Source organism: Camellia sinensis, chromosome 12, assembly GCF_055761805.1.
Source record: "Camellia sinensis isolate YWXY chromosome 12, ASM5576180v1, whole genome shotgun sequence".
In the NCBI taxonomy this organism is placed as follows: Eukaryota; Viridiplantae; Streptophyta; class Magnoliopsida; order Ericales; family Theaceae; genus Camellia; species Camellia sinensis.
Window position 1 is genome coordinate 142,892,753 of NC_138972.1, and position 60,948 is coordinate 142,953,700.

General features: G+C 36.4%; 3 protein-coding genes and 1 long non-coding RNA gene across 8 annotated transcripts; 2 read left to right on the forward strand and 2 right to left on the reverse strand.

Annotated features, from left to right (window-relative positions):
- The first annotated feature begins 16,763 nt into the window (after positions 1-16,763).
- On the forward strand, positions 16,764-27,982 carry DRP3A (dynamin-related protein 3A). 4 transcript variants are annotated; one of them, XR_014347389.1, is made up of 21 exons: positions 16,789-17,481; positions 18,356-18,638; positions 18,765-18,793; positions 18,900-19,001; positions 19,299-19,367; positions 19,460-19,519; positions 19,840-19,953; positions 21,055-21,103; positions 21,235-21,344; positions 22,046-22,138; positions 22,223-22,333; positions 22,418-22,555; positions 23,568-23,681; positions 23,801-23,893; positions 24,078-24,120; positions 24,371-24,522; positions 24,630-24,776; positions 24,901-24,972; positions 26,018-26,070; positions 26,335-26,434; positions 27,196-27,982. XR_014347389.1 is itself a non-coding variant. In XM_028237258.2 (20 exons), the coding sequence occupies exons 1-20, from the start codon at positions 17,128-17,130 to the stop codon at positions 27,469-27,471; spliced, it is 2,472 nt and encodes an 823-aa protein (XP_028093059.2). In that variant the 5' UTR covers positions 16,764-17,127; the 3' UTR covers positions 27,472-27,982. The 4 variants fall into 4 exon arrangements, 2 of the variants coding, with proteins under 2 accessions (XP_028093059.2, XP_028093058.2); XR_014347390.1 differs by having other exon boundaries at positions 22,241-22,333; XM_028237258.2 differs by lacking the exon at positions 24,901-24,972 and having other exon boundaries at positions 16,764-17,481; positions 22,241-22,333.
- Positions 27,983-28,536: 554 nt separating this feature from the next.
- LOC114293223 (GATA transcription factor 28) lies at positions 28,537-44,514 on the reverse strand. Of its 2 annotated transcripts, none has more exons than XM_028237260.2 (8): positions 43,827-44,514; positions 33,626-33,709; positions 33,414-33,547; positions 31,729-31,842; positions 30,584-30,689; positions 29,467-29,538; positions 29,272-29,366; positions 28,537-29,094 (listed from the first exon to the last, which is right to left on the reverse strand). In XM_028237260.2, the coding sequence occupies exons 1-8, from the start codon at positions 44,157-44,159 to the stop codon at positions 29,082-29,084; spliced, it is 951 nt and encodes a 316-aa protein (XP_028093061.2). In that variant the 5' UTR covers positions 44,160-44,514; the 3' UTR covers positions 28,537-29,081. The 2 variants fall into 2 exon arrangements, with proteins under 2 accessions (XP_028093061.2, XP_028093060.2); XM_028237259.2 differs by having other exon boundaries at positions 28,537-29,057; positions 43,827-44,504.
- Positions 44,515-45,726: 1,212 nt separating this feature from the next.
- On the forward strand, positions 45,727-51,374 carry LOC114293234 (uncharacterized). The gene is made up of 7 exons (XM_082897335.1): positions 45,727-45,771; positions 46,078-46,155; positions 46,237-46,339; positions 46,547-47,268; positions 47,675-48,223; positions 48,388-48,465; positions 51,201-51,374. The coding sequence occupies exons 1-7, from the start codon at positions 45,727-45,729 to the stop codon at positions 51,372-51,374; spliced, it is 1,749 nt and encodes a 582-aa protein (XP_082753461.1).
- A 6,060-nt stretch (positions 51,375-57,434) lies between these two features.
- LOC145804840 (uncharacterized) lies at positions 57,435-58,342 on the reverse strand. Its single transcript, XR_014347391.1, has 2 exons — positions 57,917-58,342; positions 57,435-57,831 (listed from the first exon to the last, which is right to left on the reverse strand). It is a non-coding gene; the product is annotated as an uncharacterized LOC145804840 (long non-coding RNA).
- Positions 58,343-60,948: the final 2,606 nt, after the last annotated feature.

Genomic DNA, 60,948 nt, shown 5'->3' on the forward strand with positions numbered 1-60,948 from the left:
CTTGGTTTTTGTTTGTATGGCTTGAAGTTAGGCTTCATAGGATGCCTATGTTCCACTAGTAATCTATCCAAACCTGGTAGTTCATTATAAAACCATGCGAAACAATCTTTATATCTCCTCAGAATAACCAACAACTGGTTCCTGTCAAGAGTATTCAACCAAGCACTTATATAAATGGGTTGTTCTACAGAACCTTCCCCTAAATTTATTTCTTCTAAGGGGTCTTGTATTTGAGTACTTACTGGAACTCCTTCTTTGATTACCTCTGGCTTCGAAGCAATCTCCTTACTGCGTTCTATTCCCAGGTTCTTTGATTTAACCTCTTTACCCTCCTCCTCATAAACAAAGTCTGTCCACAAGGCTTCTTCTTCCTGTATTTCTTGGACTTTTGTTTCTATGTCCAATGCACAGTATTTATCAAGGGTCAAAACTCTGGCTTGTTGCTACTCCTGCTTGTAGCCAATTATCATGACTTCTTTCTCTTGCTCCTGCACTTTTTGGACTATTGACTTTACATCCAATATTGAAAACTTAATTAAAGCCAAAGACCTGGCTTCTGGTGCTTCATCTTGCTGCCTATAACCAGGCATCATTGTCATCTTTAACGACCACCTCTTCATCAGCACTCTCCTGGACTAAGTGCTTTAAGTGTGTCACTTCCTCATCAGCCGTTACTTCGGCTGAGCCATCAGATTTCATCAGTATACTGAGCGGTGTCACTCCCTCAATATACAGTTTGGCTTCTGCGAAGTCTGTGCAGGCTATGAAAGGTTGAGGATCTGCATCAATTTCCTCCGTCTCCCCATTGCCTAGAGCCATTATCATTTTCTAATGTAAAGAGGAAGGCACACATTTGTTAGTGTGGATCCAATCTCTACCAAGTAAAGCATTGTACTTCGCATTGCTGTCGATGACGAAAAACGCCGTCATGCAATCCCTGGTTCCCACACTTAGGTTGATGGGTAGAATTCCCTGGGCCATCTGTTTGTCCCCAGCAAAATCAGCAATGGTTGTACTGGTTGGGATTAACCTGGGATTCTTTTTCCCTAATTTCTTCAAGGAAGATTTCGGTAGTAAGTTCACCGCTGCTCCATTATCCACTAAGACTCGGTTTAACTGTATCCCATCGAAGAAGGCCTTAATATACAAAGGCTTAACATGCTGCGTCATAGAATTCGAGGGATATTCAAAAGGATACGAGAGGTTAATACTTACCACTTCTTCACTCTCATACTCAGTTTCCATTGGGGTAACCATTCCGGAATTATCTTGTACCATACTCGCTTGTGAGTCTTCGCTAGAGATTGGAATTGGGTTAATTTCTTGCCCCTCTTGATTCTCATCTCCAGCTTGGAATTCATGCAGTAGTATGTGTACCATGTTTACTGATACTGGAGGAAACGAGCCAAATTTGATGGCTGGTTGTACTTGTTTCCCCTCTTGGCTACCTTGGTCAATCACCTCAGAAGCATCTTGCATGCTACATTCTGGCACTTCATTGCTAACAGGTTCCTTCAAATGGTTTTCCTCGACTGGTTTTTCAACCAAGAATGTTTGCTCGGCCGTGAAGGCTTCGAACATTTCTTCTTCCACCATTTCTTTCTTTTGGCTCATGCCAATTTCTTCTTCTGTCTCGCTACCACTCTCCATCAGAGCTTTCTCCAATCCTGCTAAGCTAGCCTTCTCTCTGACTCTTAGTTCAGAATGAACCTTAGCCAACTGTTCTCTGCTGCAACCCACCTTGCTTTGTAGAGTTGGCTTTGGAGTATGGTCTGACTTTGGATTCTTCTCTCCTTCGGTCTGGATCAATGAAGAACTCTCTCCATTTTCTTTCAGGTCTTGCTGGTACTAGGTGTACGTACGCTGAATTTTCCTCCTTTGTGATCTGGAAATTACGGGGACCATATCTGGTTCCTTCGTTCTTGGGTGTTTCAGCAATACCCAATTGTTGGGGGCCACCAAATGAGGCTTAACCATCCTACCTTGGTTTCCAACATTCTTTTGGGTAGGCACTTCCCTAGGTTTGTTCTGCATTACAAACCAATCTAGAACTCCAGGTACCCACGAACTTACTAACCCAGATGTTGCACTGCCCTTTTCTTCCTTCGAGGCCACCTTCGAAGCTGGCTGTGAAGGCAATTGCTTGGCCCTGACCCCAAGCTTTGAGCCTGATTCAAGCCTTCGATGAAGGTGATCATTTTCTATCCTCCGTGAGGCTGGTCTAGGGGGCTAATCTCTGGCTTTGATCCTAAAACCTGAACTCTATATAAGGGCCTCTTGCCTTTAGCATGCATTCTATCAACTGCAGGCTCAACCACTAATGGCTGCTGCCTAACCTTAGCCGGATACGACTTTTTATTATAAGCATTGGTTGGTTTGGGACGCCTCTACACATCCCTGTAATATTGCTTCCCATCGACTGGAAGGCCTTTCAACCACTTATAACTCAGTCTGCACCTGGGACACATCCTCTGCATTACGGCTGCCTCTAGGGAGTCATCATCCAGTGCTTCTTCATCAGAGTCTTCCCTCTGGTGTGAGAAATCTTGTCCAATAGCTGGTAGATTTCTAGTGTCTTTTGCTGTCTGGTTGGCCACATGCATCTGTACATTGACTTCTTCCAATTCTTTCAAAGACAGGTTTTGAAAATCTGGCATAATGACATTGGCTGCCACCTCTCCAATTTCTGGAAATAGATTACTGTCGATCCCTATGGCCTTTTCAGCTTTGGCTGGGAATTTCAAACTCCCTTTTCGAATTTGTTCTTAGATCCTGTCTCAAAAAACAACACAATTTTTAGTCGAGTGAGACCAAGAATTATGCCATTTACAATATACTTTTCCTTTAAGTTCATCAAGAAATGGAATTTTAACCCCTTTTGGTAACTTAAGGAAGTTGGCTGCAAGCAAATGATCAAAAATGTCATCTGCCTTAGTTAAATCGAAAGAATACTTTCTGTGGAGATCTTTCTTTTTAAACTGCTGGTCAATTGTCGTATCCTTATGAATTAATGCTTCACAGATCATAGGCTCTTTCCCTACAATCTCTGCTGCATCAATCTCATAGTTAGGATATTTGTAGTATGTGTTATATGATGCATTATTTCGATCTTGCTCCTCTTCTAGTAATGCTTCATATCTGGATACTTTGTAAGTCAGTTCCACTAAGTCCCTGAACTCTGTTGAGTCAAACTTCTTTCGAAGCCTGAACTCTAAGCCATTTTGGGCCAATCTTACGAATTCTGGCTCTGGCAAGATTATTCTTCATTTATTTCGAGCCCTTTTAAATCTGGCAATAAACTGAGTAACCTTCTCTTCAGGCCTTTGACTCAATCTTGCCAAGTTTGCCATGGAAACTTCTGGCTTTGATTGGAAGAATTGGATATGAAATGCCTCTTCCATTTGTTGCCAAGTCTAGATAGAGCCAGGTGGAAGGTTAATGTACCATACAAATGCTCCCCCAGTTAGAGAGTTTGGGAATAGTCTCAACTTCATATAGTCATGATTGGCAAATTCACCACATTGAGCAGCAAACCTAGCATATTAGCAAACCTAGCAATATGCTTTACTATTGATTGGTTTCCGTTCCCATAAAAAAGGACAGAATCTGGTATCCTGAAACCTCTTGGGTACTCATGTACCCTGTCGACCCATTCTGGGTATGGTTTTCTGTACACAGGAGTTTGGACCCCCCGAGCCATTGGTCCACACATCTCCCTAACTATATCCGCAATTTGGTCCCTAGGGACCATATTTTGTGCCTGCTGAACCACTACTGAGGGAACAAACATAGGATTTGGTGGACAAACTTGTGCTTGTGGTCCTTTTGGTCCATAGGGTGGTACATTTGGGACTGGTTGTCCCTGTGGTACAGGTTGCTGTTGGGGGTGTGGGTAACCTCTTTGAGCCTGCCCTACGAAGGGACCTACGAAAGGTGCTGGAACAGGTGTTGTATCCCTTCCATTTGTGGGAAAACTTTCCAACCCCCCGGGTGTAAATTCGAATAAGGGATTATTGTACCCCCTAGTGCCAGGTATGGCTTCGAACGTGGGATTTGGAACCATTCTTATGCCATTTTCTTGTACTGGGCCAGATCCACCAACTTGCATGGCTTCACTGTTGAACATTGAGGCATTTTGGCCTGCTATAGGCCTCGAAATAGGTTCGTACCAAGACTGAGGTGGTGGTCTTTCATGACTCTGATTACTAGTTTGACCATTAGAATGTTCATTAACTTGCATAGGCTGTTTATCTCTAGCCAATCTTTGCTGAGGGACATTTACTTCCTCCATGTGTCTTGCATTTGTTGGTTGGTGGTTATTCATTCGATTCAAAAAGGATGTTGCCCACCTTTCCATTGTGTTTATTAATTGCTGTCCCATGGCATCTACTAGGCCATCCCATGGATTCACTGGCTGAGTAAATGGGACAGTGGATGGTCCAATTCCTTGGTCTCGTCCAAGATTACGAACAAATGGTATTTGCTCTGAAGTACTGGTCTGTTCAACCATAGGTTCTGATAAAATAGGAGTTTCCACAGGATGTGTTATCACATTATCCTCTGGATTAGGTATCTCTACCTCTCCTTTCATGCCTTCTTCCAAACGTTCATTTTCTCCTTGTCTCCTACGTCTAGCCATTTTAAATGTGTCCCACCGGGCGTGCCAAAAATATATGTTCGCTTTTTGGCTTTCGAAGGTTATTTTTGTAATTATGAGCGTGTCAGCAAGGATCAATCAGTACTTACAGAATTTTGATTGCCAACTAATTATCAGACGATTGTGTTGTAGTTCTTTCAACCTCAATGAAGAGGACTTTTACTGGTAACTTGATTTAGGAGAATTTAAGCACAAGAACAGTTAAATAAAGAGCAATTGAAGCATTTCATTAGTATGAAAAACTTACAATGATCCAAACTCTGCCTCGTAGAGGTTTACAGCGACAATCTACTTGAAACTACTCTTATGAATGAAGTGCAGTGCAGGAATTTAAAGTACAGGAATGTAAAGAACAAGAAATATAAAAACTGGAACGAAATATGTAAAGTAAGACTGGTTTCTTGGATCTGAGTCTGGGGCTTTTTCTGAGGTCTTCCCTACTATTTATACTCCTCAAAGATGACCATCAAATTGCACTTCAAACCGTTGAACTACTCCTCCGTGGTCGTTGATCATGCTGCCTTATAAGTAGTTCCACTACGCCATCACTTGCAGTTAGGGTTCCCTCCTATATTTGAATTTGAATGTGAGTAACCGTTGAAGCCACGTCACCTTGCATCTCTTTGTTGATCCACTGCTACTCAGATCTCATAACAACCAATATTAACTGCCACGTGTACGATCAGGATCAAAGACTTGAATGGTCTCTCCATATTACCCTTACTTTGCCATGCGTTGAATTGTAACTGGCTTGCACAAAATATGTAGCTAACAACCATTAAAACACCATTGCTAAAATAAAGTATTTTAACACTATTCATTACTAATATAGCAATAAATAGATTTTTACCTCTTTAAAATGGTAAAAAATTTGTCTTTAAATATTAAAAAACCTTAGAACACATCACTAATTTTGGTAAGAAAATTTTCATTAACATTAACAAAACGAGGCACGAATACCGAACGTTTAATAATGCTAGAGATTTAGATCAATGAGGCATAATTGATACAGGCACAAAAGTAGTTTAGAATGGTGAATGATAAATGGTGGCCTAAATCTAGACTCATGAGGTGCAGACGATTGTAGATGTCGTTAAGACAATGCCGGTTAATGATCACTTGGTAGAGAAAGAAGAGAGTAAAAGTCTCTACAAGAAAAAAAGTTGTGGGGAAAATATGTTTTCACAACACTTAAATTAAACTAACTTAGCACACAATGAAATTTAACTTTGTAGAAGAGTTGTTGAAAAATTTCACTATGTTAAATCAATTAAATTTCATTATGTCAAAGAGTTATAGGAAATGTTCATCGGAATATTGTCATCGATAAACCATTATCGACAAATTATAATCAATAGTTAAAGATTGTAGATGGTGGTTGGAGGTGATGGGAAAATAGAACTAAACTAAAACTAATTTTGACTATAAAGCTGGAAAAGGAAAATAAATCTTACAAATTTCAATTACATAATAAAAATTGTTAGGGGTTTTTTTTTTTAAGGTCCCTGGTATTATGATTTTATAGCATAAAGGACACCAAATATTTTCATAATGTTTAAGGTCCCTCAACAATATTTTCATAATGTCTAAGGTGCCTCAACCTTGATCCAAAGAAATTTCAGTCCAGAGAAATTTCAGTCTAGAGAAAATTGGTCCAGAGAAATTTGGCCCAGAGAAATTTCAATCCAGAGAAATTTCAGTGCAGAGAAAATTGGTAAGAGAAATTCTGGCCTAGAGAAATTTCTCTGGACCAAATTTCTCTGGATGAGTTTCTCTACTTTTCTTCTCATTCACATCCAAATCATTATGATTCATTAGGTAAGCAACATTGTTCAACTAAATTCAACTGGAAAAATTCCACATTGTAATATGTAAGCAACATTAGAATGGGATAATAATGACAACTTACCAGCACCAGAGAAATTCTGGAAAAATCTGAGTATTTCTCTGGCTTGTCAGAGACTGGAAAATACCTCTGGTTAATGGCAATCAAATGATTCCAATTTCTTGTAATGTTAACGATAAAAAACTTAGATGTTTGTACACAAATGTAGTTACAGCTACAGTTCCAATAGATCTTTTAGTTTTGTATTTCAACTGACACAATCTCAATGTCTTTCTTCTAGATTATTGTTCAGATGATTCATACTTGCATTTCGGTCTTTTATGACTCTTTACTCTGTTTTTTGCATCTTCTACAACTTTGGATTACAAATATCTGAATTTTTTTAATTAAAAAGAAATTTTTTTGAAGAGTAACATTTTTCAAGCAATGCCAGACCAACATAGAATAAATGCTCTGACATTACATAATTCAACACATGCTAGTGTTGGAGTTTAGTAGGTGGATTCCATGATACAGAATTATTGATAATAGATTTCTAAAAAATGTAATGATCTTCTGGATTACACTCTTATTCTCAACATAATTAAGGATAATCTCTCAACAATTTTTGCTACGGATACAGTAAAAATTCACAGAACAAAGTGGTGTAGAACCCACACCCACCCTTGTATCTATGCTGCAATTTTGTTGGTGTCCCGTTTGCATACTTTCTCATTCATATATGTCTATGCCCCAGGTTTTGGCAGGTCGATTGGTCCAGTGCTTAACACATGCACAAGTGAAGGAGGTTGTAGAGAAATTTTCAAATTTCTCTGGAGTGATAATTTTGTGAGAAGGCCTATGAAGTCAGAGAAATTTTCAAATTTCTCTGGAGTGGTAATTTTGTGAGAAGGCCTGCGAAGTCAGAGAAATTTTCAAAATTTCTCTGGAGTGAACCTCCTACCAGTCAACCTCTTTGCATCAGCACAAAACTTATTACATTATTAAGGCTAGTACAAAACAGATGCAAAACAATTTCATGTTGCATTTTCACTACAATGATGCATCACACAAGTACAGTAGAGTTCAAAATCCAGAAAGAAAATCAAAATAATTTAAAACAAATGCAATTACATACAGAGCTAAAAATTGGACCTTTCACGATTACATATTATCAAGTACTCCTGGACAACATATATATTTAGTTCAATCCAGAGAAATTTTAGTTCAAACCCAGAGAATTTCTCTGGGGATATATCGAGAGTGCCGGAATAATTTTACAAACCGAACTTACAGCCAAAGAACCAATTTTCCCAAAACACAGAGAGAAAATAAACATAGATAGATAAACTTGTGGTTTGGAGATATATTTATATATATATATATATATATATATTTTCATCTCTCTTGTTTTCATCATTTTTTTCTACCTTTGCACAGTGAAGCTTCTTACCTCTTGTCCTCCAAGAACACTCCATCACTGAAGCTTTGCGCCTCTGCTAAGATCTAGATCCATAACTTCGTTGAAGGATCTAAGTTAACTTCGTTAAAGGATCTAGATCCATAGCTTTGCGCCTTTGCACAGGATCTAAGCTTTGCGCCTCTGCCACATACATATATATATATATATATAGCTCCGCCTCCTCTTGTGTTCCTTTTCATAATCAACCACAAAAACTGCTACAAAACCCCTCTCTCTCTCTCTCTGTGTGTGTGTATATTTTGATTTTGTTTTGTAATGGCAACGATTAATCTTTCCACGAGAATGTCTGACGCCATTTTTGGGTGAGAATGACAGAGGGGTTTTTGGTATGCGAGGAAGAGAGACAAATTTATCTGATATATGTTTAGGGACCTTAAACATCAAAAAATAATTTTGTGGATCTTTTCCATTACGAAAAGTGGAGGAAGGACCCTAGACCAATTTTCTCAAATTGTTAATTAATTGTTAAATAAAAAAATTATATTACAAATATTACTTTATTTCAAACAAATATTATTTGATTCTTTCAAAATTTATAATATACTTATCGTCCCCTAATGTTTAATTTATTTTATACAAAATAAAGAAATGAAAAAAAAAAAAGAACAAACAATAAAGACTAAAGTCATTTCACACCCCACTCCAACCATTAAAAGTGCTCTAGGCTCTCGAAGGATTCTCCATTACAATTATAAACGGTCTTGTTGCCCCAGTCCCAATTAGCATGGGCATCAGTATATTATTTGCCTTTTTGACAACATATTTTAAGGCGCCGTTTGTTTTGGGTATGGGAGATGGATTGAGATTAGGATAATTGTGGATCTCATTTAATGTGTTATTTATTTACAAAGTTGAGAAAGGGATTGCTAAGTCGAAGGGCTTAGGATAGGCCTTGCAAATGGAATTCAGATGGGCCTTCAGGACCTGGTATTAGAAAAATAGTCCGGCAGACTAGAAATTTTGTTTTTATTTATTATTTATTTTATTTTTTACATGTCGGGCATTTTTTTTAACATTAATATTTAATTTTTTGTATTTTTTGTTAAGTAAAAATCATTATTTTATTTATTTTATTTTTCTCTGAAAATTTTTTATTTTATTTTTATTTTTTTAAAATTTTTTACATGATGGGCATTTTTTTTAAAACATTAATGCTTAATGTTTTTGTATTTTTTTATTTGTTTTATTATTTTATATTTATTTTATGTAAAAATAATTTAACAATCCCTACACTAACAATTATCATCAAACAAACACAATTTTACTTAATCCCCTCACTATCAATCCCCTCACTGTTAATCCCCTCCACTCTACCTCTGAAAACAAACAAGGCCTAAGGTACACAGTTGCATGTTTGCACGACTATAATGGTGCGTAGCAGTCACTGTCACGTAATAAATGAGACTTTTTAAGGATCTCATTTTGACGATTTAAATCGTTTAATTTTTAAAAGATATTGAGTAAAATATGTATGTAAAAATTTAAGTTAATCGGATTTTGGTATCCCTTTCATCAAGACATGTTTGTATTCATATTTATACTTAAAATTAAATTTACCATTCAATTTTTTAAACACAAATATGTCTAGGTGAAAAGGATACCGATATCTAAAAAGTGAACTGTTCGAATCGTCAGAATGAAGGCTAAAAAAGACTCCATTAACCACGTAACAGTGGTTGTTACACATGGTACTCAGCAGTCTCTCCAATCCCACTACAGTATCATTTTAAGCCGCATAGTTAACTTGTTTTTTGGGAATTTTATATTGATTATTAGCTTAATAAATATATTATTTAAAAAAATAAAATGTTAACAAGTGTCCATTAAATATTATTTAATATTAAAAAGTGTGTAAAAAATATCTTAAAATATGTAAAAATGTAGGAATACTTATAAGCAAGACGATTTATGTTTTGGGGGTGCCATTTGGTGCTCTTTCTTTCACCATCAATTTAAACGTCCCCTCAGAATAAGTTGGAAAAAATAAAAAATAATTTTTAATTTTTACATAAACATCACATAAATATTTTGATGAAATTACATTTGATAACATAAAATGGAAAAAATAAAAAACTTAAAAACCTTTAGTTAGTTCTTATTTTATCTCTTCTACATTTTGACTAATTGTAACCATTAACAATTTTTTTTTTTAAATAAAAAATAAAAAACTCATAATCTGGCTTTAAGAATTTACACCATTCACTGGTGGTGTTTGGTCTGGCTTAATTTGAGCAGATTATAGCTTTTGACTTCTAAAATGCTATTACAAAGTGTTTGGTTAAGCTTCAGGCCAACAACTTAAGCTTCTATAGATATTTTTCTTACATAAAAAAGTCGAAAATCAAAAGCGGCTTGGAGCAGCTTCCGCAACTAAATTATGCGGAGCGGTGTCGAAATTACTTAAATGCCCATCACTAATTTGAAGTATTACCAAATTGCCATTATATAAACCACAAAATCACTGTTCATTTCTAAGAGAGAAAGAGAGTGGCGATTTCTAGCGAGGCAGGCAATTTCGGACGTGTGAGAGAGAGGAGATTTCTGGTGTTATGAACCAGATCTCTCTCTCTCTCTCTCTCCGACGTTGTTCTCTGGCTGTGCTATGAAACCCACCGCAATCTAAAACCATCGCTAGCAACGATCGACGGCGTGATGATGAAACCCTTATTCTCCTCCTCTCCAGCGTTGCGATCGCCATCAACCGTAGTTGTCTCTTTGTCTCTCTCTTCGCGATCAACCCTAACTCTCTCAGTGTTCACTCCGGTTTTGCAGAAGGCTACTGGAGTATGGGATGAGGAGGAGGAGAAGAAGGGCGCAGCTGGCGGTGGCTAGGGCTGCTGGCGGTAGGGTTTGGTATTTGTGTTGAATTATTAAATTAAAAAAAGTTAACAATTTTTATATTATTAATTAATATTAATTGTAATGAATTAATAATAAATTAAAAAATTAACAATTTTTATATTATTAATTAATATTAATTGTAAAGGATTAATAATAAATTTAAAAAATTAACATTTTTTATATTATAATGAAAAATAATAATCACTGTGCTTAATTAATTGATATTGTGCATAATGAAAAAATAAATCACAATTTTTATATTAATTGGCATGTAATAAAAAAAATGAAGAAAATGAAATAGGTTAACAATTTTTATATCTAATAAGGATAAAAAGGACATTACATAACAAAAAGCTATTTTACAGTTTATTAAACAAACACTACTTAACAACTTAAATTTATAATCTAACAGTTATACCAAACAGGTTAACAACTTCTAATTAAATCTATAAGCTATAATCTATTAAGTTATAAGTTATAATCTGTTTTAACAACTGAACCAAACGCCTCCACTGCTATCAGCTAGTAGCTTCTACCAATTATATATATGCAAATTACTATTTTAATATTTTTTGTTTGTAGCATGTAAATTTTCGTACAAGCCTTAAATTTAAATATATGAATTTAGAGAGAAAAAAAAGTGGTAGGTATAATATTTTAATTTTCTAAGACCAATATACTTAAAATCAGATTAAATAACATATATATATATATATATAATATGATAAGCATAATTGAAATGGTCAAAAAACAATGAAAATCCTCCCCCGCTCCGCCTTTTAGGGTTGGTTTGGAATGTTCTAAAAACGTATATTTTTTGATTTATTAGTTTATATGGGTTGAGTTTGATGTGATGTGTTAGAGAGGTATTGTGATTTAAATAAGATAATGTGACTTAAATAGGATAGTGACTTTTTGACTTTTTGTATTATTTAAGAGTTGTTTGGGGTGTTCTAAATAAGCGCACTTTTGTCTTTTTAGACTAAAAAATTGAGGAAAAAAATATGGATGTTTGGGTTAACTTTTGACTTTTTATGGAAAAATATGTAATAAAAAATTGTAAAAATTGATTTGTAGGGAAAAATTAAGATTGGGAGTTGTGCAGCCGTAATTGTTAACTTTTGGTGAATAGTGTTAACTTTTTAACTTTTTGAATAACTTTTTGACTTTTTAGCTTTTTTGCAATATGCCAAACTTGACCTTAATATACCCCAAACCAAATTGGAGGGAGGGGATGCAGGGTCGGGATAGATTGGAAACATTTTATCCTTACTTATCACATTATTAAATGTTTGGAATGTTCTAAATAATTGTAATTTTTAATTATTTATAAAAAATATATAGAAAAAAAAAAGAAAATGGGTAAAAAAATAGAAAAGTATGTTAATAAATGTTGATAAAGTTAATTAATGTAACCTAAATAAATATATATATATATATATGTATATATATAAGTATATTTTTTTAGGGTTTTTTTTTTAAGCTCCCTAATAATAACAATTTTCTACATAAAGGACATTAAAAAATGTAATACTGCCTCAGGTCCCTAACTAAAACACCCGCGCATTTTATCAATTTCTTGGACCAAAATACCCTACGTCTGTTCATCTTCAGATGAGTTAATTTTTTTGACCTGAATGGTGCAATTTCAATGCGTGTTTAAACCTTTTCAATCTCAATTTTTATCATTTCTGGTTGTAGGAATGAGAGATGATTCAAAAGAATTTGCGTTGGAATTGTTTGATGCTCTGAGCAGATGACGAAGGTTGAATGTTGACAAGATCGGCAGAGATAAGCTTTACGAGTATTGGTCTCAAATCACTGATCAGAGTTTCGATTCTCGACTCCAGATCTTCTTCGACATGTATGCATTATTATTTTTTCTTTTCAAAAAAATTTAATAGATGTATATATATATATGATACATATATATATATATATATATATATATACAATCTGTTGCTTACTGTCTTGACTAGTATATATATGATAATTAATCAATTAAGACCATTTGCGACCATAATCAAACAGTCACTCTTTGTTATCTTATCTATGGTTGCAAACATATATATATATATGATATATACATATATATATACAATGTCAGCACATATATATATATATATATATATATCCAGTGTTGAATATAACATCTTCAGGTTCAAAATTTCTCTGAGTATTGAATATAACGTCTTTTGATTTTTTGGGTTTAGTAGAATTGGAGTTGTTTCTGGAAAAGCAATATTTGGACCCCTACTTGAAGAATATTGGAAAAAGAAGCTTGAGGAAGAGGCAGCAGTAGAGGAAGGCTTAAAGTGATCTAGAGAAATTTGAATTTTCTCTGGATTCAACCCAGAGAAATTCATACCATTAAGTTTAAAGAAAATCTATCACAAACTCATAGAAGAACTATTAATTTGTTTGTGCAGAAAATTGTGATTGAATCAGCAGCAGCAAAACCAATGACAAATTGATCAAATCAGAGTTTTATCGTTCCAGAGAAATTCTGGACCAGAGAAATTTGAATTTTCTCTGGGTTGAATCTAGAGAAATTCCTTGGAAGTCCAGAATTTCTTTGCTTCCAACTGATGATGGGTTGCTTTCCTTCCAACTGTCAAAATTGAACTGCTTTTTGTGCATTTCGGGCTTCTTATTGAAGCTTCTTGTGTTCTTGTTTTTGTAAATTTCTCTGGCTTGCTACATTTGTGTTTCTCTATTGTGTAATTTTATCTAGCATGTTTATGTTTCTTCATTATTTTCTCAAGCAAATTATCTGTGGCTTACTACTCTATTGGTGTGGCTAATTTTCTCTGGCATTTATAATTTTCTCTGGCCAAATTACTTTTCTTACTTGTGTGTCTAATTTTCTCTGGCAGCATTTATAATTTTCTCTAGCCACATTATGTTTATGTCTTGTGTCTAATTTTCTCTGGCATATTTATTTTGTTCAATGCTCCATTACCTCAAAATTTCTCTGTTGTGTAATTTTCTCTGTCATGTTTATGTTGCTACCTTGTAATTTTCTCTGTTGTGTAATCATTGCTACCTTGTAATTTTCTCTGGGATTTAATGTTTATGTTTTCATTCTATAGAAATGGCAAAGCGCAGAAATAGCACAACCCCAGAAACCCCGAAAAAGAAACCAAAAGTCTCTGTGTCTGTGTTTTATGATCTCAGATCAAAACGCAGTATCAGCACCAGAACACCACAAAAAAAAACAAGTCCAAGTTGAAGAAGCAATAAGCATCAAGATCAAGACACCAACTTCAAGGGTGATTTTCACTCAACTACAAGCTTAACATTTTCTCTGTCATTTTCATTGGATTATAATAACAAACCTATGATTTTCTCTATACTACAAAGAAAAGTCCAGAAACATGAATAGTGCAAAAAAAATGAAAAGTGCAAAGAAAACATATCAGAAAACTTTGAAAAGTGCAAACATATAAAAACACATAAAAACACAACATATGAGTCCAGAGAAATTTGTAATACTTATCATTTGTGATACAATCATATGATTTTCTCTGGACTACAAAGAAAAGTCCAGAGAAATTTGTGAACTTATATTCACTTTCAATATAACAAAAACAAAAACACATTAACATCAAGAGACAAAAATATGTTAAACACAAGCACATAAAAAAATCACAGAGAAGATCTGTTATGTTCATAAAACATTCAATTCAAAAAATTTAAAAAAAAAAAACAAAACACTTACTACTCTATTGCTACGTCTGTAAATTTCTCTACCTACTTACAATTTTCTCTGTGATTTTCACTACACTACAAGCTTACAATTTTCTCTGTGATTTGAGTTCAATTATAGTAACAAACTTGCAATTTTCTCTGCACTACATAAAAAATGCAAAGTGAACAAAAAACAGAGCACAAAAACGCAGAAAAACAGAGCACCAAAAAGCAACTCATAACCATGTTGACAGAGAATGAAAAAGCAACTCCAAAAATCAAAATCAACTCCATCGAAAATTCATCAATAACTGATAATGAAAAATTAACTTCAAAAATCAAAAACAACAACACTGAGTTCGTCTCTCTCACATTGATCAAAACTAAAAACAAAAACCTAATTCAACACCTACACGATCAAATCAAATCAAAAATTGAAAACTTATCTAATTCAACTCTACATGAAATCAAATCAAGCACAATGAACCAGATTTCAACTCCTACACGATCGATCAACACCTACAAACAACGAATATGATTTCAACTCGTACAGGATTTCAACACCTACAAACAATGAACAGGATTTCAACACCTACAAAAACCCTAGAAAATCTCCACAAAAATCTGAATCGTCAAGTTCATCCTCACGTAATCTCCCACAAAATATCAATATGATCTTTAGCTGCCAAATTGAAAGCAACGTATATTATAAACAATGGTAAGACAGGTATTTTACACTCTAAAATAACATTGAGGGACCTTAGGCTACAAAAGAACACATTGTGGACCTAATCCATTACTAAAAGTTGGATAGAGACCTTAAACTAATTTCCCCATTTTTTTAGTACATATCAAACACATATGTAACATTATTGATTATCTCGTAATATTAGTAACTTTCCCTAATTATGCTCACAATCCAAGGAGCACCTAATTTCCACTTCCTAAATTAATTTGGGTCTCATTTAGAACTTGATTTAGGCCCTGTTTGGTAGAGCTTATTTTCAGCTTATTTCAGCTTTTAACTTAATTTAAGTTATTTTGATGTGTTTGGTTCAACTTTACAATACAGCTTATAACTTTTTGTAAGTTAAAAATTAACTTATTCTTTGAGTGGGGGAGGAGAAACTTAATTTATAAGTCAAAAATCAGCTTATGTTCACAGTTATAAGCTATAAGCTGTTAAGGTATAAGCTATAGGCCCCGTTTGGTAGAGCTGTGGGAAAGTGATTATGACCCTGTGTGATAGGGCTTATTTCCAGCTTATTTCAGATTTTAACTTAATTTAAGCTATTTTGATGTGTTTGGTTCAACTTAACAATACAGCTTATAGTTTTTTGTAAGTCAAAAATCAACTTATTCTTTGAGTAGGGGAGGAGAAGCTTAATTTATAAGTATAAAATCAGCTTATGTTCACAGTTATAAGCCATAAGCTATTAAGTTATAAGTTATAATCACTTTCCTACAACTCTACCAAACGGGGCCTATAACTTATAGCCTAACAGCTTACAACTGTGAACATAAACTGATTTTTGACTTATAAATTAAGCTTCTCCTCCCCCACTCAAAGAATAAGTTGATTTTTGACTTACAAAAAGTTATAAGCTGTATTGTTAAGCTGAACCAAACACATCAAAATAGCTTAAATTAAGCTAAAAGTTGAAAATAAGCCCTACCAAACAGGGATATAATCACTTTTCCACAGCTCTACCAAACGGGACCTTGGACTACAACAAGATTCAAAAAAATAAAAAAGCTAATAACAAAACAAGTCAAACACATTGGTGCTTTTAATTTATTTTTTTAATAATTTGTGTGATTTTTTACCCAAAAAAAAAAAAAAAAGATGCATGAAAAATTAATTAATTTGATAATTTGTAATCTTGCTGGCTATTTTGGACCCTCCCAAATGGGTTATTCAATTTCTCTTGTATAATTTTAAAAAATAATTTTCAAACACATAATTTTGTTCAACTCATAAAATATTATAAAAAAAATAAAATAAAATTATTGAAAGAGCCAACTCCTCTAATCAGTTCTCTTCTATAACTCTACCATAAATGTAATGAATCATATAATTTAAACTAATAATAAGGTTTCATTTGGAAATAGATTATTTTAATAATTTTTTAATTTTTTAACTAAAATATGAAATAGTATGTTTGAAATGATTTTTTAATTTTTTACGAAAAATATATAAAAAATAGAGAAAAAATAATTTTTTTAACCTTTTAATATAAATTATAATTTTTAAATTTTTTTAAACTAGATTGAATACTTTCTAAAGCCTTTATTGATGGCGATTGCCGTTTGGAAAGGGTGCGTAGGTTAATTCGCTCCACACCCCAAGCTCAATTCAGCATAAACCCCCTTACAAAAATTAAAATTGAAAATTGAAAATTGAATGTTGAACCACACCACTCCGATCGAAAAATCTCCCGTGTCTCCTGCTTGGGCGGTCGAGAAGCGCCACCCCACACCCCAGGACTCTGTCTCTCTCACTCTAAAAATTTAAACCTCTCTTTCTCTCTCATCCACAGTTGCACAACTCCGGTCTCTAGGGTTTGTTCGCCCATCTCAGCAACAGCAACTCCAATTCCAACTACACATCGATCTTGATTTCATTCATCCATGGCCGACGAACCTCTATCTTCTTCAAATGCTGCTCCTCTGGGCCACTCTGTGATCCCAATCGTCAACAAGCTTCAAGACATCTTTGCTCAGCTCGGTAGCCAATCCACGATCGAGCTCCCTCAGGTCGCCGTCGTCGGCAGCCAAAGCAGCGGCAAATCCAGCGTCCTCGAAGCTCTTGTCGGCCGCGATTTCCTCCCCAGGGGTTCCGATATCTGTACTCGCCGCCCGCTTGTGCTTCAGTTGTTGCAGACCAAGCGGAAGCCCGATGGCTCTGAGGAGGAGTACGGGGAGTTCTTGCACTTGCCTTCCAAGAGGTTCTACGATTTCAATGAAATTCGGAGGGAAATCCAGGTATTCTTTGATTTCATTTACTACTGTGCTTGCTTTGTGTTTGGTTACTGAGAAAGTAGTGATGATTATTACATGACTGATATGGATTGTAAGTTTCAAGATTGGCTTACAAATTGTGGTTTCTTGTAGAGGTAAAGATTGGGCAATTGACAGCAAAGGAAACTTGGGAAAAGAACTATGTTGTTTTACATTTTATTACTGTGATTGATTGCAATGTCTAGATGAAGAGTTTATGCATCAATCCATGAATGAGGCTGCTAAGTCTAGTGTATTTAGCTACCTGTGGTCTCAGTTTTGATATATCTATATATATATATATATATCTATATATATATCTATATATATATCTATATATATTGTTTAGAATGTTTATATTCAATGTACAAGAATTTAATTCAAATTACATTTTTTGAATTAAAGTTGGTCTAATAATGTGTTATCAGGAATTTAATGTAAGGTGGGGGTGAGGCTGGGTTTGTTTTTCAAAAAAGTTCAATTAGAAAATATGCAAAAGGTCATTTGTTGTGAGTTTTGCAAATGCTGAATCGTAAAGTTAGAGTAAGGGGCAAAAGAATACAATAAGAATGGCGTGCATATAATCTCTGATATTCTGTGCACACACATATTTTGATGTAGCACGTATTTGTTCAAACTTTTAATGTCATGGAAGTAAACCTACTTTTCTGGCAATAGTAATCCAACATTGTTTCTTAATTCAATTACTGTGATTTACGATTATTTTGAAGCTTTCTGTTGGTTTATCCGAGCTCAAGTGACAAAAAACTTGTTATTAGAAAAAAAAATTATTATTCGGTGCGCAACACACACACACACACACAGACATACCTCATAATTATTTTCGTGTTGACTTTAGGCTGAGACTGATAGGGAAGCAGGAGGAAACAAAGGTGTTTCTGACAAGCAGATTCGTTTGAAGATTTTTTCACCAAATGTTCTCGATATCACACTGGTGGATTTGCCTGGTATTACAAAGGTTCCTGTTGGTGACCAGCCTTCTGATATTGAAGCAAGGATTAGAACAATGATAATGTCATATATTAAACTCCCAAGCTGTTTGATATTAGCTGTTACACCAGCAAATTCTGACTTAGCAAATTCAGATGCTCTCCAGATAGCTGGAAATGCCGACCCTGATGGTGAGTCTTCTACCTATATCTCTGCTTTTCTAGATCAATTACGCTGAATAAACTGAATACTTATTATAGCAGGATTTGGTTCACTATATAACTCTATTACTTATGCATGATAATTTCTGTTGGCAGGTTATCGAACCATTGGTATAATCACAAAGGTGCAAACAAATGAACATGAACTTTTCATCCACATAAATAGTCTTTGTAATTTACGATAGATGTTTTTAATTCTGATGTGAGTTATCAACTTTTTGGTTGCTTTAGTTGGATATTATGGACAGAGGTACAGATGCTCGCAATTTTTTGCTTGGAAAAGTAATTCCTCTTCGGCTTGGTTATGTAGGCGTTGTAAATCGTAGTCAGGAGGTAATCCTTTAACTTAAAAGCAATAGAAAAATTTGCAAATTTTATTATGAGCTTCTGCTTTGTAATTATAGATGAGGAAAGGCTAAGTTAATTTAATTTTGATATATATATATATATATAAGGGTATTAGTTTTTGGTTTTTTCATGCATCCTTACTTTAATTGACCTTGCCAATACTCATGTGGTTTAGTAGCATCTGGTTGGCAGTATTACCACATCGGTTGTAGATGTCTTGAGTTTGACTCCGTAGGGATAAGTTTGTTTCTGATCTGTTTTATTGTTATCATCATTAAACAGGATATTATGCTCAACCGGAGTATTAAGGATGCACTTGTGGCTGAGGAGAAGTTCTTTCGCAGTCGTCCAGTATGCCCATACTATTATTCAACTATTGTTTGCAGGTTGACCTAGTATTTATTATTAAACTGCATTTATCTGTATCTTTTTCTGTTACTTAGGTGTATAGTGATCTTGTGGATCGCTGTGGCGTCCCCCAGTTGGCAAAGAAGTTGAACCAGGTACTTCAGTTGACAGAGTCGAACATATGCGCGCGCGCGCACACACACATTGATTTCTAATAATGCATTTTTCTTGCTGTCTTTTCGAACATAGGCGCATACACACACACATTGGTCTTCTGTTTGCTCTCTCTCTCTCTCTCTCTCATTATGCAAACACAATCAATCTCAGACAGTGCATACATGTTTTTTTTTTAATTTATTTTTTTATGCCTCTTATAACGATCTGTGACTGTTATTAAAGATAATTTAACTCTTTAACTGTTAAGTAAATTGAGAAGGCCATTGGTTTCATATAAGCGTGTGCATGTCTTATGCAGATTCTGGTACAACACATCAAGACAATACTTCCAGGGTTGAAGTCTCGCATCAGTGCTGCACTGGTTTCTGTTGCGAAGGAGCATGCTAGCTATGGAGAAATCACTGAATCAAAGGCATCATCTACTTCTTTATTCTTTGACACCATTGCTAAATTGGTTTTAGCATGACCATTGGTTTTGTTCTATGTACCAAGGCATATCCTACGTTGATAAAATTTGCTAGAATATAGTTGAGGTCATATAGAGTGTAAGCAAGGTATGGGAGAGAGGTACTTGGTAGGATGCCTTTCCACCACTTTTTTGTGGAGAGGGTAATTTCTGTAACTTGAACCCTTTCTCTATCCTTGGGAGTGGTTAGCACTTGCCATTGCTCCAGTTCACAAACTCTTCTAGATTATGATTGAGATAATTGATTCATATAATTTTCTTTGTTCCTGATAAAAAAATAAATTGATTAATTCATTGGTAAATTAATCCTAGTCATGGCTGTGCATTTTTCTATAAACATCTAATTCTAGTGCAATGAAGTAGGTCCTGGGTAGACTTTTCCATGTGCGCAGGCAAAACAGTGGACTAATAGATGTTTGCGATTTTTACTTCTGTGGTCATTCAGTGCCCAATACTCTCTCTCTCTCTCTCTCTCTCTCTCTCTCTCATAATTACATTCAAAACTGCCTCCTAGCCAATTTAGTGGGAGTTTGGGAAGTGGGTTTTTATGTAGGTTTTTTTAGTTGTAATATATTATTAGATAAAAAAATTTTGGTGTTTGGGAAGATAGTTGTGTTTCTTTGTGGTTGGATGTCATGTTTGTGAGAGAAAAAGTAAAATGATTATGGGGTTGGATTTGATATTTTGTTTGGATTTGTTTTTTTTGGTTTTGCAAAAAGTTTGTCTTTTAGTGTAAAAAAAAAAAAAAAAAAACCCAACACACAAACTTCCCAAACACCACCTTAGTATATACTAGTAACTGGATAGGAGTCAGTTTTTTTGAATGTAAATATGTGAAACAGTCCATTATGAGGTAGAACTCTTTTTTTTTTGGTTCAGGTTATTAACATATCTCACAGTGTTGATAACTTCTGTCCAATTACACTTCAATGTATTTGCAAAATAACCATACTTTATGTAAAGTTGGCCATTCAGAATGAAACTTTTTATACTATTTTTGTGCTTACTACTATTTTTCTTTTTTCATGTTTTTTAAAAAATAAATAGGCTGGTCAGGGAGCTCTTCTTCTAAACATTCTATCGAAGTACTCTGAAGGTAAAGTAAATGTGGCTCCACCTACTTAGCTGTCTTTTGGGGCCACAAATGTCTATGTTCTTCATATAATCCTTATGCATTGTCAGTGCTGGAGCCTTATTGATGCATCATCAATTCGTTGTTGGAAACAGCATTCTCTTCAATGATAGAAGGGAAAAATGAAGAAATGTCAACATCTGAGCTGTCTGGTGGTGCGCGGATCCATTATATCTTCCAGTCAATATTTGTGAAGAGTTTGGAGGTGTGTGTTCTTGACATTAATTGTGATTTGGCATGTCTTTTGACATTCTAGATTGCAGGTTCTTTATTCTTATCAAGTATTTTCATATTGTGCCACCTTTTCTTAATCAAATAAAATTGCAAAAAGTTTCATCCCCAGGCTTTCTACTTTGTTCGTTGTTTTTTTTTCTGGTGCTGCGGTCCGTAGAGACCTGACTTTGTGTCTTATATCATGCTTAATTTAGTAACTTGTTGAAGGGGGAACTGTGAGGAAATATTTCTCAACCATTCTTTCTACTTCGTGCATTGTTTTTCCGGTGCTGTCCCTAGAGACCTGACTTTGTATCTTATATGGGAATGTTTAATTTAGTAACTGGTTGAAGGGGAATTGTGAGGAAATATTTCACTACCATTCTAAAGTTGCATGGTTATGAGATTTACTCTGCCTTGTCTCTTTTTTTCTCTCCGTCTTTGTAGCTATTGAATGGAACATAGTTTAAAGGTCGGTTCGTCCATCCATCGTAAAACTTATCTTTTGCAATAGCAAGTCGGAGTGTGCTTTTAGAAGTCCTTTGCCACTTTGATCCAAAAAAAATTGTGGATCAGCCAGTTGGCTTCTTATGTGTGATTGTGATCAGTGTTGTATTGATAACTGAGGCGCAAAGCTGAGCTTTAAGCTGCTATTAGTCCATCAAATTTGAGAAGATTTTATCTGTGTTGCAGGAGGTGGATCCATGTGAGGACTTGACTGATGATGACATCCGAACTGCCATTCAGAATGCAACTGGTCCTAAATCTGCATTATTTGTACCAGAGGTGGGTCTTATTTTTATGTTTTTCATTCAGGAAGTTGTTTGATTTTTATTTTTCTTCTTGTGACTATAACTTTCATTATCTTAGTTTAATCCTAATTTGCAGGTTCCATTTGAAGTTCTTGTTCGAAGACAAATAGTTCGTTTGTTAGACCCGAGCCTTCAATGTGCTAGGTTTATCTATGATGAGTTAATTAAGGCAAGGAAATTCTCAATGTCTATTTTTGTGGTTTATGGAGTGTGTTACCTGCACAAAGGCACTGATTTATTGATTCTATTTTAGATGAGCCATCGCTGTATGGTTAATGAACTACAGCGGTTTCCTGTTCTGAGAAAGCGCATGGATGAGGTTATAGGGAACTTTTTGCGAGAAGGCCTTGAACCCTCAGAGACAATGATTGGCCACATTATTGAAATGGAGGTATGCTGAATTTGGGGTTTAAAAAAAAAAAATTTGTGGTTTTCAAATCTATTCCAGCTGGCTCCTGATGCATATTGCTTGAGCAAGATTAAGATACAAGGTCTTGACAAAACAAATTTTGGGATCTACTCTTTGGATCCTTGTTAGAATAGTAACAGATCTGAAAAATAATTTCTTAGAAGTTTGATATGCATTCTGATGAGTCAATTTACAATTCCTTATTCTAACAAATTATGGTCAATTGCAGGAGTTCTGCATGACCATTATAGCATTTCCAATGCCTTAATTTTATTGCTAGTACCTAATACTGATCTTTCCAGGCTTCCAATTTTGTTCTTGAAAGATTGACTTTCTTGAATCTTCTCATAGTAAGATTCACTGAAGTTTTATAGATGTCAACAGGATGCTCCTAGATTTCTTAATTGTGACATCTTTCATATTATTTCTTCTGTTTTTATTCTCATCTTAGTTGCTGACTGCCTGCTAGTTATTGCCTTTTTAAGTGTAGTTCAAATGCATGTCCAGCAGACATTTCAAAATTTTAATGATTGCACCTGCAACAAATGAGATGTGTCTTAGAACCTATCACACATGGATTGGCATTAGAACCTAAATATTATTGTCTTGTCTGTTAAGATCACTAAAAATATCTTATATGCAGTGATTGGCCTTTCCTGACAATTGTTAGGGTTGTTGTCTCTTCCTACATGTGTAAACTTGGGGCTGATTGATGGTGTTTATCCTTTTGATGCTTGTTTCCTCATGTGTTTGGAATTCGAATGTGCATGGTCATTTGCATGCCAGAGTTGTTGGCTTAATAGCCTAGTTTTAACTGTGTTTGCTGTGTCAGGGTTGTGACCATGCATCTAAATATTTAAACTCATCCTCTGTACATGTGTTTCTAAATCTTAAAATTCTCAATGTTAATGAATTTGTAAATGCACATTTCCATATTTTTCTAGAATGATCACAATCTGTATACCACTGCAATTTATCTAATTCTGCATTCTAGATGGACTATATAAACACTTCACATCCAAAATTTATTGGTGGAAGTAAAGCTGTCGAAGAAGCATTGCATCAGATCAAGTCCAGTAGGGTAGCTGCACCCATTCCTAGGCCAAAGGTATGTGTATAAGGTGCTGTTGATAACTGTAAGTTTTGTAAATGCTGCAGCCGCACCTGCTGTTTGAATTGCTTCATCTTCTTCCTACTAATCTAAATTGGGTGCATTTTGTCTGTTAGGATGTGGATCTGGAAAAGGCACCAACATCTGAAAGAAGTCTTAAATCTCGTGCTATTCTTGGTAGATCAGTAAATGGAATTGTCCCTGAGCAGGTAGTGAAGTTGTTTATTGCTTGCGTCCATTGGCACTACATTTTGTCAAACAACTTGCTGCATATTACATCTCTTGTTTGGTTTCAATCACTGCTAGTCTAAGAGAATTTCAAGCTTTTGTGTGATTGAATTTATTCAGATTATCTGATTATTCTTATTATGATGATTCTGTTGTGTGTGGCAGGGAGCTCGGCCTGTTGCAGATGTTGAGAAAACCACATCATCCGGTAAAATGTTACTTAGAAAAGAAATTTAGATATTATCTAATTCTGTATGGATTACTGATATGAGCTGGGATTTAAGTTCTGCTTATAATTTATTCCTCAGTGATTGTTTGCAAGAAGGCTGTATTCTTTTTTTATTATCTCTTTTTCTTCTATGTTTAATATCTATTCGTAACCAGTAATTTGTTAGAAGTGACTAGCAGCATTATTGCTATGAAAATAGCCTTATTCGGTATGCTTTGTGATTAATAAGCTAATGCAACTGGTTCGAGTTGGGGGATTTCATCTATTTTTGGTGGTTCTGATAGACGCATGTCTATCAAAGAGAACTCAACACACAAGTCATTTATTAGTGAACCTGTTCAGAGCATGGAGCATGCCTTCTCCATGATCCATTTGAGAGAGGTATGAGCAAAAGGTCTTATCTTTAGACTCCTCAGTTGGTTTGATTATTGAGCCATGATCTTTTATGTCTATATGATTGTAACAAATTTCTCTTTGTATTCTTAAAGCCTCCAACTGTCTTGAGACCATCAGAAACCCATTCAGATCAGGAGGCTATTGAAATAACAGTTACAAAACTGTTGTTGGGATCATATTATGACATTGTTAGAAAGAATGTTGAGGATGCTATTCCAAAAGCAATTATGCACTTCCTGGTAATTGTTATCTATTGATGGTCTTGCCACTTGCGTACTTTTTACCATTTTTTCCATCTCTTTTTTTTTTTTTTGAATATTTTCCCCATTTGGTTTTAACATTTAATATGTGTGCTAATTTCAGGGGAGTATGCATAATGGGTAAATAGGATTTCTGACTGCCCTTGACTGACAGACTATGATGTATGGTATTGCGGTGGGTCAGCAGTTGTAATTGACCTTGTAATAGGATTGGCTGAGAGTTTAGAATCACAAACTTCACTAAAACTTAGCAATTCACATTTTATTTTAGAATCACATTTATTGGGGGTTTAGGATTTTTAACTTATTTTTTAAACATGATCCATAATATTACTAAACTTGTACTATTTTTAAGTCTCTATAAAGAATGATTTACATATTTTCTTTCAACAGTTAATGATTTCATGTGTTCATAATAACACTTTACTATTATCTATATTGTTACTTATATGGTGTTGTGTTGTGTTTCAAACTTGCAAGTTGCATATGTTAAATAAATAAAAACATAAATGTTAAAAATGAAAATGTCATTTATTTTATTAAAATCATATCATTCATATATTCAGTTACACAAGTTACATGATGTGAAACAATTGAACAGCTGGATTGATCAAATTGTGAACAATTTGAATTTATCAGGAAAAAAAAAAAAATTGTGAACAATTAGAAAATTGCAAACGTAGTCAGTTTGATAGGGAAACTGTCAACCCTGAACCTGTGATAATTGTTTATGTCCCTCCCCATTCTTTGTCAACTTGTAACTTGCCTTATCTTATGCTTTTGGTGCCTTCAAGTTATCATTTTTTGCTTGAATGGTTTTCAACTGCTTCATCTGAGTGGACTTCTACGTAGATTTTATTTTATCTAGCATACAACTCTGGTGCTGGTTGGGATGGTTCAATGGCTTTGTATGAATCTGCAGTTTTTGATCCCCCTGACACTGTTAGATTCAATGTGGATTCACACATTGTTGATGGGATGCAGCTATGTATTGCATGTAACATTCTTTTGTTTATTAAAACATTTAGAATTTATAGCTGCCCTGTGCTATTCTTCCATTCTTTAACGTATGAAGATTTTCTCTGCTCGAGTTACAGTTGTATAATAACAATAACATTCTTGCCATGCTTTTTGTCTTTTCAGTATGAGGAACGTCTGAACATCATATTTTAAGCATTCCATGAATTCTGATAACTCTCAACCTTTTTATTCATTGCCAGGTAAACCACACCAAAAGAGAGTTGCACAATGTCTTCATTAAAAAGCTTTACAGGTAATACAGCATGAAGGCAGCAAGTGCTTGGAGATAATTATTTGCTCTTGACTTTGACCTTAAAATACTTTTCCTCATAATGATTTGACTTACTCAGCTCAACTATAGTGCTTTTGCTAGATTCTGCACCTATCATACCACATTTTACAGAATGTGGTGTACCACGTTCCCCTTTCCTTTATTTGTACCGAAATGATTCGTCTTTTGGGTAACATTCCACTAGATATTGTTTTGCTTATGTGTTTATCTTATGGTCTGGAACAGAGACAACCTGTTTGAGGAGATGTTGCAGGAACCTGATGAGGTGGCAATGAAGAGAAAGCGCACCCGAGAGACACTACGTGTTCTTCAACAAGCTTTTCGGGTGGGTTCCCTTTTATTCCTTGCATTTTTAGAAGACTCTTAAGCATAGTTGTCAAATTGGGATACAATTCATTTATCATTTATTCTATTTTTCTTAATTGTTTAGCATATTGTAATATGTAAGGTAATTCTAATTTTGTTTTACATCTTTAAAAATAGGTAGAAAAATAAATTTATTTATAAAAAAATACAAATATCTTGCGAGAACAAATATTAAACAATGTATTATTAACATTACAAAAGTAAGGTCCCTAGAATTGAAGATATGCATCAATACCTAATACATGTAAAATGCAAAGTAGATCAAAATAACACAAAAGATATAGCACTTCAATTCGTTAGTATATCTTCAAATTAAATTTACTCAAAAAAAATTTCATTCTTAAAACTTATATTTTGTTTTCTGAATCATCCAAAATGACCATTTACGTGTAAATTTTTAACTTACAACATTTATGTTGTCAAATAGTTTAGCCATAATAGAAAACTTTAAGCTTTATTCCATATAACTTGGGATAAATCAATATCGTAAGAAACTTAATGCCATTTGAATTTAGATGGATTTCATATTTTTTATTGGTCCATCTACTCAACTCAAGAACATTCACTCTTATTAAATGTGTATATATATATATGAAATCTCAGTCGTATATACTTGTCAAATTTTATAAACGGCTACCCATTACCAAGTTTACAGCACCAATCCCGGGATGTAACTGATCCGAGAATCATGTTGTTTTGGTCCTCGTGTCTTCTTTGTAGACATTGGATGAACTGCCACTAGAAGCTGAGACAGTTGAGAGGGGTTACAGCCTGAGTAATGATCCAACAGGCTTGCCAAAGATCCACGGTCTACCAACAGCGTCAATGTATTCAACAAGCAGTGGTTCAACCGACTCCTACACAGCTTCTCCAAAAAACCCAAAGTCTCGTAAATCATCTCACTCTGGGGAGCTACAATCACCTTTTTCTGGTAATGCAGATTCCAATGGAAGTGGACGCAATTCCTTTCTAGGATACCCCGTAGTTGATCCATAAACCATTTGGAAAAATGCGTGGGGACCAAGTTTACCAAGGCAATATGTTTACTTTGTTATTCGTGTTCCTACATTCTTGCAAGATATCTTGAGACCCACATTCCGGGTCAGAATCGGTGTCTTTTTTGTTCCTAAGAGAGGTAGATGTTAACTGTTGCCCTGACTGGCATATACAACGCCTACTATTATTATTATTTTAAAATATAGTTAGTTATGCATTATTTTGTTTTATAAAGCTCCAAAAAGGTAAAACAGGAGCAGTTGATTTCGTTCTATATGGAAACACAAATTTTTATAACTCTTGAGATTCATCAACTTGTTGGTAGTGTTTGGTTTTTGTTTTCCAACTATTAAGCGCTTGGTTACTGGATTGTAAAGTAATAAGATGAGCTGGTCTGTATAGAGTGTGATTTGTTTTGGGAAGCTCTGTAATTGTGTAGTGTGTACTGAATGATAAAATTGTGTTTCATGATTCTTTCTGCCATTGTTATGTAAAAGCAGATTCTGAAGCAGCCATATATTCTTTTTTTTTTCCTTCTGTCTCGTCTTTCATCTGGGTGAAATGAATGCTCCATAGTGTGCCACACAATACAAATACCAACTAGAAAAACTGGAATGTTGTTCTGATCAATCATGGGCACTACACCCCACCCCATCCACGATTGCCTTGACTCTCTTCCATCCTCCTTAGCACGCCCAGCAGTGCCACTTCCAACTGTCACTCCTTCGCTCACCATTGCCGCACCCTTTTCCTCACTAACCACCACCAACTGCTCCCATCCTCACCCTCCAGTCACCTCAAGCCTGCATCCCCCTACCTCTCTCTAACCCCCTTCCACTCTCTGGTAGTGGATGTAATGAAAAAGCGGGGTGGATGTAGAAAGGTGGTAAGGCTAGAGATGAGAACAGTTTTGAAATTATTAAGGGTATAGAGAACAGACGAAATTATTAAAGAGACGTCATCAATTGTTATTTTAGAAAGTGGAGTATATCCTAGCACTTGTCAAGATCTATTGCCCCACCTGTTGCATAATACCTCTCTCAAGAAATAATCAACTCCTTTAGAGGCTTAGAAATCATTTACTTTTTGTTTACATAAAAATTGTCAACAAGCACGTTTTTTCTTACAATAATAATGTTTCCAAGCATAATGCACACCCACCATCCCCGAAACACATTCCCTCCAGCCACCTGCTGCCCCATGAAACATAAGACTCTTTTATAAAACAAAAAGAGGGAAAGAGGGAAAAAAATAGTCACCTTAATGGTCCTAACATTACATCTCTTCGCAGAGGAGGTTTCCACATTATTCCTCTTCATGAGACCAGCCTGGGTCTCCATAATGCACAAGGGCTTTGATTATATCGACATCCAGTTCCCGATATTCTTTTAGATCAAATATCAAGTCGATGATTTGACCGGAGGTGAAGCAGGACTAAGAAAATTCCAGTTAATACCTTCCACTTTCTCTTACTTCCCTAGATACACCAAGATTCGGTCTACAAACAGACGAGATATTCATATGCAAAATGCAAGTATATGGCAAGATAACTTCATCTTTACTGAGGCAGATTAGTTCGGCAAGTGCTGAAATAACGTATAATTTCCCAATCAGGCTCCATACCTATAAATGATTTTTTAAAAAAAACAAATGATGTTATGATATAATCTCGTGTCAATCAAAGAACTAAATTATACGTAACAGTATAAAAATTCTTTAGTTAATACAGAAAATTCCCATTTATTTTGCATTCATTTAACAGCTGCCGGCATGGCATTGACTACAAGGTAAGTAACTTACCGTTCGGCAGGCACAGCTGAGTTCTCGCCATTAGAAGAATTAATGATGTCAGCCGCAGAGGTTACAACATCTGAGTCATTAGCTTCACCCTCACTCTGTAACAAATACCCATGAGAAAAGAAAAATCGGAAGAAATCAAAAACATCCTACATAAATTCTAATATGAGGATTAAAAAGTTTTTACAAGGTGCGTACTTGTTCAGCAGCCTTTATAGTAGGGTCCTGGATTCCTGCAGCTGAAACCTTCGAGAGGTCTCTTAAAACTCCCTGCAAAACTCAAGATTCATGAATGAGATGGTTGAAAGAAGCACCAGCTTCTGACAAATTTCAAAATCTTCCATTTAGTAGGTTTTGGGAAATGGTTTGCAATAGTAAGGCCGTATCAGATACCTCACAGCTTGATATGAGGAGGAAATCAAGTAATAGTGCATGAGAGTATGGAAATAGAAAAGAAGAAACCATTGGAGCACCAGTTACATATTGAGAAGCAACTTCATGCCTTTGATAATATCACTAAACAAAGGGTCAAGGAAACCAATAAAAACAGAGAATTTTTGGAAGACACATCCATTCACCAATTCAACTATCATAAAAATGAAAGTTGACCACATAACCCTGTTTATAATAGCAGACTTCAAATTCCAACAAAATGAAGAAATACAAGCAACGGAAAAACACTCAACAATAACAAATTTATTCAAAATAACCCAAAAAGATTTAGAGTTGAAAGAAGGTAAGCTCTTCTAAAAAAGACTGTCAATGTTGTTCATCACCTTGAGAGCTTTCATAACAATATGTAAACTTCTCAAAATCGAAGTGATGCCATTCAAAGTTTAGCCTGATAACTTGTAAACAAGCATTCCCCATTGAGTTTTTGGTGATCCAAGTACTCCAAAAAGTTGAGTGCCACTAACCACATCACATTCTTAAGCATGGAAACTATAGGGCAAGGACAAGTGGGCAACAATATAAGAGGAATACAAGATGCACAACTCACTCTAACCGAACCTTCATGCATGAACCACACAACAATATCTGACTGCAACCTAAACCTAGCATCGTGGACCCAATACCAAATAGAAAGAGCAAATTGTGTCCGAATTCCAATATACAATGCTCCTAATAAATTGGCCCTAAAAGATGAAGGAAGAGTATCACCACAAATTAATATCTTCAAAGAGGCCGTAGTTATGATAACACAGTGTAAAGACAATTACAAAAAAGTCATGCCCCACATGCCACAAGTATAAGGAGCTTTAAATGTGCAAAAGGATTAAAACTGAATAAGGAATTGCTTCATTAGTGTACTAACCTTGTTGGCCCATTTGAGTCCACATGCATTGCACAATGTCCTCGGACCAGCTGGCCCACGACGCATCATCGGAGTAGACTTTGAGCTAATACCACAATGTGTACATCTGTACAGAGAATTAAACAAGGATTTTAACAGGTGAAACAACTGGAAAATACTATTGTTTTCAACATGGATCATTATTGTTAAAAAAAACTTAAAGTAGATCGATGTAGCCTGGCAGTTTGACTCCAACGGCTACAATTCATGTGGACCCAAATAAACTTTCAGACCAAGATAGGAAGTTGCAAAATCTGATTTTGAAACAGATTTCTGTAATTTTCTGCTAAAAGTGGTAAGAGTTCCACGAGCTATGGAGCTAAAACCAAGCCCTGCTATAAAATGACATAGATACTCAATTCTGAATTTTATTCACCAAAATCTTCGCCAGAAATCTCCGTTACATGTGCATATAAATATTTAAACTTTGTCCCCAAAGAAGAATCCCAGGAAACTTTACCTTACTAATAATTACTGCACACCCTTAGGTAATCCTAAGACAGTAATTGCTTAGGTATTGGTCAAGTATCTGTTAATACCAGGATCACGAATGTCATGCAAGACGGGTCACAGAAAGAGTGGTCGGCAATGGAAATGGAGCAAGGAGAGAGAAGGAGAAAGTATGAAGTTCTAACACTATCATGTGCAGAGACTACAGAGAGAAGAGAAAAGAACCCTTTTTTTTCTTGAGTGATGAGGTTATTGCTAGACAATGCCACCACATATTCTAAGAACAAACAATGGTAGCTAATACATGGACATGTGTCCATTATAGTGTCCCCCTATCCAGCTCGCTCCTCTCTCTTTCAGCAGATACAACTGAACTAGGTCCAAAACCCAAACATCGAATCCAAAGGTACAACATGGGCCTAGTTATGCATAACTTGATGAGATCATATTGGCAGACATGGCAAATGACTCACAAAAACTGGGCTATATAGACATGGAAAAAGACTTACCACATGGCACCCACATGGCAGGTGCTCAATACTAGTGATCATGCCTTAAGAAGTTGTATCCCCAAGGATGAAAAAAAAGGGAAGATACCTATGAGATGCCTCCAAAAGGAGAAAAATAATATAAAATTAAATCAATGTGAGACTCACAAAGTTTCCTGCTCCTCTTGTCCAGAACCTTGTGATGCATTCCAATCTGAAGAAGCACCCACTTCATCTGAAATTGTCTTGGATGAGGTAAACTGACCCTTTCTGCGCTGCATCCTGACAGATTGACAAAGAAAATCAGAAGATGGCCAGAATGGCAATCATTCTCTGAAATGAAAAAGCTGAGATAAAAACAAGGAAAAGATGGAATGCAAGAACTTCTGTCCAAGTCTGTATGGCATAGAGCAAACCTACTTTGCAAGCTTTGGAAGGGCAAACCAGAACAATTTTAACAAGTTACTGATATCATCATCTTCTTTTATCATTTCTCAGATTTCGTGTTCCTTGGCCTCATTACATATTAAGGCCAACTATTTTAGGATTTAACATTTCACAATTTTCACTTAGCAATGTTTCATGAGAGGTCAAAGACTCGGGTTTCATAGCCCTAGTCTAGATGAATGTTCAATGAAAATGCATTTCTTAACTTTAAGTCCAACAAAATCTTTAAAACAATGTTTTCACAAGTTTCAGATACAGAAAATTTCACACTACATTGCAATATGTGGGGAGAGTAGTGACATTTCATACAAGTATCAAACATACATTCTTCTCTTAAATCTAAAGAATTTTTGGTCGAAGTTTTTATTGGATTCAACAATGTTGCATGGACTTTCTAAATGTATGAAAATACCCACGTCAAACAATCGACACATGGGCAAGGATATGAGAAATTTGTCTGACAAGTGTAGTTACACCTTCACCAAGCAAACATAATTAATAATTTGAGTTAACCATAAAACTATGCATAATACTCTCATACTATGCATGAAATGTTCTATGATGACACTATGTGAAAACCATTTTACCATAGAAAAAAAAAGTGCACTAAGAAACATGAATATTTTGGCATGTCCCTATGTCCTTATTTGAGTCCATTTAACATATGGATTCAATGTGGTGTGGCCCATTCTCTTTTGTATCTCACTATTATCAAGCTAAGACATAGTGAGATAGAGCTTATTTTTTATTTTACATGAGACGAAATTGTGGTTTTTTTTATTTTTATTTTTTAAATTTATAATTGAGTTGGACCACCAAATGTCTCATGGTCCAACTATGTACATGTTCTCCTTTATATTATATTATTGGGCTCAATGCGACAATGTTTTCAAGGCCCTCATATAAAAAACAAAATGAAGAACATATTTGATTATGTATTAATTAACAAGCTTGTGTACACATCAATATAGAGGAGGCAACCATTTAAACTTTTTAAAAAACCTAAAGGGGGATAGCCTATATAGTTTGAAGATAATAAAAGCTAATATTAGTGTAGTAGGGGGAGGTTTTGAAATCGTAAGGGCGTTGATCGCCCCTACTTGCAAACCCCCCAAGTCTATCCTTGCCCAGAACCTAGTAAGCCTAGATTGTCCGGAATCATCATTTTCTACCCTAAAAAATCAATTAAAAAAAGAAGAGACAATTTTGAAATTTTACATAATCAAGAAAAGGGTTTAAATGTGAATAGAAGCATAAAGAATCATCCAACAACATTGACCGCCTTTCATAAGATTACTATATCCGCTCAAAAAAAGTCTCAATCAACAAAAAGGACCATGAACAAGAAGAAGAGAACCATGAAGCCTATAAGCATGAGAACAATTGTAAAGTATCCTACACAATACCTTAGTGCAACTTCTTTACGAACATTATAACGAATTTTCTTGTCAAAACATCGTTCTTTTCTCTTCTCCCTGAACCGATTCAAAGAAGCAGCCCTTTGTGGTTGACTCGATCTTCCAGGAAAATCAGCTAAACCCTAAAATTGCAGATAGAATAGTGAAAACAAGCTCAAACCAACACCTTCACAAGAGCAACAGCATGATTATATGAGTACCCTCTGATTTTGGGGGGCCACCCCAACAGTTGGAATGCCAGTGGGCACTTCATATCCCCCCAATAGTAACAACACTGCCTGCACCTGTAAAAATCAATCAAAAAGAGACCTTGTATCACTCACTCACTCACATACTCCTACTATAAAAATAACTATTTCAATCCACATAACAAAACAAACAATAAGCAGTGAATGATTCACGAGATCAACCCAAAACAGAAATAATGCTATAAACATAAGAAAAGCACAACAAATTTCTTAGTTTACCAAAAACTACACAACAAACCTCCTACTTCATAAACACAAAACCAACAAATGACACATTTGGACTCAACCTATTCAAACCAATGTGAGAAGATATATTGTATATATGGTATATTAGGAATTAGGCAATTTCCTTATGTATACTACGAATTAGGCAATTTCCTTTTCTTTGTATTTCCTTTTTCTATCATAGATTAGGGCTATATAGCTGATGCACTTTTTGTAAACATACTTAAATTGAATACACAAAAAAGCTTTTAGAAATCTTACATGATATTAGAGCCGAGTTCGTAACCCTAGCTGCTTGATTCAAGAATTATTCTTCTTGATTGAGTTCTCTCCCTTGTTCCGTGTGGTTCGAAGTTCTGGTTCATCTATTCAGCATCATCGACTTACGTGGTTCATAATTGAACTGCGTATGTGGGATTTTTGGTTCGTCGAACTCGCCTGAAGCTGACATCTCTTTTTCTGGTTTGGATTTTGATCGCGACTCCCTCTCTCTAGGCTTGATCGTGATCACAAGTCTCTGACTCTCTGATTTTCTGGTTCGTGATCAGTCTCAATCTCTGGTGTTCAAAGTTCTCAGTTTCGTTGTTGGTATGGACGAAGTTCTCTCTCTCTTCGTCTCTGGTCTCTGATCACAAAGCTCTATCTCTTCGTATTAGTTCTCTGATCTTAGTCCACCAGGTTTTGTCCTTATTATACTTTGACCACATTAGTACAAGTGTGTGTATTATATTGCGGTGATTTGGTGATTGTTTGGGATTATTACGTTTTGACTCATCAGTTCTTGATTTATTACACATAAACCCTCCAATTTTCTGATTATTATGATGTCCCTGCCTTCTGATGAGTGTGCTTTCTGCCATCAGAGGGGCCATTGGAAGTACCACTGTCCCAAGAAAGGACGTCTGCCTGCCACGTCTTCTCAACAGTCTCAAACCCAATCCTGAGCTCCTCCTTTGAGTACTTTTCGTCCCTCCATCAGTACCACTACATCTGTTTCGACTCCTAATCTTGACTTGGCTTCCTTGAGGGCTCAGATTAGTCAACTTCAGTATATACTGTCCACCTCCCAACCCTCCTCGTTTGCTTCGGTTGTTTCCTCTGTTCATTCAGGTTTGCTTGGGTCTTCTTCAGATATCTATTCGTCTGTTTAGCTTTTTGACTCGGGTGCTTCTTATCATATGACTCCTCATCTCTCCTTACTTTAAAATTGTATTCCCCCTCCCTTACCTATTACTGTTAATGCTGCTAATGGGTCTAGTATGTCTATTATATATGTTGGGTCTATCTTATCGTCTGCTATACCTACTGTCTCTATTCCATCTGTTCTTTATGTTCTTTAGTTATCTATCAGTTCATTATCTATTAGTTAGCTTGAAGCCTCCGGTTTTGATGTTATCTTTTCTTCTTCTATCTGTTCTGTGCATGATCGAATGTCCAAGCAGCAGATTGGAATTGGCCGCAGAGTTGAAAACCTCTATGTGGTAGAGAGCTTGCATCTACATATAACAACTTCTCCAACTGTTTTTTCCTCTTTTTAGTTAGATTCTCTGTCCAATCCTTTCTACTTGTGGCATTCGAGATTAGGACATTTGTCTATTGACCGTTTACGGTCTTTAGCTCAATCAAGTATATTAGGTAAAGTTTCTCCTAGTGAACTTACTGAATTTCGGGGGTGTAAACTTGCCAAAATGACAGCCTTACCTTTCCGTAAAACTATTTCTATGTCTGATACACCGTTTTCTTTAGTTCATAGTGATGTTTGGGGCCCTTCTCTTGTTCTCACCAAAGGGGGCTCTACATACTATGTGTTATTTGTTGATGACTGCACTTGTTACACTTAGGTTTATCTTATGACTCATAAGTCCGATTTTTATCAGATCTACCGTACCTTCCAGTTTATGATTACTACTCAGTTTGGATCTACAATTAAAGTATTATGGTCTGACTTGGGTGGGGAATATTTAAAAAATGAGTTATGTGAGTAGTTGGCAAATTTAGGTACCATTCACCAAACTTCCTGTACAGATACACCTGCCCAAAATAGTCGAGCCAAGCGTAAACACCGTCATCTTCTTGAGACAGCTAGGTCTCTTCTTCTATCTGCCTCAGTTCTGGCTCCATTCTGGGGGGAGACAGTTCTTACTGCTGTTTTTTTTTTCTCAACTACATGCCTACTCCCATTCTTTATGGTCGGTCTCCTTATGAGGCTTTGTTTTCCCAAATTCCTAACTACTCCCTTCTTCGTGTGTTTGGGTTTGCCTGTTTTGTCCTTCTTCCCCGCAAAGATAGGACCAAACTTAGTATCGGGTCTCTCCTCTGTGTCTTTTTAGGTTATAGTCCTACTCAGAAAGGCTACCGTTGTTATGACCCTGTCTCTCGTCATGTTGCCTTTCTCGAACATCTGTCTTACTTTCAGCTTCCCCTTCTCACTGCTCCCGTTTCCAAAGAAGATTTAATTCACATTGACCCATTTCCTTCTGAGGTCTTGTCTGATGAGTACATCTCCACTTCCTACTTCCTACTTCTCCGTCTGCGTCACCCATAGCTCCTTCTCATTCTTCAGCTTCTTCTTCCCCTCCGTTGTTGGTCTATTCTCGTCGTCGGGCTCCCCTACCACCAGTTATCTCTACTTCTATTATTGCTCCTTCTACTTCTGATGACTCTGATCCTGCTGCACATCGATATCCTACTCGTGACCGTTGTCCTCCAAACAGGTTGGGTTGGTCTAATACATGTTTCTCTGCTTCCTATTGTATTTTTTGGTCTGTTATTCATTCTTTTTCAGAACCACAATCTTACACAGAGGCCTGTTAGGATCCTAATTAGGTTCAAGCTATAAAGGATGAGTTGTTTGCCTTGCAGAAGACTAACACTTGGGAGTTGGTTCCTTTACTTGCTGGCAAGAATCTGGTTGGTTGCAAATGGGTCTATAAAGTCAAGACTCATCCTGATGGCTCTCTCAAGCGTTACAAAGCTCGCTTTGGTTGCCAAGGATTTCTCATAGGAGTATATAGTATTGATTATGATGAGACATTTGCCCCTGTTGTCAAGATGACTACTGTCCGTACCTTAATTTATGTTGCTACTGTTCGACATTGGCCTCTCTATTAGATGGACGTTAAGAATGCTTAATGGTTATCTCACTAAGGAAGCCTACATGCGTCCTCCCCCTGGTCTTCTCCACTCCTCTGGGCAAGTTTGTCGTCTCTGGCGTGCTCTGTATGGTTTGAAGCAGTCTCCTCGTGCTTCGTATGATCGCTTTCAGATTGCCGTTACCGAGCTTAGGTTTCATCCTTCTGCTTCCGACTCTGCTTTGTTTCTGAGATATACCTCGACTGGTTTTGTTGCCTTTCTACTCTATGTGAATGATATGATCGTCACTGACTCTGACTCTTCTGTTATCTCTGAGATCAAGCAACATCTCTTCCGCACCTTCGAGATGAAGGGTTTGCGTCCATTGCGGTATTTTCTTGGTATTGAGGTTGCCTCTTCTCCAAAGGGCTATTTTCTGTCTCAAGCCAAGTATGCTAATGAAGTTATTCACCATGCCGGTCTTATTGATACTAAGGTTTTTGATACACCTATTGAGCTTAATGTGAAGTTTAACTCTACTGATGGTGTCCCTCTGGATGATCCCACGATCTATCACGAGCTGGTGGGTTGCTTAGTTTTTTTTTTTTTTTAATCAGCTGTTGCTTAGTTTATTTGACTGTCACGATTTTGTTTATGCTGTTCATGTGATTAGTCAGTTCGTTTATGCTCCTCACTCTACCCATTGGGCTGCTTTAGTTCGCATTCTTCACTATCTCCGGGGTATCATCTTTCAAGACTTGCTGTTGTCATCTACTTCCTCTTTAGACTTGGTGGCCTATGTTGATTCTGATTGGGTTGGTGATGTTACTGATCGCAAGTCCACCTCTGGTTTCTGTATATTTCTTGGCGATTCCTTGATCTCTTGGAAAAGCAAGAAACAAACTGTTGTTGCTCGCTTTACTGCAGAAGCTGAGTACTGTGTTATGTCTCATGCTACTGCTGAGCTTGTTTGGCTTCGGTGTCCTCTCTAATTTAGGTGTACCTCAGTCTTCTCCGATCTCCCTCTATTGTGACAACCGCAGTGCTATTCAGATTGCCCACAATATTGTCTTCCATGAATGGATAAAACACATTGAAATTGATTGTCACTTTCAATGTTGTGAAAAGCACGTCTAGGCGCCAGGCGAGGCGAGGTGAGGCGAGGCGCGGCGCACTGTTCGCACCTGTACAGGTCCCAGGCGAGGCGACTTGAGGTAGGCTCGCGCCTTAGCCGCGACTTGAGCCAGGCGACAGAGGCGCAAGGTGCACAACTAGGCGCGCCTAATTTATTAGCAGCTAGATCTGATCTAACGGCTACGAAGGTGTGTTCGAATGGCTCTTAACCACAGAGGATTACAACTCATGTACAACATGACCAAATACGACTAAAATGAACCCTAATCTATGTCGTTTTTCCTCTCTCGCCTCGCCTTGGACTTCGACTTCGACTGGGCTGCTCGATTCGACTTCGACTTCGACTTCGACTTCGTAGGGTATGCTTCGCCATCTTCTTCTTCTTCTTCTTCTTCTTTTTCTTCTTCTCCTCCTCTTCTAGTCATCTGGTTGACCTCTTCTGGTCTTTTGGTCTATTCGACCTCTTCGACTGGGCCATTTTTTTTTTTGCTTCAACCTCTTCTGGTCTTTTGATCTCACTCTCTCTCTCTCTCCTCTTCTTCTTCTTTTTCTTCTTCTTATGGCTTCGACTTCGACTTCGACTTCGACTCTGTTTTTTTTTTTTCAATTATGCCTTTGAGTCTCTGTTAGGGAAAAAATAAATAAATAAATACAAATACAAAATAAGGTGCTATTGGTCTGATTAATTAGGACAAAATAAGGTGCTACCGCTTTGAGTCTCTGATTCTGATTAATGAACTAAAAAAAATACATTGAAAAAAAATTACAAATAATTAATTATTCACAAATAATTAATTAATACAATGTGCTGCTGGTCTTTTTTTCCCCTTTAGGGGAAAAAAATAGATTCTAATTCTGATTAATTAACTAAAAAAGATATACTTAAAAAAAAATTACAAATAATTAATTAATATAATGTGCTATTGGTCTTTTTTTTTCCCTTTATTAGTTAGGGAAAAAAATTACAAAATAATTAATTCATCACACATTACATTACACTGGAATGATTTTCCATTTACTAAATTTGTTGTGTAGATTGTAGAAAATGACATCGGAAAGTAATAGAAAAGATCCGGCGTGACAATATGCCCATTTGGTAGAGGAGAATAATTTAAACAAGTTTGAGTGTAATTTTTGTGGTAAAGTATCAACTGGTGGTGTTTATCGGGTGAAACAACACCTCGCGGGAGGTTATAGGAATGTCACTGCTTGCCTAAAGTGTCTAGCTCATGTAAGAGAAGAGATTAGAGAGTTCATGTCAAAAACGAAAACACAAAAAGAAGAAAAGAACATGTTGCCTGATTTCGATGACATGGACATGGAAGATGAAGATGTTGAGATCAATGTCAATCAACGCCGTAAGTTGACAAGTAGCAGCCAAGGTTCATCCAAATCCAAATAAAAAATGCCAAAGAGAAAAGGGCCTATGGATGTTTACTTCACACCCAATTCTGAATCAGTGGTGAAAAATCGAAGAGACTAAGCAAAAGGAAAGCAAACCAAAATTGATGCAAATGACCCTTACAAAAAAGAAATGAGAGCTCGGGTAGTACAAAAATTTGCAAGGTGGATGTATGATGCTGGTATCCCTTTTAATGCAGTAAATTATGAGAGTTTTGGACCAATGATGGAAGCCATTGGGCAATATGATCCTCGTATGAAGCCACTAACTTACCATGAAGTGCGGGTTACCCAACTCAAAAAAGAAGTGAAACATACTGAAGATTTGATGAAGAATCATAAAGAGGATTGTGCAAAATATGGGTGTTCCATAATGGCTGATGGCTGGACTGATAAGAGAGAAAGGACATTGATTAACTTTTTAATTAATTGTTTAAGAGGAACCACTAGCTATTCAAAAGATGGGCAAAAACTATTTGAATTACTAGACAAGTTTGTGGAGAAAGTTGGAAAAGAGAATGTGGTGCAAGTTATCACTGATAGTGCTACAGCTAATGTGTTGGCGGGTAAGAATATTTCCTTACATCAAAATTGTTTACTCATAGTTTGTTTTGTATTTAAAATTTAAAAACTTGAAAATAATAATTCTTCGTTATTGTTACATTATAGAGAGATTTTTGGAAGCCAAGTATGAACACTTGTATTGGACACCATGTGCTGCTTATTGCTTGGACTTGATGTTAGAAGACATTTTCAAGATACCTAGACTGAAAAAGACATTTGAACGGGGTATTGCAGTACATGGCTACATTTACAACTGACCTATGTTACTAAACATGATGAGGCGCTATACAAATTTGAAGAATTTGATCAAGCCGGCAAAAACTAGATTTGCAAGCGCCTTTCTGACTTTGTCTAGGATGCATCAACAAAAAGACAATTTGAAAAAGATGGTCACCTCCAAAGCCTAGACCTCAAGCAAATGGGCAAAGGAGCCACAAGGTAAAAGAAAGGCGCAAACTTTACTGATGCCTTCATTTTGGAATACTGTTATATTTGCCCTTAAGGTCTCGGGTCCTCTCGTCAAAGTGCTTAGATTGGTTGATACCGAGAAGAAACCTCCCATGGGATACATTTATGAGGCAATAGATAGGGCAAAAGAATGCATTGCAAGTTCATTTGATCATAAGGAAGAGAATTATAATGAAATCTTCGAAATCATCGACAAAAGATAGGATGTCCAATTGTATCGGCCTTTACATGCAGCTGCGCACTTTCTTAACCCAGAATTCTTTTACCCAAAAGCGTTAAAGGTGCAAAAAGATCATGAAGTGATGAATGAGTTTTATGAATGCATGCAAAGGTTAGTCCCAGATGTCACTGTTCAAGATTTGATCACTAATGAGATAAGTATTTATATAAAGGCTGAGAGTCTTTTTGGCAAGTCTGTTGCGATTAGACAAAGAAATGCATAGGCACCAGGTAATATATTATAAACTCATAGAGTTTATTTTTAGTAATACTTTTAGTAAAACTCAATACTTAGTAGCAATTATTTCTAACTAGTGATTATCGCAGCTGATTAGTGGGCATCATATGATTCTAAAACTCCAAACTTGCAAACTTTTGCCATAAAAGTCCTTAGCCTAACATGTAATTCATCGGGTTGTGAACAAAATTGGAGTGTGTTCGAACATGTGAGTATTTAACATTCTAATTAATTTTTTGTTCAATTCAAATATTTTTTATTCTCATTATATAGAATTTAATATCTTTTTAATACTTGTAGCTTCATAACAAAAAAAGAAATAGATTGGAACAACGTCTCAATGATTTAGTGTTTGTCAAATATAATAGAACATTGAGATTTAGATATGACATGCGCAACACTCTTGATCCCATATCTTTGCAAAATATTGATGAAAGCAATGAGTGGTTGCTTGGGAGGATGGATGGAAAATCAGATGAAGATAATGAGCTTGTGTTTGATGATGATGATGATGATGATGGCTTGACGTGGGCCACTGTTGCTAAAGCTTCTGGAGTAGAAAAAAGTAGCCATGCAAGTAGAGCAACAAGTTCACGCTCAAAGGCACAACCGAGGATATCTAAATCATCAAGATTAACTCCACTTCAATTAATGGATGAAGATGAAGCGGGCTCAGATGACACAGAGGAGGAAGATGTTGAGGGATATAAATCAACTGATGGAGAAGAAGATGACAGTTTGCTTGCCATTAATGTTGAGGATGATGATTGAATGACCGACCTAAGTTCTAACCTTTTTCTTTTGATATTGATGATTTGAAGTGTTAAGATATATACTAGTATTTGTTAAATATTTATATTTTGGAATGTTTATGTTTTTGTTTTTGTTTTTGTTTTATTGAATGTGGATTATTTTATCTTTGAAAATTGGAATGTTATGTAATGGCCCCGCTTGGTAGAACTATGTGAAAGTTATTATAGCTTATACCTTAACAGTTTATAACTTATAACTGTGAACATAAGCTGATTTTTGACTTATAAATTAAGTTTTTCCACCCCCACTCAAAGAATAAGTTGATTTTTGACTTACAAAAAGCTATAAGTTGTATTGTTAAGCTGAACCAAGGACATCAAAATAGTTTAAATTAAGCTAAAAACTTAAATAAGCTAAAAATAAGTCCTACCAAACAGGGCCAATATGCATTTTCATGGCTTTGAGAATTATTTTATATTTTGTCTTGAATCTTAATTACTTTTTATTTAAAAAAAATTATCTTAGTATTATGAATTATTAGTCTATGTTAATTTTTTTATTTTTTACTAAAACTGTGCGTCTTACTTCAATAAAGCCCGCATCTCGCCTTGTGCGTTGCGCCTAAGCCCCGAGAGACCTTCAGGGCCTTAGCGCACCTTGAGCCTTTAAAAACACTGGTCACTTTGTCCGACAACATCTGCAATCTGCCTCTATCTCGCTTTCTTTTGTCTCATCGGCTTTACAACTTGCGGATTTCTTCAGCAAGACTCACACTACCGCTCGGTTTCAGTTTCTTCTTAGCAAACTCTCAGTATTTTCTGATAAAACACTTTGAGTTAGAGCGAGAGTGTGAGAATATATATTGTATATATGGTATATTAGGAATTAGGCAATTTCCTTGCTTGTGTATATTACAAATTAGGCGGTTTCCTTTTCTTTGCATTTCCTTTTTCTGTCATAGACTAGGACTATATAACTGATACACTCTTTGTAAATATACTTAAGTCGAATACACATAAAAACTTTTAGAAATCTTACAACCAAGACACAATGCAAAATGACAAATTTAAACATAACACATGTTGGAATTCTATCAGTATCTAGCAGAACAATATCAAATGCAAACAAAAAATAATAGGAGAAATTACACACACAAAAAAAAAACCTAAAGTTTGAGCTTTTAACAAAATAAACTTTGAATTTTTAATTCTATCAATTTTTAATCCCTAAACTTTTGATTTATTTTCAATCTAAATCATTTACCTATTTCCGTTAAGTAAAAGTGACTGAAAAATTGAATATTTTAGTCATTAAGGTATTTTAACGTAAGGTATTTTAAAGTTTATTGACTAAATTTTTTTTCCATCCGTTTTACTTACTACTTACTAAAAAGGCAAATGGTTTAGATTGAAAATAAATAAAAAGATTAGATTTTAAATTAACACAATTGAAAATTCAGGATTTATCTAATTAAAAGCCAAAAAAACGTGATTATTTTGTAATTGTCCCAAAATAATAATCACTATGCTTGGTTTCACTTTTCAAAAAGCACTTTTCAGAAAATTCTACTTTCTTATTTTTTATGTTTTTTTGTTTTTACTGATTTTTTAAAATATTTTAAGCAATTTTTTTAATTTTTAGGCATACATAACTTAGATGTATCTAAAAAGTAAAAAATTTGTGAAGAAAACATTTTAAAATTCACTAAATGCCCAAAATACAAAAAAATACGATAATTCAGTACATTTTTTGTATTTTTATGCATTTATTAAATTTTTAAAATATTTTTTCACAAATTTTTTACTTTTTAGATACATTTAAATAAGGTCCATCTAAAAAATTAAAAAAAATATTTAAAATTTAAAAAATATTCACCAAAAACAAAAAAAATACAAAAATCAAAAAGCTTAATTTTCAAAAAACTTAATTCAAAAAACTTAAACCAAACACACATAAATAATGGCCAAACAGCATCAAAGATAAGTAATTCGCCAGCATTCTAACAGATACATAAATGTCAGTGCATAGATAAGTAGCTAGTTCAAGAAATTGATCTAATGAGTCCAAACACAAGGTTACCTTCTCAGGCGAAACAGCGTCGAAGACATAAACCTCGCCTTGAAACGATAGAGTTAGCTGATCAGCGCCACCTCCTCCGACGGCCGGAGGGATTTCAGAACCAGGAACATACAAAGCATGCGGATGAACACCGTCGACGCCGTTCATCACCGGACCACCGCCACCGTCGTGGAGGGCGGCGTGGGCTTCGAATCGGATCTGAGGGTTGTCTATGGACTCTCCACCCGCAACCTCGTCGTCTTCTTCGTCTTCGATCTGGTTTTGTTGTTGTTGTTGTTGCATGTTCATGGCCTCGGCAACGTACATGGAAGCTTCGTGGTTGGTCTCAGGCATTTCTGAAGCATTTACAAATCAGATTGAGACGAATCTAAGTACACAATACAACAAACTAACCCTAAATTTTTTTAAAAAGACACAAAATTCAAAGAAAAACTCAAATTTGATTCTGAAGAACCCTAACGAGTTTGGCAACTCGTCAATTAACCTAGGGAAACAAAATTGGTAAAAATATATAACGTGAAAGTATTTATTTGTAGAGAGAGCGAGAGAGAATTTGAGAGTGAATTTGATTTGATTGTTGAGGAGAGAGTGGAAAAGGGTCGATATGATCCAGACGGGAGCTCTTATTTGCACACACCCAATTCATTCTGTGCCTACTCGTTTCGAACCCTCTATTTTAACTAAAAAACTTAAGAAGTTATTATAGTCTTCGCCATAACCTATTTTAGTCCATCTTTTCATCTTTTTTGGGTTACATCAATCAACATTTCTTCTCTACTTTTCTACACATCTTTTTATAAAAAGTAAAAAAGTACACTTATTTAGGACATCCCAAACCACCCCTAAATTAGTCCAAAAAAAAAATTAATAATTTATATTAAAAAATTAAAAAAAAAATTTCTCTCTACTTTTTATATATTTTTTTTGTAAAAAATTAAAAATCATTCTAAATATTTTTTTTTTTAGCTCATATTTTAACCAAATAATCAAAAAGTTACTAAATTAACCTATTTCCAAACGAGACCTTAATAATAATTTTTTTTATTACTACAATTTTATTTTCAAATAAAATTATTATTATGAATATTACACTATGCCTCCGTTTGGCAAGCAAAAAGCCAGGCTTTTTTGGCTAAAATAGTCACAAAAAACAAAATAGGCTATTTTAGTCACAAAAAACAAAACATCAAATCCAACCCATAATCATTACAATCCTCTCTCACAAAAAAAACCAAAAAAGCTAAAAAGCCAAAAAGCCCTTCCCAAACCAGGCTAAAATAGCCCAGGCTAAAATAGCCAAAAAGCCAAAAAACCAAAAAGCCAACCCACTTCCCAAACGGAGGCATAATACAAATAAACATATTTAGAAATTAAATGTCAAAAGAGATGATAATTTTCAAAATTTTATGTTCGAACAAGTTATTTATTTTCAAAATTCTACTTCTGAATAAATTATTTATTTTCGAAATGCTTCTTCCAAACAAATTATTTATTGAGAATGATGTGCATAGAGGCTAATGGGTGTGTGCAAATGAGTGCTGCTATTAGCACTTGTCAAAATTCTTTGGACTCCCTATTTTATAATTTTTTTATTACAATTATATCCTAAAGTAAAATTACATTAAAAGACATTATTAAATTGAACACCCACCTATCAATAAGAATTAACACTCTATAATATTGGACACCCACCTCCACCCCCACCTCCAACTCCAACTCCAACTATACGTATTCCATGTTTGTAAACCCTAAACCTATTACTTTTCATAACCAACTAACATAAACCCTAAATCTATTATTTTTCATAATCATCTTAAATCCTGAATGTGTTATCTTCATTACCATCATCAACACTATTGGACTTGAAAGTTTTGCTTCACTTATGTCACTGTGTACAGCAATGGAGGAGGAGGACAACAATTCTAGTGAGACTGACATTCCATTGGTAAGTTTATCTATCTTGTATTAACATTCTCGGTCATTTTCGGTCGTTTTCGTTCGCTCTTATTTCGTTCAAATTGTTCAGTATTGGTTTTATGACTGTTAGAATTATGTTCGGTAATACAGTACTGAACATAATCCTTTAGTTTAATACATAAGTTCCGAACATTGATGCAGATAGTCAGTACTGTTCAACCGAATATCATTTTTATTTTCGTCACTGTTGAACTGAACAAAATCATTAGTTTCGGGACTGTTAAAATGAACATCATTTTCTCAATTTTGAAATTACATTCAAACGTGTTTTTAGGGTGATGCTTCGACTAGAGACAGTAAGGTTGATTCAGAACTTGTAATGGATTATAGTAATGAATTTGATACTCATGAGGTGAGTCTTTGATTGTTTTACAAGTAATGTACCTTTCTTATGTGCAATAATCGGTTAGTTTAATTTATTTATTTATTTCAGATTTTCAAGAGTCGAGATAAGTTAATTCGATGGGCACATCAAGTTGGAAGAAAAAATGGATTCGTTATTGTCGTGCAGAAATCAGATGGGGGTGGTATTCGAGGTAGGAAGCCAAGACTTAGCTTAGCTTGTGAGAGGAGTGGATCTTATAGGGACACTCGAAAAAACAGCAGGCCTAAGACAAAAAAAACAAGACTGACTGGTACAAAAAAATGTGAATATCCTTTTTTATTAAAGGGTAAAAAATTAGCCACAAATGATGACTGGATCTTAATAGTTATTTGTGGTGTGCATAATCATTCTGCTGTAGAATATCTTGAGGGTCATTCTTATGCTGGAAGGTTGTCACATGAGGAAACCTTTTTGTTGGTGGACATGTCGAAGAGTATGGTACGACCGAATGAGATATTGGTTACATTGAAACAGCGTGGTGATGCAAATGCTTCCACAATGAAGACAATTTACAATGCACGTCATAGGTATAAAGTTGCTGAGAAAGTTAGGAGATCTCAAATGCAACAACTATTAGGTCAGTTAGCGATGAACAAGTACATTGAGTGGCATAGGAGCTGTGCAGATACTGAGACAGTGACTGATTTGTTCTTTGCACATCCTACTAGTTTGAATTTGTTACGTGCATTTCCAAAAGTATTGTTGATGGATTGTACCTATAAGACCAATCAATATCTGTTGCCCCTTCTGGAGATTGTAGGTGTGACATCGACAGACATGACTTTTTCAGTTGCATTTGCATACCTTCAGTATGAGAAGGAGGATAACTATACATGGGCACTTGGTCTTTTGTGTAGTGTCATGGATGAAAATACTCTTTCTTCTGTTATTGTCACAGATAGAGAATTGGCCCATATGAATGCCATATGTACGGTGTTTCCTGCAACTACAAATTTGTTGTGTAGATGGAATATTGGAAAAAATGTGCTTTCCAATTGCAAAAAGATGTTTGAGACCAAGGATAAATGGGAAATGTTTATAATGAGTTGGAATATGTTGGTTATGTCATCGTCTGAAGAAGTATACATGCAACGACTGTCTTTGTTATATAGTGAGTTCAGTACTTATCAAGATGCACTTCATTAGGTTACCTCATCTTGGTTGGATACATACAAGTCGAAATTTGTGGCTGCTTGGACTGACACATTTATGCACATTGGAAATTCTATAACAAATAAGTAAATACGAACATTTAAATTTACTAGTTGTTTGGTTTTTTATAACATTATTTTTATAACAGTTTATTTTCATATATAGGGTTGAGAGTTCACATGCAAAACTTAAAAAATATCTTGGATCAAGTCAAGGAAATTTTGAGTAGAATTGGACAAGGATACACAATTTACTTGAGTTGCAACATAGTGAAATAAAGTCATCATTTGAGAAAAGTAAGTTAATTGTGCAACATGATTTCAAACCTACGCAGTTTAAGGAGCTTCGTGGTAATGTCTCAATTACTGCATTAGAGATCATATTGGCTGAGTCTAAACGAGCATCTTCTGTTGGTATTGATATTACGACATGTGGATATGTTGTTCGACGTACTCATGGTTTGCCATGTGCACATGAGATAGCAAATTACATGAGGGAAAATCAGCCAATTCCCTTATCTTCGGTTTGTTCATATTGGACTAAGCTTGATATGTTGAGTACCCCACACACTGTAAGTGAAGAGTGGACTTGTACACCTGAGTTAGAATTGTTTGCCAAACGATTTGAGGAAGTGGATCCAGATATGAAAAGGTTTTTGTTACAAAAATTGACGGAGTTAGCCAAATCTGATTGTACATTTTTGATTGAGCCGGAAGTGAAGTCTAATCCACGGGGTCGGCCAAAATTGAAGATTGAGACCTCCACTCGTCGTGAGCCATCTGTGTTTGAAATAGTTGCTTCAGCACAAGATAGTTATCCACCCGGAGTCATTGCCAAGGCAAGTGTAACAACAAAAAATGTGAAAACAAAGAAGAAAGAAAAGGTACATGGTTTACTAGTGAGGTATGTAATTGTGTCATGTTGTCTACTTTATTGTCTAACATTGGCATTGGCCTGTGATAGGTTCACCGGCTTCGATCATTGAATCCAAATTGTTTTTTAGAGGCATTCCCTTCTGAATTGAGATGATATATTAAATACGTTAAGGATGTTATAGTAGATGGCAATTATGGGTTTCGAGCTATTGCTGGTTTGATGGGTTTTGGAGAAGAAGGATGGTTACAAGTGAGAAAAGATTTACTTAAAGAGTTGCATGCGCATAGTGACCACTACAGGAAATTATTTGGATCACAAGAGAGAATCGATGACCTGACCAACATCTTGGCATATTTTGAACCAAACCCTAGGTTGGACCGGTGGATGACGATGCCTGACATGGGTCATCTTATATCGTCTTTCTACCAAGTCGTTTTAGTCCACTTGCCTATGCAACAATGTTTGACATTCCTCCCTTTTAGGTCAATACCGACGTGTAGGAACCCACATTTTATGTTCTCATCATGTTCATGAGCATCTGTGTGATTATGACTTGTTTAGCTTGCATGTGTATGTTGTGGTTTGTCTCGCTTGAGTTAATGTGATCCATGCCTTGTTTTGAAGCCTTGTAATTTGTCCAAGTGTAGTATGCTTGCCTTGTTCCTTCCTTGATGTGAAACTTAGGTCACGCCTTGCCGGAGTTATACTAGCCGATGTTATTCCAAGCCGAGGTCATCCTTAGTCTAGTAATAGTATCTTGGAACCCCTTGTTGACCTCCGTCCTTGCCTTGACCACAATAGCCGAGATGTTACCTTGCACCCAAGTGATCTCGTCCTGGAGTGGTATGACCTAGGCCGAGGTGTGGTGCATCTAGGCCAAGATGTGGCACAGCTTAGTCAAGTGTTGTCCTTCCTAGCCGAGGTCATTGTCACCTTAGTTGCCGAAGTCCTTTGTTAGCCGATGTCATTGCCCCGTCAGAGAGCCCATACCACTTTGCTTGTTGAACACCCTTTCCACCATGCTTTGTCTGGTCTGTCAGCCACCTTTTCAGGAAAAACCCAACCAGTCGCCGCCACGTGTCTCAGCAGAGGGTTAACCCCAGAACCGGGTATAGAAAACTATCATTTGGTGTCATAACCTTGTCTTGTAGAGAGAGAAGCTCTAGGAGGAAGAAAGAGTTTTAGAGTGAGGAAGTAGATCTTCAAGCTTGATTTCTAGAGATCCAACCGTTAGATCCGCGTTCTAAGGTTAGATTCTTGATCTACTCATGATGTTCTCTGTGTTTATGTTATTGCATTGCATGATTGAAAACGATTTGTAAGCCATGCATCGTTTTGAAGTTCGATTTTAGAAAGAGAAAATGGCATTCATGTGTTCTTCAAGAAAGTCTTGTTTTGATCCGGAAGCTTGCATAAAGAATCATGTTTTAGTGTTTATTTCCGCAAGAATTCCAAGTCCGGGTACCCAGGTCCATGTTTTCAAACTCATAGCACGAAAACCCCAGATTTGTGATGACAGATTACGATTGAACATTCAAGTTTTCATGTTTTCACACTCATGTTCTTCATGTTCATCAGCAGAGGGAAACCCAGAGTTTCCCGACCTCTTTTCCTTGCATGTGGCCCTCGGGAACACACCTCGGCGAAGAGGTGTGGAACCTCGGCCTAGACCTGGTTGGTGCCCAGCATGTTTTCCGAAACCATTTGTGTACATACGAAACTTGTTGAAGGTGCATTCAAAGGCTTTGCCCTGTATTTGTAGGACTTGGGCTTGTCTCGACCCCGACGTGTGAAGAAACTATGTGAGTGGTATTTCTAATAAAGTTATGTTACACTTGTTTTGATAAATCTTGTTTTGCCTTGTCTTGAAAAGTATTTGATCTAGCATGAATGACTATCCCTAATTGCATATCAAGCACTATCTTGTTTTGATGACACTTCTTGAAAGTCCTTAGCTGCAGGGGACTATAATGCAACTGCACTCTTGTCTTGACAGTCCTTAGTGCTAGAGGACTCTAAACTTTCGCAGCATAGCTTGTCTTGACAGTCCTTAGTGCTAGAGGACTCTAAACTTTCGCAGCACAGCTTGTCTTGACAGTCCTTAGTGCTAGAGGACTCTAAACTTTCGCAGCACAGCTTGTCTTGAAAGTCCTTAGTTGCAGGGGACTATAATGCAACTGCACTCTTGTCTTGGGAATGTCATCACCCTCTTGTATTAAGTAGATGTAATAACATCCAAAGAACTTGAAAGGCCGGCAATGAACTTGATTTTCCCTCTTGATTGTAAAGTATGCTACGTATTGTTTTGAAAGAAATCTTGGATATCAATCATGCAAAACCTTTATTTCTAATATCATTCACTGAGTATCCAAGCTCACCCTCTCTATATATATGTAGGTGATGAACAAGAAGGCATTGAGGCCTAGACGTGATTGCCGATGTGATTTGGGTGCTTTGCCGACATGTTTTGGATTAGCATTTTTTGTACCATCTTGAAGATCATGCTTCTCGGCTTATTTTTTTCATTTGAACTTGTATATGTCGGCTTGAGAAGCCTTTTGGTCAAGATGTGTTTTGTATCTCATTTCCTTATTGTATTTAAGTTGTAAGACGTTATAAAGATGTATGTCGTTTCATTTGACTTATGCACTGCTCTTATGGACTGCTTGTATCTTGAATTATTGCTTCCGCACTTGTAAGCCCCCTATTTAAATACTCTGATTGTGTACAATTCTTGTAAGTTGGCCTTCGGTAATTACGGATTACTGGCCATCACGGCTCCAAACTACTAGGGGCGGTTTGGGGGCGTGACACGACGTCTGCTGCCTCTCGCAAGGAGATATGTATTGGCTTTGTCAACAACAACCATTTTGTTCAAGTATTGGTTTCTAATATTTTTGTACATTCTAATTTTTTTTTTAAATTCTTGTATATTATAACGACAACATTTTTGTACATTCTAATTTATTTTTATTTTTTTGTAGCTCATTTTGGAGCCTGGTCATCCTATTCTACCAATAGCAACTAACTGGCGGAGGTACCATGACCCTTGTGCAGTAGGCTGGAATGTTGCATACAGTTCCAGAGTGCAACATTTGAAATCACTCATCAATCTAGACGTAGCCACAATCGAAACAGTAGACCTGGATGAGGACTAATGTCATATGAGTGAGCTAGGAAATAGAATTAGAATGGATTTCAGTTATGTAATTTTCTTTGTTAAACTAACTTAGAATGGAAAAGAGTGAATTGGAATGGATTTAAGTTATGTATTTTGAATGGATTTAATTCATGTTATTTTCTTTATTCTAATGAATTGGAATGGTAAACATTGAATTGAAATGAATGTTATTTTCTGTGTTGTACTAAATTAAAGTTGATGAAAAAAGTGAATTGGAATAGATTCAAGTTACACAGTGATGAACCATATATGTTCGGCATTACAGTGATAAACGAAGACCATCTGTTCGACACTACAGTGATGAACAAGTCAGTTTGATTCGGTCAGTTAGTGATGAACAGAAAATTCATGTCTATTCATTAGTCCAGATTTGTTTATTCAGTGATGACCATAAAGCAATAAACTTACTAATATTTGAAACAAACAAACTATCAAACATCAAACCAATTCAAACCATCAAACCATCAAATGTTCGGCATTACAATGATAAACTAAGACTACCTGTTCGGCATCACAGTGCTGAATAAGTTAGTTTTATTCGGTTCCACAATGCTGAACGAGGAGGATTTGCTCGGTTAGTCAGTGATGAACAGAAAATTCATGTTTATTTCCATCTTTGTTTGTTCAGTGATGACCATAAAGCAATAAACTTACCAATATTTGAAAGAAACAAACTATCAAACCAATTCAAACCAACCATCAAACCAATTCAAACCATCAAACCATCTAAACCATCAAATGTTCGGCATTACAGTGATAAACTAAGACTACCTGTTCGGCATCACAGTGCTGAATAAGTCAGTTTTATTCGGTTTCACAATGCTGTACGAGGAGGATTTGTTCGGTTAGTCAGTGATGAACAGAAAATTCATGTTTATTTCCATCTTTGTTTATTCAGTGATGACCATAAAGGAATAAACTTACCAATATTTGAAAGAAACAAACTATCAAACCATCAAACCAATTCAAACCAACCATCAAACCAATTCAAACCATCAAACCATCTAAACCATCAAATGTTCGGAATTACAGTGATAAACTAAGACTACGTGTTCGGCATTATAGTGCTAAATAAGTCAGTTTTATTCGGTTCTACAGTGCTAAACGAAGAGGATTTGTTCGGTTAGTCAGTGATGAACAAAAAATTCATGTTTATTTCTGTAGACACCCCATTTTTGACCAACCTTAAGACTCAGATGTCACCAATTGAGCGCTTGGTGATGTTGCATATCGCGCTCATTCAGAAGTCTCAGAGTCGCGGCCGTGAGCCCTGCCTCCGGATTTCCGAACCCTCTTCTGTTCCTTGTCTCGGTTTGCGAACCAGACTCGGTTTTCTCTGTTTCTTTTCCTGAGGGGAGGGAGAGGTCCTGTAGACCATCTCTCAGTGGCTGTAGGCTACGTTTTATGGTCGTAGGCCATTTTGCCCATTTCGGAGCCTGGTTTCCGGTTTTTCGGGACTGTTGGTCGTGCGCCTCGGTTCGGGACCGCCTAACCATCTCCATTTGCTCTGATTTTTGGCATACATCTTATTTTCTCCCTTTCAAGGGACACTGGGGTCAGAGAAACCCACTTCGTGGCCGAACGCCACTTTTGGTGCTTAGCAGCCCATTTTCGGGACCCCGAACTGCGTGTTTTGGTCCCCGAACATTCGTTTTGCATCGGTTCTTGTTCATTTTTGGCAGGTACCTCTGTTTCATCACCGGGAAGGTCACTGGAGGGTGGGAGGCCAGCAATTATCTTGGCAACCAGTTATATTCCACTTTCGCCCTCCGACACCCGTTTTTCGCACTCCGAGCCAATGTTGAACACCTTGGGGCCACTTTCTTCAACCCCAAACCATATATTTGTGTTGTACATACATGGGAGGACCCTAAAAGCTCATGGCCGGCCACTAATATTGCTTGACCCTTTTGAACCCCTCCTTCCGAGCCAATGTTGAACAACCTGGGCCCTTTTTCTTGAACTTTGAACCACATATTTGTGATGTACACACTTGGGAGGATCCTAAAAGTTGGTGGCCGGCCAGTAATTCCATTTGACCCTTTTGAACCCCTCCTTCCGGGCTAATGTTGAACACCTTGGGGCCACTTTTTTGAACTTTGAACCACATATTTGTGATGTACACACATGGGAGGACACCATCATGTGGTGGCCGGCCACTAAATCAGCTTGACCCTTTTGACCCCTAGCCGGCCGGCTAGGGGGTGTGGCCGGCCGGCCACCTGCAACCAAAATAACTGGCCGGCCGAGATCCTCACACTGTTCACTTTACAGCTGTATAGCTTTATCCCCCAGAAAATATCAATATCCGGGGGATATTTTGTGGGGGAAAGTTGGCCTCCTTTTCCCCCACCTTTACACCCCCTTTTTGGTCCTTATAACCAGCAAGCCATATCATATTTTGGGGTTAGAAAATTTGTTCTTCAAGCCTCAAGACACAAAGCTCCCTCCATCTCTCTCATTTTCCTAAAAATCCCTAAGTCCTACACCTTGTTTTCTTCATCACCACCAAGCTCTACCACCACCACTCCATTTCGGCAGCAAGAGGAGGAATTCTAGCAGCTAAAAGGCAACAAATTTGGTCCAAGAAGCAACAAAAGCTTTGGTCTTCAAGGGTGAGTGACATTTCTCCTCTTTTGACCCTTTTTCTTGATCCATTTGTAAGCCCTATATTCTTATTGCTTCAAGCTCCGGCCCCAACTGAAAGTAGTCTTCTTTTGAGCTCATTTTCACTTTTTATTAAGGACTCAACCCTGCTTGAGCCCTCCATGATGCACTTTCTTCATTGATCCTCTTATATGTCATAATCTTGCATGCTATTTTTGGCCCATGAGTAATCTGTTTTTGAGCATGATGTAATCTGTGAATGTGCTTATTTTGGGCCCTTCTTCAACATTGTTGAAGGACCCCTCACCATTTGATGCCTCCATGTGCCACTTGTAGTTATATCCCTTATTTGGCCCCCATTTTTGCACAAATTGGCAGCCCCCCTTGCTTCTGTTTTTGGCTTTTTCACAGAACTGAAAGTGGCCTTATTTTGGCCTATACTTCATGTTTCATTAACATTTTTTTTCTGATTGGTGATTATTTTGTATACTTCATGCTATAGCACCTTTTGAGCCTCAATCTTGTGCCGTTTTTTTAGCATATTTGTATATTGATTTGAGGCTTGCCATATACTGTAAACATTCATATTTTTGGTCCCTCTTCAATGTTGTAGAATGAAATTTTTCAGTTTGGATTTTTCTTATATCACTTGCTTCATTACCCCTCTCTTGGCCCCTATTCTTGCATGCCATTTTTGCCCTACCTATGCTTGCTGTTTGGCCATGTTTATAACTGTGAAAGTGCCTTTTCTGGGATTTCCTAGCTTCTGTCTTTGCATTACATGTCCATATCGTGCATGTTTGGCATAGCTATAGGCCATTTCGGGTGCCTAAATTCGCATTTCGGGACTATTCCATGTATTTGGTGTCATTTCGCCTCATTTCGGGACTGTTTTCCCCCATATTTTAGTGCTTAAATTCCATTAGAATGATTGCTTTCCATTTCTATGTCATTTGCATTGCATATATCATCGCCTCGGTTTGCGTGCCCGTGTGCACGCATTTCGAGGCACTTCATTTTCATCCTTCGGCATCCTATGTGAGTGTGGATGAGGCTCACTCATGTTGGTATAACCCCATATCATGTTTTCATGTCATTTGCATTGCATATATCATCGCCTCGGTTTGCGTGCCCGTGTGCACGCATTTCAAGGCACTTCATTTTCATCCTTCGGCATCCTATGTGAGTGTGGCTGAGGCTCACTCATGTTGGTATAAGCCCATATCATGTTTTCATGTCATTTGCATTACATATATCATCGCCTCGGTTTGCGTGCCTATGTGCACGCATTTCGAGGCACTTCATTTTCATCCTTCGGCCTCTTATGTGAGTGTGGCTGAGGTTCACTCATGTTGGTATAAGCCCATATGATGTTTTCATGTCATTTGCATTGCATATATCATCACCTCGGTTTGTGTGCCCGTGTGCACGCATTTCGAGGCATCTCATTTTTACAGCATAGTGCATGCTAGGTTGTATCTTAGATCGCATTCTGTCATTTTCTTGGTTTGCGTGCCCGTGTGCACGCATTTCGAGGCATCTCATTTTTACAGCATAGCGCATACTAAGTTGTATCTTGGATCGCATTCTGTCATTTTCTCAGTTTGCGTGCCCGTGTGCACGCATTTCGAGGCATCTCACTTTCATAGCATGGTGTATGTTAGGATTGCATCTTAGTTGCATGTCATGCATATTGCATCGTGTTCGGAATAGGAGTTAGCCCGGGCACGGGAAACGAGGTGCATTTCGTACTCCGAGTGACGGAATGTATCTCAATTCCCCAGTCACCGACACTCCGGATTATCCATGATGGAGTTAGGTTTTATTGGGTTTATACGTGCATTCATTCTATATTGAGTTGTGCATTTCGACTCCTCGGCCATCATGCCTCGGTATGCGTGATTGGTGGCACGAGGATCGAGGCATGCATATATTTGTGAAATACATTGCTATGCCCCTTTCCTGCTCTCTGTTGCAGCAAAATGAAGAATCAGCAACTTTTCGGAGCTCGGCACGCTTTCCAAGAATAACTGCTAAACAGAGGCTAATTGGGGCATCCCGGTGGATTTCCGCACAAGACAACCCGGACATGCATCATCCATCAGAAGCAAGGCAGTCCCTGGCTTGCATGCTAGTTTTATTTATTTTCTTAGTTGATTTGTTAATTAATTAGGAATTTGTATATTATTCGGACTGTAACATTTGGACTGTAATATTCTTTTATTCGGGACTGTATATTTATTCGGACCCTCTGCGCGGGGGCAAAACTGTAATAAGTGTGCGTGGTTGTATGTCTTCCAACCCCACGTCTTTCTCCCTTTTTATTTACCTGCTTATGATGGTTAGATTAGAGCATATTTCAATTAGCACACAGTATGATAGCATGTTTGCATCATTCATCTGTTTTGCATGCACCAGGCTCGGCGCATCATACTAACTGCATCGTACTTTCAATTCCAAATTGAACACATGATAGTTGTAGCATCCCATATGCCATGTTTAGAATAGCCGAGCCTGCTATAGTTTGCATTTTTGCATGTGTTGCATTAGACATTTCTGTATACTTAGGATTCATACATGATTTCTAATGAGTTTTTGTTTCGGCTTGGAGTACTCGGTGAGTTTTATGCTTTAGCATCCTTGCATACGTGTGAGTGACTGCCATGAATAGCATGCTTACCATGAGGCTATATGCTTATGTGATATAACTGCCTGAATGCCTGTGGGTAAAGGTTGGGTTACTTAAATTGGGATAAATCATCAAATGTTTCAAGCCTACCTGCGGGTAGCAAACCATTTTCAAAAAGCAAATATGAAATGTTTTGTTCCAATTCAAGCGATCCAGTCTATACTTGTATGCTGTGCGCATCACATAGTAACCTAGGCTAATAACCGGAATAAGAACTCACAATGTTTTCAAAAATAGATATCATGGTTAGTAGAGGCCGATCTTTGATCGGGCGAGCGGGGGTGCTCACGAAGTGACCTTCCCCAATCGTACCCAAGTTCCCGAGCCGAGGCAACTTTGGTGATGACGGACACGTGGCCTTTGGCAACGAGTCAGGGTTTCCTAAATTTCCCAAAATAAAATATTTAGGTGGCGACTCTGTATCTGGCAAAGCAGTCCATGTTTGGCACTTCTTTCAAAAATCTGTTTTTCTCAAAACGATTTGCCGGATTTGGACTCTTTGGTTCAGACTTAGAACCGTGACTACAAGTCGAGTCCGAGCTGTAGCGAGGTCCCCCGCGGGCTTGTTACAGTTTCCATCTTTGTTTATTCAGTGATGACCATAAAGCAATAAACTTACCAATATTTGAAAGAAACAAACTATCAAACCATCCAACCAATTCAAACCATCAAACCATCTAAACCATCAAACCAATTCAAACCATCAAACCAATTCAAACCAATTCAAACCATCAAACCATCTAAACCATCAAAATAATTCATTGAGTGCCCAAAAAGGTATGGTAAAGTCATATACAAGCCTAGCACCATCAAAAAATCTAACATATAGTAAAGTGTTATCTGACATTTGTTATACTTGTGTCTAACACCATCAAAAAGTTTAACACATGTTTGAGACTAAGATTTCAAAATACACATTCAAAACATTTGAACCCAACAAATACTAAAGTTTAAGACGTTGCTCCATGCTTCCTGCGACGAGTGTACACCAAGTTATGTGTTCTTCAGTGGACTGTTGGCCCTCCAAGACTTGTGTTATCTTCTTCATGGCATTGCGTAACATATCTCGGGTGGGAGCTGCTTCATTGTATCCAATTTCGAGCATTGAACGTGAAATGCTTAAGGCACTGTCAATGCGCTGCAAACAATAAAATAAAACTTAACAATTGCCTTAAACAAAATATATATGAAAATGAAAATGAAAATGGTAAAAATTGACATACGAATTGAAGTTCACGATAATCAGCTGATGTCTCCGTGCGTGGATTATACTTAGAACGATGTGTCGGGTTTTGAACTTGCACGTGTGAAATGGAAGTAAACCAGTCCAAGTAACCTGGCACACAATCCCATGGATGCAAGACTAGAACACTACGACCTATCTCAGACAACAAGTGATTTTCCCAACTCTCCCAAATCGTATCCAAGTATTTATAGGCAATGATGTACTGTTTTGCAGTGGATCCTCTAGAGGCTCGAACTGGAGCAAGCGGAGGTGAGGGAATAATTTGCACTCTACCAAACTGTCTCAGTACCCTATCTGGATGGTATGGTTCAACAATGTGCATACATTTTAAGCATCCATTATAGTAAGCAACATCAAAAAAAGGATGCTCAATACGGTTATCATGGTATGGATCCCAAATAACCTACAATAGTAAAAATTTTATATGTAAGTTATGAATTAGGTTGAATAATAAAAAGTAATATGTACATACATTGACATAAGATTGACACTTACGTCATGGGCCTCTAATCTGTCGAGGTTTTCTCGCAACCTTTGTAAAATAGACGTTGACGAACCAGATTGGGTGCGAGAAATCCAACGAAAGACACGAGGCTGATCTTCTTTACAGTCCAAATTGGGGTGGGGTCTAGCACCAACAAAATGCTCGTAAATCCAAGCTTCCAGCAATGTCATGTATCTCGCCATCTGTTTTACGGCATACCTTGTGGCAGTACCCAATTGCCGGTATAAAAAAGCCAATGCAGCTGCACCCCAAGCATAAGAAGCAACCGATCGCAAATCCATAAAAAAAGACAAATACACTACTGGAACACGTGTGCCTGTCTTGTCTGCAAATAAGGTACAACCTAACAAATATAACAAATATGCCCTAGCTGCACACTCAATGGTATTATCATTGTCCGCATCAGACACTGACCCAAACCGTTGTCTCAACCATTCTACCTTGATAGACTAGCCCCGTGCTACCTTCAACGCTACATTCGCCTCATCTATTGTTACTCCAAAAGCCTCAACTAGCAGATTTGCAACGTCAACATTTGATAACTTCTTGCAAGAGACTGATTTACCAATCATTGGAATCCCTAGAATTACACTAACATCATCTAAGGTTGGTGACATCTCACCAAATGGTAGATGAAACGTGTTTGTCTCTGGCTGCCATCTTTCTACAAAGGCCGAAACTACAACTTTGTTTACAAATTTGTAGGAGCAACTCACTAAAGAAATCAACCCTGAATCCTTAATTAAACCATGAAATTTGGACTGTTCATTATCTTCCAAGTTGAATGACCATTCTCCAACTTTAAAACCATGATTTAAGCATTTAAGTATTCCACGTTCCTACAACATAGAATAAAAACAAGAAAAAAGAAAAAAGAAAAAAAAAGAATTAGTAAAGTTGAAACAAAATTTGAAACATTAAATTAATGTAAGACAATGACTTACATCATTATGCCAAATTTTGGCTGCTATGTGACAATGAAAACTCTTCAAAATTGAAGGGTCATATGGCCCTCCAGGAAAAGGTCCAGTAAGATCTTCATTAACTTTTTCAGTTGTATCTGTTGGTTGGTCTTCATAGTCACCCATGTCTGTTGGTTCATCACCCATATCTATTGGTTCATCCCCCAAATCATCACCCATGTCACTCACATTAAATTGATTGCCCCCATCGTTTTCAACCTCAACCATTTTTGCTAGAGCAACACCTATGTCATTCATGTCATGTTCATTAACTCCACTACCTTGATCCTTAGTCTTACGAGTGCGTCGAGGTCTCTTAGCCACTATTTGAGAAAGTATAACATTACGTCTCCTAGATGCTGTTGGGCGATCTCGAGCAATTTCTACCATAGCTGTCCACCAAGTACAATTAGATGTAATGCATTAGAAGCATGCCAAGAGCAAGGCCATCAAAAACAAAAAAATAGATAGATGCATTATTTGGTTTATAGCTTGGGCTTGCCTGGGCTTTACTGCTAAATGCAGGTATGTTATGCAGATAGAATAGATAGATGACTTAATTAATATCCTTAACTAGCTTACTTAAATTAGCTCAAACAATTCAAATTTAAATAAGAATCAAGTATACTATAATAACTAACAACAAAGTAAGAATCAAATTTAAATAAGAATCAAATTTAATAAATAGATGACTTAATTAATATCCTTAACTAGCTTACTTAAATTAGCTCACACAATTCAAATTTAAATAAGAATCAAATTTAAATTAATACCTCCATTCTACAAGGTATCTCAACCCTACACAAGTTCTCAAGTTCTAACTGACAAAAAATTTAATACCATCCCTCTAAACGTACATGGACAAAAAAAATGTGACTATAAACTTGAAGTTTAGGGATTTGCTTTAGCATTATTTTCTGATTTTTGGTTTATTGGGTTTTATTAGGATTTATTGTAGTTTTTTTTTTTTTGGCAACTATTACTGAGGTTTCCTAGGATGATATGTAATAGGTTTTGCAAACGTGGCTTAGATATTGATTAGTTGAGTTTTTTTATTTGGGATTGGTTCACTGTTTCCTCCTTCCCTCTACTTTCTTAAATAATATGATCTCCACTTGGTGGGTTCATGATATCATTGTCCCATCATAATTTTTTTTTGTCAATAACAAAAAAAATTCATTAATAAAAAAGTAAGAACATGGAATGCAAAAATAACAATAAAAAGGAAACCATAAGAACAAGAAGTCCCTAGCAAAGAAAAAACAAAAGAAAAATAACCTTCCAATCTCTAGAAATAAAAAAATAAGGGAATCTCCTTTAAAGGAAGGAGATATTGAAACCCAAATGAAGCCAAGTAATGAATCTTCTCCCATAATCCCTCCAAATCATCACTTTTTCGTTCAAAGATTCTATCATCCCCTGTTAACCATGTGATCTACAAAACTGAACACACAACACGATTACAAAGATCCTGAGTTTTGTCACTTGAACCAAAACCTCTTAGATCAACACAAAACAAATGAACACAAGAAGAATGAACTA

Coding starts and splice junctions, on each gene's coding strand:
- LOC114293234 (XM_082897335.1), top strand. CDS start 45,727: ATGGAGGAGGAGGACAACAATTCTAGTGAGACTGACATTCCATTG. Junction 46,340..46,546: donor AGATGGGGGTGGTATTCGAG/GTAGGAAGCCAA, acceptor ATTCTGCTGTAG/AATATCTTGAGGGTCATTCT. Junction 47,269..47,674: donor TTATGTCATCGTCTGAAGAA/GTATACATGCAA, acceptor AAACCTACGCAG/TTTAAGGAGCTTCGTGGTAA.
- DRP3A (XM_028237257.2), top strand. CDS start 17,128: ATGGCCGACGAACCTCTATCTTCTTCAAATGCTGCTCCTCTGGGCCAC. Junction 17,482..18,355: donor AAATTCGGAGGGAAATCCAG/GTATTCTTTGAT, acceptor TGTTGACTTTAG/GCTGAGACTGATAGGGAAGC. Junction 24,777..26,017: donor AAGCAATTATGCACTTCCTG/GTAATTGTTATC, acceptor ATTCATTGCCAG/GTAAACCACACCAAAAGAGA.
- LOC114293223 (XM_028237259.2), bottom strand. CDS start 44,159: ATGCCTGAGACCAACCACGAAGCTTCCATGTACGTTGCCGAGGCCATG. Junction 30,690..31,728: donor CAAGAGGAGCAGGAAACTTT/GTGAGTCTCACA, acceptor TTCTCTGTACAG/ATGTACACATTGTGGTATTA. Junction 29,058..29,271: donor TCAGCTGTGCCTGCCGAACG/GTAAGTTACTTA, acceptor ACGTTATTTCAG/CACTTGCCGAACTAATCTGC.